Source organism: Aplidium turbinatum, chromosome 1, assembly GCF_918807975.1.
Source record: "Aplidium turbinatum chromosome 1, kaAplTurb1.1, whole genome shotgun sequence".
Lineage (NCBI taxonomy): Eukaryota > Metazoa > Chordata > Ascidiacea > Aplousobranchia > Polyclinidae > Aplidium > Aplidium turbinatum.
Window position 1 is genome coordinate 11,664,376 of NC_137472.1, and position 68,498 is coordinate 11,732,873.

A 68,498-nucleotide genomic window follows, 5' to 3' on the forward strand; every position below is an offset into this window, starting at 1 on the left:
CAAAACTGGCCCTCTACAATTGAATTTCTCGACAGAATCTGCCACAGAACGTCTTCGTCAAGAATCGTCACTTGAAAAACTTCCAAATAGCTACTTGGTTGTCATTGTCAGAAGACGAATTTCGGACAAGTTTCTTTTTCCCTGGAGCAGGTTGCTTTCTTATCCAGTTTGAAACTGAATCAGTTGCATTCCAGGATTCCAATGGGAGGCCATTCAAATTAATTGACATCAAGCTAGCCACATTACTCACGGCTAGATGGCTTTCTTTGTCTAAATAAATGGCATTCATTGTCGACAAGGCTTTTTCTAACGCTTCGGAGTCAATCGAAATAGTATTGATGATGTTTTTAACTTTTTGTATACTTGATGGAATTGGAAATTTCTTTCCCATGTGGACATATTCCACAACATTATCGACATAGTTGCGAAACTCCTCAATGCTAATGTCATGACCAAAGATTTTGTTGAAATCATTTAGTTTTTCTTCAGCAGCTTGGCCAGGGGACACAACATCCTCGACTGTCCAGGAATCAGGTTCAAATAGATTTAGCAATTTATAAATGTATCTGTCATTTTCTTGTTTGTAGTTTGCTTGTGTTTCGTCGTCAGTGTGATGCATCAACTGCTTTTGCATGTTTTCTATTACGGCCTCAAGTAGTTTTTGGCGTGGAATGCAGGAAAATTTAGGATCTTTAGTAAACTTGACTTCGCCAAAGACTGCTGATGCAACCACCTCGTCGACTTTCTTTTCAAACATTCCTTTACTTTGCCAAAGCATTTCAAAAGACTTGATGGAGGCTTTGATCAAGCTTTCAGCTTTGAACATGCTTAAATTGTTTGCTTGCAGAGCGGTAGAAAGTGAATGAATTTCTTGCAATATATCTATCATCAAAGCAAGATCATCCAGAAAGTGTTTATTACAAATAATGCCAGCAATATCGGCATTCTTTTCTACAGTAACGAAGTATTTGTACAATGCAGGATAAGTATTCCATACAGCAAGAGCAATATTTAGACTGCCAGCAGCCCATCTTAATCCTAAAACTCTTCCAATGTTTAAAATTTCCCGTTCAAGCTCATTGGAAATGTTGAAGAGTTGCAATTGTATTTTATTTGATTGCTGCACTATTGTTGTGAGTTTTTCAAGAAATACTTTCAAGTAGTTCACTTGTTGAATATTGTTCATAGAATCATCCAAACTAAGCCGTAAAGCATGACTCAAACAATGCCAAACGAGAACGTTTGGAAAGTGAGTTTTAAGTCTACAAATTAGACTTGAATGGCGACCAACCATTTCGCTTGCCCCATTTGAACACAAAGCAATTAAGTTTTTCTTTAAGAATTCCTCATCAAATCCAGCATCATGTAAACATTTAAGCAAAGCTATGTAAATTGAATCTGGTTCCTGACCCAACAGTTCCACCAAATCAAGAAAAATTGTTGGTGCAAAGTCACAGTCTTCAACTTTTAAGAAAACAGAAAGGACAGGCTTGGTGGATATCGTTAAAATTTCATGAATGATAACACAAATTTTCAGCTTCTGTTCAATAATTTTTGAAATGACTTTTTGTTTTATTTCGTTTGCAATGTGGTCAGCTATTTTCAAAGCTGTTTCTTGAGACGAAAATTCAAGATTCACATCTGCACCGTTTTTTACTTGAAGATCAATTTCCTTTGTAAAATTAGAAAAAGAACCATTTCGTTTTGATAAACTGTACACAGTATTGAAAACTCGGCACGTAGAAGCAATGAGAAGTTTTCGTGAATTAAACCCAGCACCTACTTCTGAAATGTTTCTATTTTGAACCTCAATCCCAGTCCCAAAAGGGCTGATTTCGAAATTTACAAGATTACTTGCAGCGGTAGGGTGGGCTTCGCCTAGGCTATCGCTTCTTGTCACAGAATCTTTTATTCGATCTTGTAGTCTTTTTACACATATTTTATGTGCTTTTGATGTAAAGTGTGCTTTCATTTTCTTTCTCAGAGATGCCTGCTTTACCACTTTGTTTTTCCCGGCGGGCCCAACACTGCAGCTTCCCCACTCTACCGATACGTGCACTCTCTTAATACGTAATGAATCAAATTTTGAACAGAACACACAACCAAGCCTTTTCCGTTTCACAATCAACCCATCATATTTTTTCTTGAAATCTTTGTACTGTTTCATAGTCCAACAGTCCGGCAGAAAATAAGATATATCTTCATTATCTTTACTTTCAACAGTAGTCCCAATGGAATCAGAAATTAAATCAATAGTTGTTAAAAAGTTTAGCTTTGTTTCTTTCTTGTTGGAGTCTTGTTTCGTATTTTCAATTTCTGGATTTTTTTGAAGAGATGCCGGCCTGGACCGCTTGCGTGTTGGCTTCATTCCCAATGCGATATCCTGAAAAAGAGCATTCCTTTACTAAAATACCACTGTACGGAACTAAGGTCTTTCGACAATTGTTTAGCTGCACGTCCGAAGTCGAACTATAAAGGAGTAGAAATTTACAATATGCCAAACTGCCAATTGAGTTTTGTTTTTCAGTTTTGAAAAAATAAAAAGATTTAACCGGTCAGACATACTTTCAGTTTCAGTACAAACAACTATTAAACAAAATTACTTTTTGATTAAATATCTGCGATAGGCTTACAACCCCGATTTACCCCCACTAATGACTGATTGAATCTGTCATTTCTACATTCATTCAACGTTTGCAGACGTTGAATCAATGTAAAAGTGACGGCTTTTGCTATGTAGGAAGGAAGCATTTGGTACCATTGACTAAATCTTTAACACTTTGCTCCTCAAAGGGAGGCCAGATTTGGCCCCCCCCTCATATTTCCGTTGATTACTTGAAGCACAGTAACGCCATGCGCTTGGTTTTTCTTGACTTTTCCTAAAATTGCCAGGCGGATCTGATGATACTAAATTTGATGCTAAAAGTTGTGTAGTTTTCTTGTAAATTCAAGATTTTGGTAAATTTTTGCTATTTCTAGCTAACTTCCAGCAAAGCGTGAAATGGATTACATTGCGATAACAAGCCATAAGCTCATAATTGCTTCGTGAATCCATATGCGCGAGCAGAGAGAAACATCCTCTTGTTTTCCTTTGTGTGGTTTGACCTCAATAACACAAAGCGCGTTATTTCTAACGCTACAAAAAGAAGCCAGTGGTCACAAAGTTGTTAATTAAAAACAATAATAGCAAACGTTTTTTGCGTTATCAGCTTTACGAAGAAAAGCAATCTATGATCAATGTAGGCCACAAACTATTCAAAACAGTTGTTTCAACCAGCAAATATCCATTGACGAATAAAAAGCGTTACAATAAGAAATCTTCCCTTAGGTAGTGTGAGTAGTGACATGAAAAACCTGGTTTCGAAATAAACGTTCTATGGAAATACTCTCATTGACAAAACTTTCCATTGAGGAAATGTATCACTTCAAATGCTTTTGGAAGAAGCTGAAAAAATGGCGTTTTTGCAAACAGTAATTGTGAGATACAGTATGCTCAAAATTATGCGATCACGTAGCAGCTTACTCGATGACTACATGTCCCTTCGCTGCTTTATGTCGCCTACGCTTATTTGTTATGTGTTGCATTTTTGTTCGACGGTGCACTGTGTATTGTTCCAAAGAGCGCAAAATAAAGATGATAATGCCTCGTCTTCACTACAAAATATTTTGTATTGTAGACTAGGCATAATGCTTGGCGTCACATCAGACAAACAACAAATCAGCTTTCTTGATCATTGATTCAACATCTGAATACGTTGTGCCAATGTATAAGAGGCCGGCTATTGTGAAAACCCGCCATTTATAAACGATCTGATTATTCCTAAAGTGGGACAAACTACAGTAATGGATCAAAGAATGAAAAAACAATGCTGAGAAAACTAAATCTAAGTGACGAACAATACCGATGTCTTCATTTATTTTGGAAAAATGCTACCTAAACTTATCAACAAAAAATACCGAAAAAAACGGCAGCGATCCCGAAAGCAGAATTTGCTCGACTTTGGCATGAATTTAGTTAGACAGCTAATAAATCCACACATACAATAACGGCCACTCAACGGCTATAATATTCATAATCAACCTGGTTCTGAGCGGTTTGTGTAACAGTTCAGAGGAAGACACTACTTGAAATGGTGCACCACACAAAAGATTTTCAATGTTGATTGTGGATTTCTAAAAACCGGTGTGGATTGTGCTGCACAGTGATTTCAAGTTTAGGACAGAAAAGGCACAAAAATATCAAGATAAAAACAAAGACCTTGTGGGAAATTTGTGGGAATCATAACACGATGCAAATACCATAAACGCGTAGTTTGCATGCTGCTCTAAGCTGGCCGGTAACCACAAACGTAGACAACAAAGGCAGTTTATAACTAAATAACAGCGTAATAAACATTATAAATACGTAACCCGACAGTTTTCTTTTACAAGCGTTTTACGTCTAACAGTAAAGTCTCCGCAAAATTTTTGTGAAGCGTTTACAAACCATGGTTATGTGAAATTATTCATCATTATTATTTTTATATTTCGGATGTTGTAAAACGTCATCAGAAAAAACCACAAAAAAAACATTTCATTACTTTAATGTAGTAGGCCTAAAATTTTTTTATAGAATCGTAGCCACGTTTTATCAACCAAGAAGCCATTTTTTGGCAATATGAAGTTATACAAAATAATTTGCAATACTGCAAATGTTTGAAAAGAATCTAGGAAGTCTTCTCACAATCTAGCACTAAATGATTGTGTTTATTGTATCTCTGCAATATTTTTTATGACAAATTTTGTAGCTTCGTTATAATCATTTTTATCTTTCAAGTCATAAGTCCATTTTTTTTGGCCAGAAACATAATCGCTGCTTTGTTCTTGTATCGCTTCGTCGCGTTTACGCGTATTTTTTGTGTTCCAAACATTAACGACCAAGTCAGCAATTCAGTCCTTTTACATTGATTCAACATTTGTAAACGTTAAATTAATGTAGATCTGCTGACTGTGGGTTTATTTCAATTTCCTTTGTTTACGCATGTTCCTCACTGCGCTGTTGAATTGTTTCGACGCTGGAGGACTAAAATGCATTTTCAAATTGATTGACACAATCTTCAATAAAAAGTGAACTTCGAACTTAGCTTTGTTGATGTAAATGCTGTATTTTTAGTGGATGTAATTCATGAGTTATGTTTATAAACACCTGTAAGCCAAATGACTTATGATGTAGCCTGCATGATATTTGTGATGCGACTTGACACAAATCCACAATTCCAAAAGCGCCTAATTTGAACTTAGAAATTTCAGATAATTTCAACAGCTTGTTCAATTGTCTTCTCTCTACTAAAATATTCATACTACAAACTCAATTGTAGACCTAAAATACACAAACGAACATGTAAACAGCTATTCAAGTAGGCCAAGGTGTTACTTATGAGAAGTTTATTATTATTGTAACTGTCTCCGCCGCCAGTGTAGCCAAATCGTTTGGCATCCGCTGGCTTCGATCAGTCTTTCAACAAGGTTGATAGGATCTCCATTCTGTTTTGTCCTTTGCGATGTTTTGCAATCGATGGAGATGTGGTGTGCTGAGCAAGGATCCCAGGCCAGCTTTTCTGATGTCAGATCTCAGCAGTTGTAATAAATTGGTACGGTGACGTCCGGTTCGGCCTTGGTACTTTTTGCTGCCAATTATTGCAAATTCAAGGGCTTTCTGAGGAGGTGAGTCCTGGTGAAGTCTCAGAATGTGTCCAAACATGTTCCATCTCATGGTGGAGATCTTGCAAGACAATGGTTCACTGTTGCATATTTTGTAGAGATTTTTGTTCGAGATAAGACTGTTTGGCCAAGTATGACCAGTTATGACACGTAAATGTCTTCGATGACAGGCATCCAATCTTTCAAGACTTGCTTTGGTAACAGACCAGCTATTACAGTTGTAGATCATAATTGGGATGCAGTACGCGTTGTACAATCTTAGTCGCAACTGTAATGGGATTCTCGATCTCTTGCTCCATAGTATCCAGTGTGATATGAGAAGTTTGGTTCCATAAAACAAGAAGCTGGCCATGGGTTTCGCAAAGCATTAGTTCAGGACAAAAATATAAAACAACGCAGTTTTGTTTTTATCAAATTCATGTAACAATGTTACTCTGTGACTATTTTATAATTAATGAGTAGCCTACAATAAGATTTGCTCGCATGTCGTAAATCTTTATCGACGCAATGAGTCGGCACACCGCACACACACTTCGTGCGGTTGATCGAGCTCTTTGTCTTTTAGAGTTTTGCATGAAATCGGATTAACACGGTTAATTAAAGGCGGCAAGTTAAATCAAAATTGTCGTTTTTGGGTACCTTTGCAAAAGTTGAAATATCAAGTTTAACATATAAAATTTTAGAATAATGACTTTTCAAACTTATAGACAAATAATTTTTTTTCACACCAGTGCAACTTCTGTTGAAATAGCACCAGCGGATCACACGTAACAGCTGATTGAATTTGATCCAAAAACGGCCCCCCCTTGAGCAGTTAACTTCCAAAAAAACGTTGAAAAGCAAAGGGTTAAAGAAGTAGATGTAGATCTGGAATTGGATCCTGGACTAACGGAAATGCAGCCAGAATCCTCTTGGTCGCAACGAAGATTGGTGCCTGAAATAAGACTATGAGATGTAAGTATCACGTCCAACAACGTACATAAAGCGTCTTGTCCAAAGCCGTTTTGTAGGCAACCAAAGAAAAACGCTGACGTGAGTCAGCATCATCAGGTGGGCTGGGTGACAGACGGCGTTTATCCCTTCACTGTACTTCCCAACCAGCAGATCAATCATTTTTTTACATTAATTCAACGTCTGCAAATTGATTTGGCGACTGGGTTGGCAGTATGGAAATCTTGTCACCCAGTTTCAGTGATATAACGTATGCAGACGTTAAATCACAAAAGAAAGAACGGTTTTGGCACTTGGGCTTGTGTTGACGTTTGTGGTTACTGGGCAAGCAGTGATGCCTGATGGCAACAACTTGTGCCAATTGCCATCAGTGCTTGCCCAGCGACCGCAAACAAACAAAGCAAACAGCAACTGAAGACAGCTCAAAATAACGAATTACAGGAATGGTGGACTAGCAAGTAGTTTTGCCTCTAGTTTTATAAACCTTGATTCAATTCAAGGCCGGAGTACCTCCTACTTTACACATGCTTGGTCTAGAGCCATAGGCGCCGGGTTTTGAAAATTGCCGGGGGGGCGAAATTTTTAGCCGACCGATTGCTTACATTCAAAATGCTGATGTTTGTCAGCATTGATGTTTGTTTGCGTTTATCTGCCATTGTATATCGCCAAGCTTTATAATGTAGGCTCACGTCTCGAAATTCATGGCGGACATGTTCGCCGTCACAGCATGTGATGTCCGCGGGAAGTACCATCTATTCTAGATCAGTCATATTTGTCCGCCGAGAAATAACAAAGGAACTAGCGATACAAATCGTTATTGCATAGCACGAACAATTGTTGCGATAATATATTTTCCAGCGCATTCTAGCGCGCATCTACAAAATGTGAATACTGTATCCCTTAGCTTCCATTCAAGGAGGAAAACTTTCGATTTCGTCTACGTTGCTTTAACAATTGATGACGTTGAATCAGCGTAACAAAGGTGAATTCTTCGCTAAGAATCGATAGGAGTACAGGTACTTCTACACTAATCACGCACAATTTAGTTCAAGTTTTACCACACAATGTCTGGCTTTGATCTCCCAGTAATATTGATACGGCAAGGTTGGTTACTAAATTAGATTATACGAGTAGGCTATTATTTACAGCAAGATGCAACAAAATTTGTTAAGTTTTGGTATTAAAGTAAGAAAGAAAAGACCCAAGGAAAAATCACTTTCGCTCACATGACACGCAAAAATAAACAAAAAAACCTGTGAAACTTTGCACAGCAGAAAATAGTAGCATTGGTGTAGAAATTTTCCGACTCCTGCCCAGAGCATTGTGACGCAAGAAGCCACACGAGCTCGTTCGGTGGAAGTTAATCAGTTATGTGACGTATTGACCAGCTACACGGCGATTTGACTCTTCAAGCGCAAGTCGTTGGTCTGATAAGAGCCTTTCAGAGTGACTTTACTGATTTTTTAAAAAGCCTTCTAAAACCGTAGTTATAGTTCTGAAATGGCGAAGGATTATTATCAAGATAAAGTGATTAAGCATGACGATCGACGGCTAAAACTGGTGTGTCCGCCGAGATAGCTGCTCAGACCGAACACGTTTGTCCGCCGTCAACAAAAACGAATTTCGAGGCCTGTAGGCTACTTCGAATTATATGCTGGTCACTTTGAACTTTAGCTCTTAATACGGGTAGATACTAAACTGAGCAAACAGCACCTCGTTATTGACACTCCCAAGAAAAAACAAAGCGAAAGAAATTAAGAAAAACGTTTTTCAATCATTGTTACTATGCTTCAACGCGGAATGGCCCGTTTCGGTGGGTAGACTCTTTAACATAGGACAGTTTTCCGTGCGAATCAGCTGATTTCAGTCATGTGACTCAGCACGTGATTTTCCGATCTTCTCCGATCTTCTCGATCCGATCTTCTCCAAACATTTTTGATACAAAGAAAATTAAGTGAATGTATCGCCACAGCAGCGTGGCCTAATGGGTTAGGGTTAGGGCAAGGGAATAGTCATTTCGGTTGCGTGGGTTCGATTCCCACCCTCTGCTAATGTTCTTTTTTCTTTTGCAACTGAACTGAGTGCAAGAAGGATCTTAAAGACTGTAATCAATTGAGTTTATAAGGTTACAATCATAATGGCGTGAGTCACATGACTGCAAACAGCTGATTCACGATGAAACCTGTCCTACGTTAAAGTGCCTACCGTTTCGGTGAGAGCCCTATTCGGTGATTTTTTTTAAATTATCGGGTACCGTAGCCTAATCATCATTGCCGTTTTAGGGTTAGGGGTTGGGGTTAGGGTCTTATTTCAACGTTTAGCGACGTTAAAACGATGTAAAAGCGGCAATCATAATTAGGCTACGGTACCGGATAATTTTCAAAAAAAATTTCAAAAAATTACCGAATAGGGAACTCTCCGAAAAAGGCTATCACCGAATCGGACTCACCGAGTAGTAGCAGACCCGCTTCAACAGCATCATCAGGATTGTCAGACAGCTTTTGAGAAAAAGAGCCAAACAATGTCGAAAAAAGGCCAAACTGGGTAAAAAACAGCCAAATTGTTCAATAACGTTAACAACGTCAATAACGTTACAACTTTACAACAGCACAGTCTACATTCTACAAGAACAATTCCAAATCTTCATCTTCTACAGTGTTTCCACTCGAATCTTTGGCATTGGCATAAACATTGTCAGCTAAACACTGTCTAAAAAATTGTAATAACACTTTTCAGTCTCAATTTCCGAAAGACTTTTATTTAAATAGCTAGTTTGATAGTAGCCTATGTGCCAACTGCTTCTAAAAAGAGCCAAATATTGAAAACAAAAGGCCAATGGGCTAAACAATTTTTTTTGCGCCAACTGCCTCTAAAAAGGGCCAATCTGGCAAGCCTGAGCACCATGCTGGCGTTTATCAGCTACCGTACTTCTGTTTCTTTTGTTATCTTAGGAGCAGCGCTCTTGTTCAGTGCTTCCACTTTGAAGGATTTTATCCCGAAATCGGGATTTTTCAACGCTTCGAAGGATAAAAAAGGGATTTGAAGAAAAAAAGGATTTTTTAGGGATTTTTAACAATTTTACAAGGAATTTTTGTCTTAAAAAGGGAATTGTTGTTTTTAGCAATTTTGAAGAAAATTTTATTTATATTCCCTTTCAAAAGTTCTAAAAACGACTGGAATAACGATGATCAGCTGGTTTCCATCGTCACTCGCCATCCGGAACCCCTCTTACTCCCTGTCCCATCCTCGCCTTTCTATCGCTTGATTTCTTTTATCGCCACTTTGGGAATTAGACGTGATTGCAGACTGTAGTGAGAGAGTTAGTTCTCAATTCTTTGAGTTAAAATTAGGTAATCCGTTGATTTACAGTTGAAGTTGAGTAGCAATACCAAAGTTCACCGAGGTTCGACGTACAGTTAGGTATGATAAGCTTAGGCTAGTGATATCTTTAGTGCTAGTGATATGTTTAGAAAAGTTAGTTTTTGCCTATGCTAATTGATGGTGTCATAATAATAGAGGCTATGTAGCCTATACAACATGTATAGATAGTGTACACAGTCAGACCAACGGGAAAACTAAACTAAACACAAAAATAAATTTGTTAATGGATGGATAATTCGTTAAAACTGGACATTTACCACCTGTACATTTTTGCTGTTAGGGATAGGTTAGGAGTCCGGGTAGGAAAGATGAGAGTGGTAATTGGTAAATGATGTCCAGGACTCCAGGTGGTAAATGTCCCAGAACCGACTAACTGACAAGCAGTTTTTTGGCTGGACAGTGAACAAAGGAAGTAAACCATGTTATTGTAAAATATGGGCTGCTTTTGTGCAGCCTACTGTTCTAATAAAACAACGTTGCTTCGACATACCGGTGCTACTGAATAAAATCGAGATTAAAATAGCTTTAACTGAGATTATATTATAATAACTTTAAAGTTGTATTAGCACCTTTTTTAACCTAAATAACGTTAAAAATAACCTCGTCTATAAAGGAAATTTTGAAAGATTTTCGACTGAGGAAAAAGGGATTTTTCAGGACAAAAAAGGAAATTAAACAGGATTTATCAATTGTCAGAAGTGGAAGCACTGCTCTTGTTGCAACTGATCTTTTAATTGAGATCGATCCGCAATGAAGGTCAAACTAACGCAAATCTGAACTTAGAAACATTTGATTTAGGACTTTTTTAAAATAATTTGCGGGGGGACAGCCACCCCGAGCTAAATTCACGGGGGGGCGCCGCCCCTCCGCCCCCCGGAGTCGGCGCCTATGTCTAGTAGAGATTTTGTCCTGTCTTGCAGAATGCACTAATGTTGAGATGTCGCAATAATGCAGTCACACCTTCGGATATCATGCGAACATAGGAAAATACAGTCGCTATCACTGCAAAACTTACTATTATGTCAAGCTTTCCCAGTTACAGTAGCTTGTGCACTTGTGCAGGCTGTTAGGTATATTTTAATGCAGCATAACGCGGTATGATAGCAACATCTGTTTGTAGGTAACTTAGTCTATAATTAACTAACCTTTATGCTGTGAATTAGATAGACTACTCACTTTTTGGCAGTGCATTCACTTGTTACTTGAAAGCAAGACAAAAAGTCTTGTAACTAAAATGAGGTCAACACACAACAGCAAACCAGTCAACAAAACCTGTAGTTTACTAGAACTGTAAACAAACTACTGCAATGAAGAGCTCTACAAATACAATCACCAACAATATCTTGATGTGTTTACGAACAATGCATCAGTGGACAACTGTTTTCAGTCGCAACAAAGCACGATAAAGTCTGGCTGACTTAACAACTTTTATGACCTTTTGCTAGCCTAGGCAAAATATTGAAACTGCAATCCATAGATGGTTTCTTTTTGCTGCTTTGGTCACAACTTGGCTGCCGTTCGGTACCAATGCAATAACAACACTTGTTGTGTTTTTTCTTGTTACAACTTTAATTTACATGAACACGACATGCTAACAGGCTTGCTAAAGCAGAAGATACAACCCACTTGATTAACCGAACGTGACGGCTGAGTGAGTCTTTTAACAACCGGTTCGCCCAGCTTGTGTTTGTGCAAACCAGCACGAACCAGCTGTGTGACGTCACGGTCTGCAACAGGGCTGGTAATTTTATTTCAATTGAGGGCAGCAGTGTTTTGGTCAACATTACTTGAGGGGCCACACTCTGCATATTGTGTCACTCATAAAGATCGCAGAAAAATTGTTATTCACTATCATTGAAGCATTAAAGTCTCCATTCAACCATCATTAACCCAAATCCCCTTGTAGTTAGTTAATCCAATGACTAAATACGAACACTTGGCTATGCCTGTCACGAACACTGTCCAAGGACATAGCCACGGAAGAGCTTGGGAGAGCAATCGCCCTCAAAAATTGTATCTTAACCTCAAACAAATATTCTTTAATACTTATTACTATATCAACTTTTTAGTTAACAATATATTACATGTGAAGAGAGGGGCGTTCTTCCCGGCTATCAGCACAAGGCTGAGCACTCGCTAGTACAGCGAGCAGCTGCGATTCGCTAACCATAACGGTGTAGCTTCCACGCAAGCCATTCAGACTTTCCAATCACAACGATATGTTTCTCGGCAGCCGATTTGTAGCAAGAATTGACAGCGATAGACACCGTGTTTCGCCCATGAGAGTTAAACTGACTGGTAAAGCGGTGGTCGAATATCATTGTGGCAGAATTAGTGGTGCGATACTGACGAGCCCAGCCTCATGGGCGAAACACGGTGTCTATCGCTGTCAATTCTTGCTACAAATCGGCTGCCGAGAAATATATTACATGTTACATACATACGTTTCGTGAACATTTTCTGTCTTTGGTAGCTGTATTTTTGAACAAAGACGTTGTTTCAAATAATGAAATGTTTGCTCTTCCAACAGTTGTTTTGTCCCTCTGAAATTGTCTTTCTAGCTACGTCACTGACACTATCACAAGAACTGACACTATCACTTATCCTTACCAAAATCTAAAGCAAACCACATTGTATGCATCGGTTGCATGTTCATTATTTGTTCCTGATTTAAAAAGGCAAAATGTGAGTTAAAGTGAAAGAATTTTTTGTTTTTGTCATGTATATTTTTGTCCCAAGCGAACTAACGGCCTGTAATACGGAAATAGTTTTATTTTGTTACTGCAATTGCTAGGATGTGTTACGACTCTCCGTTTAATTTTGCATGTGTTTCAGTCACACCCAGGACGTTTCCTTAGTGAAATCGCGAGCAGGGGCGTAGCCAGCACATAATTTCGGGGAAGAACTTATATTTTGCTCATGCGAGTGAGTCCGGAAAAGAGTCACCGAAGTAAGAGAACCCACAAAGAGGTCTTGGTAATGTCTCCCAGAAAACTTTGAAATAAAAAAACTTATCATAAAACTTTGCAAAACGTTGCTGTAACAGAGAGTGAAATTTTGATTTAAAATATTTCAGGGAGGGTAATTGCAATGGTAGCCAAACAAGCCAGCCGTAAACAAGCTAAAGAAAATTAAAACTGAATATAGTTTGCAGCTTATGCTTCAGCATTTACGAGAAAAAAGAGAAAATTGGCAAATGCTACGCGGTTGAACCATAGATGACTGGTTGAATAATGACCTGTTTTGACGTAACTACAAACAGCCTGTTTCGCTGTTGCTCAAAGCTGGTGACGCGGAAGATGTGACGTCAGAGGACAGCATTCAAACAATCGCATGCCAATGTGTAAAAGATATTTGAAACCTGGAGTGACAGTTATTTGGGATAATTAAACGTTCAAGATGCTTAATGTTTTCAATTGAAAAGTTTTAACGGAACTTATTTCATTTCTTTGAATCTTAGTGTCGGTTGCATAGCCGAGTGATGAGAGCCTTGGTCCGCACTCAAAAGAGCACTAGTTTGACACCACTCAGGAGCATGCAACTGTGTCTGTGGCAGGAGACTTAAAGGCATGCCTGAAGGTGGACAGGAAGATTGGCTTCCTTGCTTTTGCTTTCATGTCCACTTAATCTAAATCTTCAACCACCGGGCGTTAGCCTGTGAATATGACAAATGAACGAACCATTCTTAGTGTAGAAAAACTACACACAGTTCTCAACTATGTTTCAATTTAGTAGCCTACCATTAGGCTATGAGTCCACACACAGACAATTATTGTTCATTTTTTATTTCACTTTTAAATCCTCTTCAGTCCTTGAAATAGTGTATCTGTTAGTGCACACCTGTATTAACTGCGTACTTGAATGTGTATTCAGATTTGTTATTTGACGGTAGCTGACTCCACGACCGCTTATGGCCTTTCACTATCATCCTAATTATGCCGTCCACTACTAACAATTACTAAACGTAGGCTATTGTTTTGTTGGCTTTTTAATATGGCGCTATCGAAACGAAATAAATTGACTTGGTTTGCTTTAACTTGAAAGTGTAATAACTAAAAGAAAAAGTGTTCAGAATTTTCTCATTTTAAAAACTATTGTATTTGCAGTTATAAGCCTATGTCACTCTTATAAAAACCATCAGTTTATCACAAATAGTGAAAGAAGCTGCTAAAGTTAGATTGCTTCCATTACCTTTGAAATTATAGCTAGCTATTTAATGCTTTCGAAGTGACTGCTTTCCTACAAGAATTTATTTCGAACATTTCAATAACCAACATTTTAAATAGCCTATCGTAAATTAGTGTTATATAATAAAATAATAACATAAAATTTATTTTGAAAATTTCAATTCATATCAAAATATAGGCTACTGTAGAATTATTTAAATAAATGAGTAGGCCTAGGCTACGGTAAGTTAGAATAAAAATATAGTCTTGTAGGTTTTTAGGTTTCTTTTTTTGTAAAGGCGATTGTAATTTGATCGCGATCGCGCAAGCACGCGCAACGCTCTGATGACGTCACAGCATGTTATATAATGGCCTCCACGTCATCAGTGACTCGTTGGAACCTGCTTTTCAGGAATTCCCGTGTTCACCCAAGTATATAACAACAAGCACGTATCATTTTGATGTGAACAATATCAACTGGTTGCAGTGTTGCTGTGCAAGGAGGGAAGAATAAAATAATTAAATTTTATTTCAGAAGTGATTGAAAGTTGGTTATAAAAATAGGCTAACCAGATACAGCATAAAACTGTTGAGTGATATGGGTTAATGATAATAAATAATTTCTCACCAGTTGTGTGCAAAATAACAAAATACGTTTGCATAAACCAACCTCAACTCTATGCGGAGCAGACGTGGAAACTCTGGAATAGGCTGTGTTTCCAGTAGGCTGACCAGGCTCTGGTGAAGCTAATAGGGGTAATCACTCGCTAGCGGAAAAAAAAAAGATTATGAAACGTCAAAACATATGATATAAGCTCCCCTAAACGATTTTGTTGTTAGTAATTTGTTTGTACGTCTGCAAACGTTAAATAAACGTAAAAAAAACGGATTTTACTGTCTGGATGTTGCTAGCTGAGTTAGTCCAATGCGAGATTTTTGTGAAACCTAAACTTAACACCACTATTCATGTTTATTATGAATGAAACAAAGCCACACAATAATAAACTTGCAATTTTTTCCCAGGAGGCCAATCGTTGACACTGCGGTGCTTGAGCTGTGAATGTTACGACGTTTGCGTTACAACAAAACAATGTATAGCTTTTGTGTGTTAAATCGTACTAGAGCAAATATTCATTGTACCAAGGCATCCACATCAGTGAGATAAACTAGTGAATAGAACAATTCACAAACAACACTTCAAAAGGAGAAAACTTCACCCTGTCAATCTTGGTAACCGAACCCGCGTCAGTGGTTCAAAGGCTCCACAACTATGCAAAACTGTTAAGAATAAGCTTTCAGAAGCTTTGTCATTCGGAGGAAAAGTATTCAAACAAATCAACCCAACTTGTGGAGAAATTTGAAATATCAAACACACAAGTTTGTTCGTGTGTATATTAGAAAAAAAAAGTCTTTACGAACTGAATCAATCAAGACCCAGCATACAAATATTTGCGTTAACTTATTACGGTGCGTCGTTCAACAACGCTAAACGTTGAAACGTCGCAACCACAAAGCAACTTTTTTGGGTAGGGCAGCAACCTTGTCTTGTGTGCACACGAAATGCTGAGTCACACTGATTGAGTTATCGTTGCTGTATTCCAAGTTCCAACTATTGAGACGGATGGTCTGTTGAATTGACTTATTGAAATACAGTAGATCGGTTTCGTTTTGGGTGTGGCAGCATGATCATTAGTTATTACACAAATGTAGATCAAACGTTCTTTTTCAGCGCAATTCTGCGGGTTCGCTGTGGTGATGCGGTTTTTCACGAGCTTTCGGGGAACAACTCTCTAGGCAAGTGCAAATGATGAGTGAGTTATCATTACTGTTACTGATGAATAAAAAATCCCTGCAGTTTTGCCACTTGCCGCTCGAAGTGAAAAAGTCCGTGAAAAGAAATGCTTGTGAAACTATTGCAAGTTAGTGTCATGTAGGAGAATTTCTTGAAATAAAAGCTTAGAACAAACTTATAATGAAATGTCGAAGTTCATCAAACGGTGCGGTGACTACTGTAAGCCTACTATGTTTGCAGTTACAGTAAGCTACCTACTTTTAATTGCAGACGCGTTTTTTTTAATAACTCATGCAGTTTTGTTATAGTCAGTAGCCTAGGCTAGATACAGCAGTGTAGCGGAGAGTCGTCAAGTTGTATGGGACCTGCACACACAAAACTTGCTAACGTGGGAATCTATATGATTGACTGGTGGTAAAGGTCCCATACTTGATTCAACTGTTTGGTATGAGAAGATAAGGTTCTCATTGTACTAAGTCTTCGGCACTAAGGAGAGTAGGGTGGCCAGTTCCTTTCTCTCGGCGTCTTTCTTGCAGCAATTATGCCCACCCGATTTATTACACCCTAGGTAGAGCCTAGAGGTGAGCGGTGTTTTCAACAACCAGCTTAGCCGGGAGTTGAACCAGGTTTGCATAATTGGAAAGCTAACGCCTTATCCGTTGCGCTATCCCACCACTTATTGATATTATTGACTAGACTAGAGGTTGATATATTTTTGATTTCAAACTCTACGTTAAACGTACTTTTCATCTTTGTATAATGATAGCTAGAAACCAAATTATTATGTTTCAGCCTTGTTTCAAATCATGTTTCAAATGTTCAGTCTGAGTTGACATGGACATGGCGACAAGGTTATGCTTCCTGCTTTGGGTAGACCGAGCTAGTGACTTGCGTGGAAATACTACATTGCTTGCAGAGCAGTGGGTCTCCTAGAAGAGGGTGACAAGAGCACTGTTCTCGCGAGAGAACTGCTCTATCACATAAATTTTTCTGGATGTGATGCTCTCGGCGTTCAAATATTATACCAAATTCAGAACAAACTTTTCATTTCGTCGGCTGCGTTGCCGATTGGTGAGAACGTCTGCGCAGAGTTCGAAGGGACGTGGGTTCGACACAGCTTCACCAAATTCAGAACAAACTTTCTATCCATCGTACACATATTTTAGGCCGTCAGACTACTCGGCATGCGACAACTCGGCAAGTGCTTCAACTCAGCAATTACAGTACATTTCAGCTACTGCCAAGTCAGCAAATGAGATTTACGTGCTCACGTCGGACTTGCTTGGTCATCCCTTGCTAAACTGAATTTACTGATATGTGACATGCCAAGTTATGGCTTGCTCAGTTGTTACTTGCTCAGATTCATCATTTATCAACTTAAACCATTTGCGGAAATATTGCTAACTCAGTTGTCATTTGCTCAGTTGTCGCTTGCTCACTGCTCAGTTCACAACTGCTGGCTTGTAGGAGACTCTAATTTTAGTATTATCAGTTCAGTCAATGTGCAAACAAATTTGACTGATTCAGTTGCCTATTTTGTCTTGCAGAAGTTGTGTAGATGACAATACTTCAAAAAAGGTCATGGAAATGTTCAAACTGTATCAAGGTATATTTTCTGAAAATGACTTTTCTGTCTTAAAAAAGACCGCAGAACTAATGAAAAACTTTTTGCAAAATGAAGTACAAGGTGAAGGCTGGAAAGATTTACAAGGTTATAAATTTATGGCTGGGTTCTCCACTGAAGCTGCGGAATACGCATACAACAATTACCAGCCAAGAAAAGGAGATGTTTATCTTGTGTCGTACCCCAAAACAGGTGAGAATTTGGCCTATGATAAGGACAGCTTACACTCTTTAAGTGTAGGCCTCAAGCGTCAAACTCGGTAACTAAATTTTGTCAATATTTGAAAACATTGCTCAAAGTAGAATAAATACAATTAAAATTCTGAAAAACTTTTTCATTGTTAAAATCCTTATTTAATGATTAGTTTATTCGTTGAATTAACGTTATTTAGTTAGTCGCCCATCAAAATGTAATGCTTTTTTCTGTTGAATGTGTTAACCATAACAATAGTTCAGTGGTTACACCTGGGTTACATGCACGGCTCAAGATCGCGCGGCGCAAGTTCGACTTTCGCAACTGTGTGCGCTTGAGCAACGCATTTTCTTGGCAAGAACACTTCAACAATCGGAAAACTTCACTGCCAATCTCGGTAACTGGCCCTGCGTCAAGAGCCTCTGCAAGTATAGGCTATGCGAAACTACCAGGATTACAAGGCTTTGTCAGTCTGAGGATAAAGATTCAAAACCAAACCAATCATACACATTACACATGTTTTGACAACGTTCGAACTGGAGGCCTGACTGAAGGCCGATGTAGCTTTGATTTTGAACTCTACGCTAAATTTACTTTATTCCCTTTGAAATGATAGTTTTGAGAATCTAAATTGCCAAAGTGTGGTCAATGAATCTCAAATCACTGCAAAACTCCTAAAATTACGATAAAAAATTATAATCTTTTTCCAATTACCAGTATTGCCAGACGCTTTTTGGATTTCCAGTTCAAGTGCCAAAAACTAAGCCGTAATTTGAATGGTAACAATAACACAAAGGTTACTCAAAATTACACAAAATATCAGGGGCTCCATCTACTTTCAGAATTCGGGGGGGGGGGTGATTTTTGGACAGTGGGCTAAAATCGTCATACTCATTTCAACAACAACTTTCAACTCGTCCTAGTTATTCCAACCACCCCAATGAGTGTGGGGGGTGATCACCAGCCTTACCCCTCCCTTGGATGGAGCCCATGCAAAATATAAATAAACACTTAACAGATCGGCCTTCAGTCTAATATTCAGAACGATAAAAACAATCAGATGACATCAGGTTTAATATAAAGCGATTTGAGGAGTGTATGCAACGGTTGATTAACGAAAACATGTTTTTCCCCAATAAAGCATCAAACGTTGTTCTATTATTCATTACTTGATAATCACGGGCACTGATATAACGAGGCAAATTGTGCAATATTCTGAAAGAATCATTGTAAGCAACACGTAATCGTTTTATACTGGAAGATCTAAGCTTGTTCTACAACTGGGATGCGTAAAAAGACATACAATAAGAGCGAAATTACAGACTTTCATCTAAAATAATTTCAAATACAACTGAAACTAGAAAAGAAAAATGGCAAAAACAAATAAAACAAAAAAGGTGTTTAAACGAGAACAAATTACATATGATACATGGCGATCTATACTACTGGCCTTCCCAACGTAGCAACAGCCAAATAATGTGGAGGCCTATTAAGTTTTGGCAACTAACAGGTATTAGGCGTAAAAAAGGCGTCTTTGCATGAATTATTACCAACAAACGAATACTTCTGGATTAGAAAACGAATTTTTTAACATATATAGGCCTACTGAGTGTTTTGAAAGTTGGATCACTCTTGATTTCGTGTACCTTGATTCTGTTGATATTTTGATTCTCATAGTATTCTTAACATGTAGCTATTGTCCTGCTTTCTTGCCACTTATTTAATAATATGACATCTTATAATTACTTTTTAGCATTGTATTTACAATTTTAAGGCTAAAAAACATTACTTGACCGATGAAAATTGCTGATTATTATGTTATAACACTTATCTCAGTTTGTAAATTGAATTTTCGTATAGGCCCCCACATTATTTGGCTGTTGCCAAGTTGGGAAAGCCAGTAGTATAGATCGCCATGATATGATAGGATATCATTGTTAGTGCAAAGAAACAACCAAAGTAACCAACAAGCAGGCTACATTGCAAATTGCGCTATTTGTCATGTAGTTGGTTAAATGTATTCCGGTAGAAAAGAAATACTCGTGTTTGTTAACTGCTATAATATATACAAGCACAAGTTACATTGTGCCATATATAGGTTATATATTATAACATATTTGATAATATTTACAGGGACTAATTGGACAATGGAAGTTATTCAACAAATTTTATTTGAAGATGAACAAGAAAAGAAATTGTACAATGGTTTGCCGTTACCCTTCAAAGTAATAGAAATTGATCCATGTAAGTGTAATGTATTCATGTAAGTGTAATGTATTTATGTAAGTGTAATGTATCAATGTAAGTGTAATGTGTTCATGTAAGTGTAATGTATTCATGTAAGTAAGCCTATAATATATCCACGTACGTATTAGCCTGCAAACTGTCTAGGCGAAAGTGCTTGCTTCTGAAACGGTAGGTGTGAGTTTGCCTCTGTCGATTTAAATCAAAACATTTAAAAAAAATTGTGTTGAATATTATTCTTGCTTGGCAGCCAGCAAATGAATAAATTCGGAATAAAAATCTACTCGGCTGCGCTAATACTGTCTGTTCGCAAAGCGTTGAGAGCAACGTACATTTTTGATGGATACAGCAATGAGCTATATAAAAACACATGGCCTACTAATAAAATCCTCTATAGCCTGTTTCACCCTAAAAGGGGGATCATCAGAAGGTCCTTATTCAAATAGAATCTTAGAATAGAATAAATAATAATAAATAAATAATAACAAATAATAAGAATAAATAAGAATAGAATAAATAGAATTAATATAGATTTTTCCTGCTTGGTTTTTTACTTGGCATTGAGAACTTTTTATAGTATATAGCAGTAGTTCTCAAACTGTGCGTCGCGACGCCCTGGTGCGTCGTTTCACTTTTCCAAGGGCGTCGCAGAATACTTCCGTTTCTTGGCTGAACTCAGTTTAAGATTATAAAAATTAGGTTAAACCTTTGAGGACCGCTGGGACACATGTGTCCCATGCATTTAGCTGATTACACCGCAATCAACTAAATATTTGCCACTGCTGATACCCTAAAGTAGTGTTGGATGTCTATCCTTCAAAAAAAAAAAAAATTAAAAGCTTCGAATCATTTTTCTTGGTGTAATTTCATTTTGAAAACACAGTGAAGAGTTGAGGTTGCAAGTGCGTTTTTTTCCCTTCAAATTTGCGAAGCATAGGCTTATTTATTTACATTTGTCCAGGCTCGAGTCGAAATTTGCAAAATACTTCCCGGAAAAATTTTCAAACTACGAATGGATTCGCAATCCTTTCGTCGTAGGAAATCCGGCAAATTTTTGGATTCAATGAATGACGATTATCCAGGTTTGATGAAAGAAAGCACTGCGAATTATTATCCCATTCGCTACGTTGTATTTATGTGAAGCAAAATTTTCTGCCTTGGTGGTGATAAAACCAAATATCGATCACGAATAAATACTGAAAGAGAAATGCGAGTGGCAATTTCAAAAATTCTCCCAAGATTCAATGAACTAAAAAGCCCACACGTCACATTAAATAATATGCATTTCTTTTTGTTGTTGTATCAATAAACAAAACTTTAATCATAAGTTTTTTCATTTACTTTTATTTGCTGGTGCGTCGCAAGTCCAGAAAACTTTTCCAGAAGCGTCGCAACAAAAAAAAGTTTGAGAACCACTGGTATATAGTAATAGTATTTATTGTTTAGCCTACTAATAATAAATAAATTGAACGTTAATTGAATTGTAATTTATAATTAACAGAACACAATGGATACAACATGTGTTTAATATTTGCATTTCTTAAAGTTTACTGCAATGTGGCTTGTTTTCAATTGTTTATATTTTTACCTCACCATTTTCAGATGAAAAATTTGATATGCTGGATAAACTTCCAATAAAAAGACGGCTGATCGGTTCTCATCTTCCTGCTCCTCTGATCAATCTTGAAAAAATCAAAGAAGTAGACGCAAAGGTAAATAGTTACAGAACTGTAAAATTTATAGCGTAAATATTGAGTAGCCTACTTCTAAGATAATAATAGCTTTTGTAGGCTACGGTAACCTATATTTTTACAGTGCTATTGTGATTGGTCTAGACATGGCCACCTGGAGATGTTGCCTGATTTGTCACATTTTGCAGATTTTGATTATAGCTACTGCTACTGTTTGAGTGACATTTTCTGGAATTATTTTACCTTTAGCTGTCTCCTAATGATGTAAAAGCTTTTTGTTGCCTTGGGGAAGCAGTAGCAAACGAGAAAAAGTTGATAAACGCTGAATCAGACTTTTATTGAAAAATTAACAGTCTGACTACAATCTTGGAAATCAAATTTTCTTTGTCTTTCAACATCTGAGGATCTTAAAACCTATTGTGTCATCTGGGGAAAACAGAAAGCGTAAAAATGTAATTTTTAGAAAAATTTATTTAAACATTCGCCAAAAGTTAGCAAAACCTGGAAATTTCTGCAAAATGTGACAAATCAGGCAGTATCTTTAGGTAGCCATGGTCTAGACTAGACTACTCTAGAGCTTGCTTACCTTATCTCGGCTAACGTCTGTTGGCGAACAACATGGCTATAACCAAAAACGAGCAAAATCATCTTATTTGCATTTGAAGATAGTAAACTTATTACTTAAATGAGCTTCGCCAAAACTCTGCCCATGGTTCTTTATGCTGTATATGTGTCGAATCAAAGTCTTTTCGAGCGCATCTAAATCGCACTTAAAACTCGCTCACCGAGAAACACATCATGAACAATAAATATTGGCCGGGGGCTGCAAACGATTTCGCGGGGGTCTCCCCCTAGAAAATTCTGAAATATTGCATTAAATTTGGTGCGTTCTGAGTATGTTTTTACACCAAATTTTGAAAAAATGCATTCAAACTTTGTTGAAAAGTTGATATTCCTAAGCTGTATTTTATAAAAACTAACAGTATTGCTTTGGAGACAAACTTTACTAGTATTCAGCTTAGCCTTGACTAGCCTAACCGTTGCATACAAGGTTCAAGTGATTATGAGATGCCCTAGCACTTCCTATAACCTGTTGAATACCCTAACTCTACAGCTAACACTTCTACTTTCATGGCTTATTGCTGCAATGCAAAATCAAAACTAACTTTAAAAAGTATGTAAAGTTATTCGGTTAGATAGGGCTGTTTTCCATCCAGCCCCAACAGATTCAAAAATTGCTGTAGAATACCAAAAGAGATGGAAGGATAATTTTTAGCCAATCAGAGCGCTTGAAATCCAGAATCTCGGGCTGCAAAAAAGTTTGCCCAAAATCGGTGTTGCCAAACGAAATTTTTAATATTTTAATTTTCGATCCGCAATTCTTAAGTGAAAAAAGTAACCGGGTCGGAAAAACGCCAGAGGAAAACATGTTTTTCCTCTTCTCTTTCTTTCAGGTAGGGCTGCAGCAACATGGCACCAGCCGCCACTGGTTGGGCGGATAGTCAAATCTATACAACGTCCGCTACAGCCTGTATAATCAAATTGATTTTCCACGTGGCATTTCGATGACCATATACATTATACAGTAGCACACATAGCCTACTGTACGTTAGCATTTAAACTAAAACAATGCAAGACAACATTCACATTCATATAATATTATGAACCGGACTCAGTTTGGCGACACTAGGCGATTTAGCTCAAAGTCACCATCTCTTGGAAGCAAACAACCCATGTTCATGCGCAGTCTGCCACAAGCGGAGATGTCGACTGATGATGATTTTTGAAAATAAAAAAAAAAATTCTTTCATCAGTAGATTTATGTTACCAAATATTTGGATTAACAACCCGCAATCCACACAGCAAGATGCAGAAGACATTTTCCTATTTAAATCAATACAATTTGTAAATGTGGTGCATAGAATACGTTGGATTTGTTTATTAAACGAATATTATCATTTGACAGGTTGTTTACGTACTCCGGAATCCAAAAGACCAAATAGTTTCTTGGTATAAATTTGCGCAGAAAATGCCACAAAGTAACCTTGAGTCAATCAAGTCGATGGTTAATTCTGGTTGGGACACTTTTTTCAACCATGTTATTAACGGTAAGTGAGATTTTATTGTTCAGAATTTTAGCGTATAGAGCTTATTATAGCCTTTAATGACGTTGTTTTTAAGTTTTTTATCACATATTGGTGAAATCAATGGTGTGACGTCATGAATGTCCAGGAAAATCTTCCACTTGGTCAAATTAAGACTTTTCACTTCTAATTTAGTATCTTTCTTTCGTCATCAGGAAAATAACTTAATTCATCTGAAAAAACAAAAAGCGACAACAAAAATGTTGTTGTCTTTTTTGTTTTTTTAGATGAATTAAGTTATTTTCCTGATGAGAGCAGAAAGTTTTGCCGAAAACGTTTGAATTTTGTCTTTCAATGCCTGATACTAGACTGAACGCCTTATTACTATACAACAAACTCATCGTGGTGGTTATTATCTTTTAGTATTTATCTTTTATTTTGTGTATTGTTCATGAATTACGCAATTCAATCCCATCAAGTTACTAGCAATTATTTGTCTATGGTATATCTTTCTGTCTATCAGTCTATATTAGTCAATTCATTTACCAACCAACTAACTGAAAGAAGTTAAATAACATGATGCGTAACATAGCATTTTGTATGCTTAGTTGATTTCAGCAACATGGTCCTGTGTTTTGCCATGCTAGACAGGTAGTCACTATACCTGGTCTAGCTCACTGAAAAAGTCAGTCGTGTCTAATTGACGAAACGTCGGAATAAAGCAGATTGTCACTTTATAGATGTCGTGATAGTTTAACTTAATTTGCACCAGTAAAACGCATCATGCTATTTAACTAAATGCGTGGTGAACAGCCTATAGTTCAATTTTCAGCATGAATGAAGTTTTGTAAAATAATATAATAATTAAAAATTACATCCTCAACCGTAAATAAAGCCATACTAAGTTTTATAACTGGCCTAACTATAAAAAATGACAAAAATGAAAAGGACATGAAAAATTATACAAAACAGCAATAAAGAAAACAATACATAACTTTCAGCGGGTTTAGTTTTAACATTTTGGTGTGCAGGTACCTTTCCAATGATGTCAAAACCAGGTGAATGGTATCCTGAACATATTCTTTCATGGTATCAACATTTGGACAAAAAGAATGTTTCCTTTGTTTTCTTTGAAGATATGAAAAAGGTCTGATTGTGTTTTTTGTCTTATTCTGTGTTGTCAAAATTGCGTTTTTATTTCTATAATCCGCATAACGTTGATTGTAGCCTATTACAAAATCTTATGCACCCAAACAAATTTTGCATTAACGTTAGAATTTTTCTTTTAGCTTTTTGTAACAGTACTTTGTAACAGTTTTAATATATTTATCATTTTCTTAACAGGATCTTGTGGGGCAAGTAAAGGCACTGGCCCAGTTCTTAGAAGTACCATTAACAGATGAGCGAGCTTTGAAAATTGCAGACGCGTGCACGTTTGATCAAATGAAGGAAAGGAGAACACAGAGCGAAGCCCCAGAAGCAGAGGTGCTTGGAATTATTATGCGAAAAGGTAGTTGCATAAGTCAACATACAAGCAGATTTATAGTTAATTTTAACGTATTTTCCGAACAAATTTAAACATTTTTAGCACTATTTCTAAGCTTTAATTTGAAAATGTATATTTGTTTATTGAGTAATAGGCTACTGCTACGGAATGAGAAGATACCAAAACATCTGCTACTGTATTTGTTATATATCTTAAAAACATATCTTTAGGTGGAGTTGGTGGATGGAAAGACTACTTCACTGTGGCCCAATCGGAACGCGTGGATGCGATCTTCAACGAGAAATTTAAAGACACTAAGATTAAATTCACATATCAGTTTTAATAATCTTATTCTTGCCTGATCAAGCCAATAATTTTATTGATGCATACAATTCCTATTTTAGGCTAGTTCAAACTACCTTTTTCGGTCAAAGTTTCTCATATCTCTTTGCATAAAAATCTTTAAATGTTTTGATTTTCGTATTCACGCTACTGTCTCCTCCAGCTAAGTTTAATGACATAACTTACTGTATCATTGTTTGAGCGTTAATTAATGTTGAAAATAAATCTTTTGTAGATCTGTTGTGCCTACCTACCAGTGATGAGTTTGATTTCGTACAAAACTTCACATATTATTTGTTGCAAACCTTTCTTGCTGTATTGTAGTGGTCTAAATTACTTTTTTCATGTCCCACTAGCTTTATAGAGTTGCTTAAACCAGGGCTTCCCAAAGTGGGGGTCGCGACCCCTTGAGGGGTCGCAGAAAGTATACAAATTTTACACAACGCACTGCATATTAACACATGTGCAAGATGCTGTGAAAGTTATTAACTTTATTACAAGTCGTGCACTCATAGGCTACCTGTATTTTGTAAATTTATATAGTGAAATATGGAATAGGAGTTTAAAACCCTCTTTGCTGCATTGTAAATGAGGATTTCAAAACTAAAACCAATGCTTTAAAAAAGTTATTATTGTTAAAAAATTAATTCATGATTTTTCCAACGGAAAAAAGTTTAGACTTTGTCCGCCGTTTTGTAAAGACGTTCTTGGAAAGGCTTTTCAAATTATGCTATTTGTCAGGTTTGCTTGAAAAAGGGGTACGAATTGAAACTGTTCTTCCAAGGAAAAAACATCTATGTTTTTACATTGACATCTAAAGTTGGAGTGTTCATCAAAAAATTAAACATCTAGAAACAAAAGATTGAAAATGATTCATCTGAAATATTCTATATTTCGCATTGTTTATCCTTTTAACCGTAAAGGGTCGCTGAAAATTTTATGAGATTAAAAGGGGTCGCGAGCAAAAAAGTTTTGGAAGCCCTGGCTTAAACCACACCCTTTTTTCTCTTATGACCTTTATTGGACTACTAACATAGCTCAACGTTCAAAAATATTATTCGAATAATCTATGGTTTATAAATTGGCAAGGTGAGTGTAGCATTAGAATGTAGGCGGGAGGGGGCAATAAAAGGAAACTGGTTAACACGGCTCTTTAGAGATAGCCTACTACCTGAATTATTGCATTCTGTAGATTTTCCAGTTTTTCTATTTTCAAGAAAATTTGATTTATAAAATTTTTGTCAGACTGCTAGCTGATGGAACGTCTCTACCTTACTTTTTTCAGTATTTTACTGCTTCTCCAAGGCAAAAAAAGCTTTTATATCATAAGTCAGCAAACAGTAAATCAAACCTCAGAAAATTTCAGTCAGTCACTAGAAACAACGGTAGTCAAAATGTGACAAATTCGGACACTTCTCCAAGGAGCCAATTAAGTATTTAGTAGTAACATTTAGTAGCCACATCTCCAAGTATTTACCAATCATCTTGTATGAGCACGTCGTATTCTCCTACCCCATACTAGAGAACATAATGTAGCATTAGTTTTTCTTAATCATTCTCGCTGTTGAACTCATTCACTAACTCATTTCACTTCGTGCCTCTTGTTCCCTTGCTTGTTGATTCTATCGGATGTCATTCCCCCACGCAGCATGGATCAAACAAATTTCAAAAGGGATGTATTTGCGCTATTTGGCATGATAGCTGTACAAAACATTTGCAATATGTGCATTTTTTGTATACTGCTTGAGTGATAATATTTATGTTAGCCTTATGTAAATAAAACAGCTGAACAAAAATCAGTGGGTTGCAATTCATTGAGGAGCACAAAGTGATGTATTGGTAAGATTTATACTGTTAAAACCCTCATGAAAAATACTTCTTATGTTAATTATAGATCATGTGATATTGCGAGTCATTTGAAGAATACTTTTTAACATGACAACATAGACTATCCAGTTTTAAGACGAGATTTTGACTGATGACAGTGAAAATATAAATGCTTGCAAATTTTCATTTGCGTCACTAGCGACACATCTATGGGTAAATTTGCTACTGACACTTTGTTATTTGCTAGTTTGAACTATCTTCTGTTATTCTTTTACAATTGTTAACTGTTTTGTTGATTAAAATTAACATGCTACCCTATCCGTTCTTAGTTCACATAATATTTTAAGTAGGCTACAACTTTAGTCAAAAACATGCATACGGTCGCTAGCAACCCAGTTAGGTAATAATGATTGGCGAAACACCCAGCTGAAAGGCTGAAGCAAGATATTTGTCGTATGTAGTGTAGGATGGAAGAATGTTCATCAAAAAAATTGCTTAAAGTTGTCAACTGTTTACAATGAGACGTTGGTGCTATTACTGATAGCGTGAGGTCTACCGCCATAGGTCGCCTACGCACAGGGGCGGACCCAGAGGGGGGCGATCGCCCCCCCTAAAACCCAAGAAAGTAGCTTTATTGTTCATTTATATGTATACGATTTGGAAAACAACATGTCGAAAGCAATGCTGAATAAGTCTTTCGCCATCTTCAAAGATTAGGTTAGGCTAGGGTAGGCTATAATAATAACATAGTATAAGGCTATTATTTCATCGCAGAGTCTAATTACCGAACGAAATTACTAAAATTTAAAAAGTTACTAAACTTTTTGCCGGCACTGTAGAGCATAGCCAGAAATCCCTTAGCCTAGATAAGTTGGTTGACGGAGCAGATTTTTGGTTGACGGAGCAGTTGACGAACCAATGGTTTTAGTTCCACGTCTGACCGTCAAAGTTGCAAAACCTGCTCCGTCAACCAACCTAGCCTATCTGGAATTCTACCTTGAAATTGCATCTAGAAACAGCAAAGCTCAATTTTTTTTCAATGAGACTTTAGCATCTTGACAGCTAACATCATTGCTACCACGAAATTGCTCAAGTACCGACCCGATAGCATTGACAAAAGTCATTTGGTGGAATCTGCTCTATGTTCAGAGAACCAACTATGGAAGGAGAAGTGGGAAAATAAAACTGTTCTGGCGACTGCTGCAGTCTTACCGATGACTGCAGAAGAAGCTTTACAACCGTGTGATAAAAATGTGTACACAATCGTACACTCTCTTCTAAAAATACTATTAACCTTGCCAGTCAGCGTAGCATCAGCCGCAAAAAGCTGTTCATTTCTTCGGTCGTTGAAAACCTGGCTGAGGAACAACATCGGCGAGGAAACACTGAATGGATTGGCCTTACGATACCAGCATCGGGACATTTTAATTGACACAGACTCCGTGATAAATCGATTTGCCAACAGTAGAAACCGCAAACTTGACTTTGTGTTGTAGTCAAAGGTACGACACCTGTTAGTGTTACTCGTACCGGCAAAGTAGCTTTTATTTTCATTTTATTTGTGAAGTCCACAGAAATAGTTGTTTCTGTTATTGTTAGTCTCTTTTTTGTCTGGTGCAGCGACCGTGCATGACACGTTTTAAGGAGGACTAGGCCTATATCTTTTGGTCGTCATTAAATTATGTTTAGCTGCCATTCTATTGTACAAATTGTAGTGTTTCGCTGGTCCAAAATAAAAATTTACAATCGATACCTAGCCTATAGTGGCGATTCTACGGGGGGTGGAGCATAACCCAGTGTTTTGACCTGGCCCCCACTTTTGTTGCTCATTATATGTTGAATGTATGCATAACCTTTCCTCATTGCTCTTTGTAACAATTCAAAACTTGTCAGAGGAATAAAACCTCGAAGTTATATAGTAAGTCTATAACCTCAATGTTTGCATCAATATTGGGAAGACAGAATTAGGCTACCTGTTATTATCTTTCCGAGGTCAATTTTTAAATTGCCGTGAAACAATCAAGAGTGAAACCTTCAGTCTCAACTATAAATGCGGCTAGGTTGCTCAGGCTTCAACTTGACGTGGCAAGGGTATATCAGCTCTTCATCCCTCCCTTTGTTAAACAACAGCATTGTTGAAGGTTTTTTAAGTTATAGAATTTCAATTTCTCATAATTTGTGTTCGAAATGCTCTCGGAACTCATCAAATTCAACCTAAATTTTCTAGGGGAGACCCCCGTCGTTGTTTGTGCCGGGCTGATCACTTGCCTAAATAACAATGACATCGCCCCCCCCCCCTAACGTTAATACCTGGATCCGCCCCTGCCTACGCAAGTAGCCTGATGACTGCAGCATGACCATATTCAAACTTATCGAAATGTAAGGATGGTTGGTTTGCTTAGTTTTGAATCTTTATCCTCGGACTGATAAAGCCTTGATAGGTTATTCCTGGTAGTTTCGCATACTTGCAGAGGCTCTTGACGCAGGGCCGATTACCGAGATTGGTAGAGTAAAGTTTTCCGATTGTTGAAGTCTTGTTGCCGAGAAATTATTCCATTTACTGTAGGTGCCGATGAACGGAGAGCAGTCCTTAGAATCCGTTGCTCAAGCGCACACAACGAGAGTCGAACTTGCTCCGCGTGATCTTGAACCGGGCGCCTAACCACTGAGCTAACGGGACGGATATGTAATGTCATGATTTCTTTTGTTTGTTTCGTTGGTAAATGATTAACTAACTAATTATAAATATAATTATTAATTTACGTCATGAGAGATAATGTGTGATATACGTTGTGATATAAAATTACCGCAATAAATTAGTTAAATGTTATGTTAATGTTTATCCACATAAAATGTAGCTACAATGTATCACATAATCACACCAACGATTCATTTCAAAGTTGATTCACAATTCATCAAAAAAAGTTAGGCTACTGAATTAACAGGGATGTTTAATTACACTTCGAAGTGTAAAAATAAATAACAGCATTGTGGCGAATGGTGACCATACTTAGGCTAAATATCTTTCAGCAATAAATCAGAGAATTTCTATTGTCATTCAGGAATGTTAAGAACCAAAGGGTTTAATTCCATTCCTTCTCGCATAAAGCGGCCTGTGCAGAGGCGCAAGAATGATCGTAATTGTACAGGTCGGGTCCCATAAATCCGCAGTCGTGTGGAACTCCACCGTTTGGTTCATTCAATCCCCAATAATTTTCACCAGCAGTCAAAATGTCTCCATTAATCCATTTCCACGTGCCTTCAATCTCTGCATCGGTCATCCCGATAAATACAGTGGATTCGAGGTCTAAAGCATTTTTGATGATTCTAAGAAGACAGTGAACAAAGTGTTTCAACATAAGAAATTAGTAGGACAATACACTGTGGCCTACAGCAAATATGTGTCAGCCACTGCTTTGGTCGCTGCGCTTTGGTGAGATATACATGGTAATTTCTGACGTTTAAGTTATAAAATCATTATATCCTTTTCTACCATAGCAAAAATAATGTAGTAGCCGTATACTTCCAAGAAAAGAAAGAAAATTATCGGTTGCTGTTTCCACGTGGTGAGGACACTAGCACAATGTTTAGAAAGAAAATGGCGGGGCCGTACGTGACTGCGGACACACGGCGGTTTCCTTGCTATTTCCGTCCACTTAATCTAGATCTAGATCAATGCTCTTCAACAGGGCTTCTTCAGAACATTAAAATGGCGGAACATGGTGGGGTTCCGTGACTTTAAATGGTTCTGCGAAGATTCCTCGTTTTTTTAAGGAAATTCATTTCTTACTTCAGTATATTCACACGTCATTCTAAATTTTAGATCACTGTGCCACATTCACACTCTACAGTGAGTAGGCCGGTTAGTTAAAGAAGAAGTTGTGCAGTCAATAGCCGAAAAAGTAAGCTAAGATTGATTGTTGTTGTGCAACTTGTTCATTGTTATGCTATTAACAAAAACGCTATAGCTTTTAATTTTAATTAGTTGGGTGTCTGCGACAAACGCGAAAGCAAATCAAGGCTTCTGCGATAACAAAAGGGTTAAAGAACGCTGATCTCGATCTTTACCAACCGGAAATTAGCCTGGAAGCGACAAAAAAAGATCTTGGTGGTGCTTTGAGAAAAAATTGCATATAATGAAAATGAAAAAAATTGTTAATCAGGGTTTAAAGTGTCGAAATTCTCTTTTTTTCAATGAAAATGAAACTTATAAAAGCAGTCCACACGTTTTTAAATACATCATCTAGCCTACTTGCTCACGCAGTTAGCTATACAAATACGTAGGCAATCTATTTCGAATACGTGCACTGCTGTTGACAATGATAATCTTATAAACGTATAGCCTACACATGCACGCTATATTTTACCTTCTAGTTCCCAAGTCTCTGATACCGTAAACTGCTATCTCAGCTCCATAGCTGCTACAAAGCGCTTTGCTGGCAGTGTAGTCTTGTGTGGTAGCCAACAGTTTGTATTGATATCCATTGAACAACCCAATCCACCCATCATCTAACTTTTGAAATCCATTGCGCATTGCTAAGAAAAGAGTTAGATCATCATTAAATCGTGTATCAACATGTTATATGCCAACATGCTATATATGCCAACATGCTACATATGCCAACATGCTATATGAGACGACCGTACGGTCTACTAGTCAATTGCCACCCGTCAACATGCCATAATCCGTACGAGTCAAGTCACACGTATTTATCTTGAGATTGGCAATCATATTTCATCGAGTCTTTGCTTATGACGTTTAACAGAACGATTCCTGTTAGCTTAAATGTCTGTGTATTTAGCCTACTTGGAGAAAAAACTAGTGCTCAGTTTAAAAAAACGTACCACATTCAAATAGATTGAATATAAGTTATATGAATTGCTTCTAGTTCAAATTTCAGCTTATGCTGTGAACAATGTTCTTCACTGAACATGGTGGAAGAGAGATCAAATACTTGATATCAGGCATTTGTGGATAAAACAACTAATAAGAGCAGTTGGGTCAGTTATGCTGTAATATTAACATTCAGATGTGGTGAATGTTCAAATGTAGATTACCATTTGAATAGCATTATTTTTGCAGCACATGTTGGTTTTGTAAATCACCTGAAAAAGTTGATTGCAATCGTGCCTCGAATGCTGAAATGTTATCTGAAATACGAATACAAATGCTGTGTAAAGAAGCTTAAAACAACGGTCATAAAATCGAGAATTTTATTTTGTATTTGACTTCGAGTACCCAGCTGTTGTTTGCTGATCTAGCCTAACACCTGTTCATCATTGCCTACCATCCTTTATTTCAATCTATATCGCTAAAGTAGCCTATAATACAGTATCATATCAGTTTACCATGTAATCAGATTAGGCAGAAATCATGATTTTGAGTATATCTTACTAACCCAATGTAACCCATTGATTAGACAGTTAGACACAATTACTTGTCCAAAGACAAACTCGAACCTACACATGGATGGAGCTATTTTGATTTAGTTTTGTCTATCAGCATATCGTAGCCTGTCTATAAAAGACAATCAAAAGAAAACATAAAAAGGCAAGTCAACCCTGAAGTTTGAGCTCTTGACTAAGGGTAGTGAACCAATAAGTTGCAGTAGCGTTGACATGGCGATTTAGAGACCAACAATCTTCCCAAAGGGCCTAGAAATTTGAAGAAACCACCGCGTATTCTTTGGATATAGCCTACTTTAGTTTGGTGCCTTTTTATCAGAAGGGCGTTAATTTGAGGGCCGATGATTTCATTGGCATCTGGGTCAAATTATCCCAGACAGCCCTGATAGGCCTACACTGTGTTCATTCATATTATCATACAAGTAGCAATTTCTTTAATTTTTTGGATATTTTTATCTTACATTCCATGTTTTACGTTGTATAGATAGCCAAAGCCAGTAAAACTTATAATAACTATATTAAGATATTATATATTACTATATAGGCTAAAACAATGAAAACTATTAATACTACAAAAAGTGCTCAATGCTAAGCAAAAAAACAAAGCAGAGCGAATTAAATCAAATATAGTTATTACTATCTGAATTCTTAACAGCTTGTTTCACCTAAAAGAGAATCATCAGAAGGTTCATATTCAAATAGAACTATATAGGCTATATTAGGCTATATTATATTACATGATTATTATATCATATGATATATTATAATAACTTATATAATAACATGTTTAACTTATTACCTGATTGAGTTTTCAGTTGTTTTTGCAGTGACAATATTTCATCTGAAACAATAATTTCACAAAATTGATCGAAAACATAATCACTTATTCAGTAATCACATTTAAATTTGCAATAACATAATAGACGTGGATGGAAATCCCATTTATCTACTATTAATCTCCCTTTACATCACTTATATTTTACTTCAATAAATGATAAATAAATATAACATATTATGCTTATGGAGTAAAATATTTCAAAATGAGATCCAAAATATGTTTTCTCATAGAGTCATTACTTAAATAAGTTTTATTTCATTATCCATCACGTAGCCTATAGTGAATAAAGTGCAGAAAATAGCCTAGTTCAGGGGTCACCAAATGGCGGCCCGCGGGCCGCATGCGGCCCGCCACGCTGTATCGCTGCGGCCCGCGGAAGGTATCAGCGTACAAGTATAACAAAAAATACTTTTCTTAAGGAGTTAAAGAGCATGAAGGCAAAAAACACTTTCCGAGAAGCATATTTTCGCTTTGCATACGATTCCACCGACCAACCAATAAGATTATAGTTCTTGGTGGGGGTTGCTTAAAGTTATTCCAATGCGATGTCTAGCCACACTGCCCCAGTGGTTGATTAAAACGTCTGTTTTCGAATTTCGAAATTGTCTGTGAGCATAGGGTTGCTTATTTTAAGTTTGCAAGTGCCACGTAAACACTAGTGTGCGTTTCACCGTTATTGTGTTTCCTGAGCAGTATGACCTTTATGCAAGTTTTTGTTGGCAAAATAGGTCGGTGTGCCAACTCAATTTATAATAAATTGGCAAAATATTATATATAAATTTAAAGACGTTTTCTGATTGTATTATGAAAATATTTAGCTTAGTATCGCAAAACGTTTTTTTTTTAAGAAATATGGAACGCTTCACGATTTTGCGTGTCATCCTTGCGCAGGGCCATGCTAATCTTCTCTGTATCGGTCCAATTTTAGTATATGTTCTGCCGAAGCAAGTATTGCAAAATGTTGTTAATCAACAGTTCTTGCCATGCTGATAAGCACCGTAAGTGAGAGTTGTCAATAATAAAGGAAAGACGGTTTTATAGACTCTCACAAAAAGGATGAAAAACCAAATCATTGCTTTTTTTAGAAAGAAGACTGTTCATGAATTACGATAGAATTACAATTTTTCGGTGATTTCCCCAAGCGTTTGTTTCATGGTACCTGGTTTCTTTTTCCATGTTATTGGAGCCTCTTTTTCGCTGATATGTTTGCAGGTCACTATTGTTGCCTGTATTGCGATGTGTCAAACATTTCCTTGTTTACTGAAACTGTTAATTGCAAGATATCTTTTGCGAAGCGAAGTAACAACACCACTCTTGCTTGGCGATGAATATTCTGATGAAACCGCTCGCCTCGCTATAAGTGCACAAAACAAGTGGCCTCGTTTATTAGGCATTGTTAAAAAAAGTCAAAAGTGTTGTAAAAGGAGCTTGGCCTGGCAGTAGCTTTGTTCGATTAATTTTGTTGCTGCGGTATTCTAACATAAATATGAACAACATGTAACGCTGGATACTGGGTACGAAATGCGTTCTTTTCTAGCATAAGCGTCAACCTACATAAAATTTTATTAGTGCGGCCCGCCACAGCTCTCCTTAGTGCCAAAGTGGCCCGCATGCAAAAAAGGTTGGTGACCCCTGGCCTAGTTGGACATAAAGTTATGTATGAGTTATCGTTAATAACTTCAGACGCTAGTTTCTTATTGCATTAGTACATGTGCCCAGCAATATAGGATTACCTTCATATTGTCTCACAACAACATTTTGTCTCAGGCAAGTTGGATCGTCAGAAGCTGATGTCTTCTTGTAGAAGCGGTATACTCCTGCAATTCTTTCCTCTCTCGCAACGGTTGTCAGACTAAACGGCAGTAGAAGAAAGAGTGTAGCAATGACTTTTATCAACATATTATTAAGACAAAATGCTCAGCAATGTTAAGATAATTGCGAAGTCTTTTAAATATTTCCGTCTAAGATGAGTACAAATATTTTAGTGCCTAAATTTTGTATAATGAGGCTTGGTAATACATGGAAGACATAGATGAGTGAAAGTATATGGAAGATTCCTTTGATGCTCACAAACTTTTATGTTTTTATAATTTTATTTAATCTGTCCCACATACCATCTCCTGATTGTAGGACTGCACCAATGTAAAGACTACGTGACTTAAGCTCAAAAGACTACAAACAGAATTCGGCGTTTCTAATTTAGTATACAAAATATTAGTGGTGTAGCGTGACCCTTTTTTGGGTGTTTACTTTTTTCAGCAATGTCAACCACATCTACTTGTATTTAAATATCTCTGAATCAACCGCATCACCCCCACTGTATTTTTTTCTTCAGTTTTTAAGTAGACTATATGTTTAAAACTTTTCGAAAACGTGTCGAAAACGTTTGAGTTATTACGTTTTGTTTTGTGTGTAATACATTATGTTAAACCCTCGGATACTTTGTTTTGCTTGTCTATGGCTCACAAAAGCAAACTCTCTACCAAGTTTCATATGTTTGAAGTTTGCTAAAAAAAAGTGAACTGCAAAATATAAACTTTTCATCACAATGCGACGCATCATAGATAGATCCAGATAAGGATACATTTTATTTTCATGACAACGCTGACTTCCCCGGCCATATAGACAGTGGCGTAGCTAGGGAATATGCCGGAATGTGCCGCCCGGGGCGGATTCAGATTTTGCCACCCCTTCAAGAAAAAGCATGTGAAAATGAAATGCGTTTTTTTTTATCAGATTATAATCAAAATCAGAAATCGTAGTCTGATAGTGCCGCATATCTTTACGTCATACAAATAGGCCTACCACAATTTCTAAGAAATTATCTTGTGTTTATAACCCTAATCCTGCCATTCTAACTCGTACTGTTTTCGCTAATATTACATTGTTATAAATTTAATTTGCTATAGTTTTTAACGCTTCCATTGCAAAAAATGAAATTAATTTTAAGAATAAAAATCTTTAAAATAGATAAATATAATTAAACAACAAAAATCGTACGAGTTCATAATTTTCGTAAGTTTAATAACCGAACCTCCCATGCAAGAACGCAATAAAGACTCAAATTAATAACAGCTTTATTGTGTTGAAACGTGGCCAAGTGGTTGAGACCGGCATACTAGAAATTGCAGTATAACTGTGGCGGAGCTTGATTCCCACTTGTCAAGGACGTCTACAATTCCAATCAAGTTGGAAGTTTGATTCTTCCTCAAAACTACCAATCTCAAACAAGGGTGAAACTTGAGTACGGCGTCTTCTCTTCTTGATCGAGCCTCAATGAATGAGAAGAGGAAATTGTAGGAAAAAGCTTGTAATGTATAAACTTAAGGTACATTTACTAAATTACGTTAATAATATGTTTTAAACAACATATTGTAATCAAAAACTTACTTTCAATAACTATCTTAGTCATAAAATGTATCTTTGAGGAAAAACGAAGTTGAAGTTTTATAAAATTACAACAAATCACGGTGATAAAATCAAATTTTAAGTAGTGTGCTTCGATTGTTTTGCCTGTTTTATTCCATTATGCAACTTTACCATATTTAGAACAAACCCACAGCATCCTCATTTTGCAGTTTAAAAGCACAAGAAGGCAAGACGGATACAAAAATGTAAACAGACAGATGACAACACTAGATAGCAGCATTTATATATTTTACACACAAATCTAGCAAGGTGTAAAATTTTAAAACTATTCGATTGTTATAATTTATGTGAAATGTAAGTTTTCGCGTTATTCTCTCTTGATCAAGCATCTCGCTGTGATGCAGGCTATCTTCATGCATTGCCATTGTCTTTCTACACCTTTGTTTTTGATCATTTTTTTTTTCTGAAATAGATATCTAGCTACAACATTATTATTAAAACTCATAAAGCTACATATAGTAACTACAAGCGGTTTCATATTGTTTAAAAACTGTTTTACTCAAACTTAGGCTATAACGTATCAACAAGCGAAAAAGAAACTAAAACTAATTTGCACGTAATGCTAAAGCCTCATCATAAGTTATAATTGTTGTTAAAATGAGGAGAAATATCCCGACACTAAAATCAACTTACTCATTTTCTTAGTAATAACTGCACAATTAGTATTCGATCGTCTACTTCAATTCCAGTAACTGTGACGCTGAAGGTACATCTATTATTTTTATCTCCCAGAAATTGTTGTAATGCGAATGTTTCTCGTTAGTTGAGGATAGCAAGAATTGACAGTGATAGACACGTATTTTGCCCATGAGGCTCATCAATATTGTAGGCCTACCTCTAGTTCATGCCACAGACTTTTCTTTGTGCTGATTCCAGGTAGATCATTCCAATCACACACTTGTTGTCTTTCATAACAGCAGTTGCTACATCGCATAAAGATGGAAGCAGTTCGAAAAAGATACTGAGAAAAATTTTGCTCTCTCAGGTGGTTAGTAACATTGACAAGGGCAAGAGGTTAGCCTACTTTTGAACGGGGTTTATTTCAGAGGCTGGGAACTTTTCAAGACAGACCCAGAAACGAAGCAAACATCGTAGGCTATTCTTTGGTGCACGAAACGTCAGTGAAGCAATAAACTATCTTGTTTGTTGTTAATTTTACTTTCAATTTCATCAGATGAACGTAGCAACTAGTGCTAGAAACGATAATTGTCCTGATGAACACCCAAACTTTTCAGTATTCTTTAGAGCAGCCGTCCCCAACCTTTTTACCATCACGGACCGGTTTGGTATGGAATAGCCTCGCGGACCTTCAATCGGAAAAGCAATGTTTGACATCTGCTTATAGACCTCATTTTTATGATAGAGGTTTAAACACACTTTCAGTTATTGGTATCTTAAAATATCTTAAAATCTTTAAAAAAATCAGTTATTGGTAGGCCATCTTTGGTTTTGAGGGACTCTTAAAACTTTACTGGTAGGTTTCTATTCCTTAAATCCATTTCCGAAACCATGCATTCCCAGTGTCACCGGTAGTTAAGTTAAAAACAGAGGGTGAAACAAGCGAGAAAATTTTGCAAAAATGTAGAAAACTTAAGTGTTGTTTTATTTTTTTGGGATCACGTGACCTGGTACTCCCTCTCTGTATCGGTCACTGCTGGATGGATATACAACAGTTGATAGGTAAGATTCATACGTATTAAGCGCATGATTGCAATTTCTTTCACTGTAATGAATCGATTTAGTTTATGGCTATGAGAACATAGCCAACTTCAACCCACTCACATTCTTGACGGCCATTTCGATCGAAAGTTCTTGCGACTCAGTGTTTGGGGACCTCTGCTTTAGAGTTCTATTGTTTTCTTTAGAAACATCTTTTTATGGCCCTTATCTTATTAGCACCGTGGCCCAATTACCTTTACAAAGGCCTTGCAGTTAGGCATATGAAGAAACAAGCCTGGAAATCTCGGTCCTACAGCACAAGATCGCCACTTTACGGATATGAAATGCAAGGCGAGTTACACGTGTTAGGCCACAAGTAGGCCTTATTATAAGACTGAAAAGTTTGTCATCCGATAGGCTATACTCGTGAGGACTTTATGCATATATAAAGCTGCTTATCGATTCGAAAAACTAGTATCTTTCCAAAAATTAATTTATCACTATATACCGTACTTAGGCTACCACTTCTGGCCTACTTTCTAACCGCAAGTATACCATAAGAGACTTTGCTGGACTATAATGATGCATCAAGAACTAAGAAGAGTGATATAAAATGAGATCAGTGAACTTCCCAAAATAATAATATCAGTTAAACCCAGTGGTCGCCACCTGCTTATCATTGCTTTCGGAATGTAGAAAGGAGTTTTTCTTGGCTGTCAGCACAAGGCCGAGTCCGACTCACTAAATCAGCATTGCGATTCGCTACATTCAGTCAGTGTACCGGTAGCAAAACAATTTAATACCTGGGCAACAACTCACATTGAGCCTGTAACCCCATGACTAAACTCAATAAGTAAAACTCCCTTTTTTTACTTATTTTTTTCTTGTTACATCTCTTCCGGACAAGATGAACTGTTGAGTCACTACTTGCGTGCTGTAGGCTACCAGAGAAGAAACTCGAAAAGCAAAACTAATCTGCATTTTTTGACTAAATACTTGTGGCATATAACTCTTTAGAAAGTCATACCGCCTTGCTCATTTAAAGATAGCCCAATAAATCATGATTGTGTGTTTATTACCCAGAAGCAACAGTTGAAAGGGCGCGCGGAGAACAAGAACTGTGAACGAATAGTTTTAATCATTGCTCAATTGGTTGGGAAAAACTTTTGCAGAACCACAATTTTAAAGCATTGCAAGATGTTTTAGTAAGCTAGCTGGAAATAATTTTAATTTAGAAATAGCGTTATTATTGGTCGAAAAGTTTAAGACGTTTTGACTGCTGCTCCTTTTTTGTGTGACCACCTTTTCCAGATCTGGAGGACGAGGAAAGCGTTGTTGACCAGAGCTTGATTGTTGTGGCCATCGTTGAATTTAGAATAGTTGTGCTCTGCAGTGTGCCGCCATTTCGAACTGTTGGCATAACAATTTGAGTCTAAAGGAGTACGTCTAGCGAGTTCGAGGACCACCGCAAAGATCAACAAAGATCCCTCGACGACAACAAAACAATGGTTACACTGACAACCCTGACCGTAGTTATAATATTGCACTTTGTTCTTTTGTCGCTTCTACCTTTTTCTCGACCTTTGCTATGTTGACGTGTATTTGTTTTTGCTGTGATGGTTAAAAATAAAAACAAATGGACTACTATTCTTTTACGTAAACCAATACAAAAATCGGTGTAATAATGTGGTAACATGGTTTTTATGAAGAGTAACATAAATCGGGGTGAGAGTGTTTTAGGCATTACTACTGATCACCTCTGTCTTACAACATTTGTAAAAATTACAACATTTGTTGCTTTAATTTACTGTAAGTTGCTTTTGTCAATTTTGCTTTCAATTCAACAAAAGCAAAGTACAACTCAAGAAACTCTGGATTATGAATTAAAACTTTGATTCTCCAATGAATAATTTCCAACACTCTCTGCATACATGTTACGCTATTTAATTAATCGCAATAGCATTGCAAGGCAGAAATAGTAGGGCAAGGCGAAAAAATTATTGTACTAATAGGCTAGTAGCATAGAAATAGCTTAGATTTAAAAATCGATCTAAAAGTAGTTATGGTAGTGCGATTTTGCATTCATCAAATGCTGGCATTTGCACAACAATTTAACCTCTTGGGTAATTTATTGAGAATAGATTTCGCGAAAGTAGGCTAATAGCATCTTCAGCTAGCACATGTAAAAAGGAAAATTTGAAAAATACGTAAAACGAACAAATAAAGCAAACTCTGATATTATCAACACGTATAAAAATTCTATTTTAACTAGATGGTTACATAATATTAAAATTAAAAGCTGCTAGTCTAAATCTTAAACTGGTGTTCTGCCACGATTTCCAACAACATACTGGTACAAATTTCAAGATATACATGAACAATTGAACATATATCATCCATCAAATAAATTCAAGAAATACATGAACATATATCCATCATAAAACATAGTATCAGGGATATCTTGACACTACGGAATGCGAAACTCGAAATCTGCCCGTCCAACTGAAGGGCTAACTATGTTGTCTACATTGTATTGAACAATGCCGTGTTACTGCATGAGAATGTGTTTTGCACGGACTGTTTTAACTTGATCGTTTTATTAAAGTGGTATTTGCTATGTTTTTTTTTTACAAAAGTATTAATATTTCATAAGTTTATTGCCTATTACACAAAGAATTTACATAAACGGACAAAAAAACAAAACAACGACTATTGCCGTATTGTGCATTACCTTGGCTAGCATGTACACAAAACAAAAATAATGCACATCCATATTATTGGACAATTAAATATTATAACTACAAACTGTAACCACAATCAAATGATGACATAAATTCAAATATTTGCGGTCTTGCGTGAACCACGTGCAATCGTTAATCTTTCTATACAAAGATGGTATCTAATTAAGATTTTGTGTAATGTTGTAGGTTGGCTATCTAAGACTATAACTGATAGGTGAACGTGATGCCAGTGCCTTTCAGTTTCTCTTCCATGATTTTGTCAACTCTTTCAGATTGGCTGACTGTGAAATAATCTTTCCATTCTCCAACATCACCTGAAAGCAAAAATTAGCAATTTTTTTTTTAGCTTCTACAGTATAAGTACGTTTAGAATTTTAGCCAACCACACGCTTCTTCTCATCCTTTCTAGATCGCGGAGGTTTTCCACACCAGCATAAAACCAGCTCAGTGGCCGAGTGGTTGTCGCCTTCGGGCAATAATGTGATGACATCGTAAACCTGGTTTAAAATTAAAAACGAGATCCGTCGTTTAAACAATTAGCTATTGTGGAGCGACAATAAATAAAACTATATCATTATCATTACATCATCATTATCATTACACCAGCATAAACATTTGCAGACTCAAATTAACTTCACTTAAGTTTGCCTAGTTCACTGCCGAAACCAAAAGTGGTTATTTTCTACAAGTGTTGCGAATCTCAACAAGGGCCTTGCTTTTGTCTCACGGGTTCATGTGAATTCAATAATCATGGCTGACAATGTACATGTGATATCCCTCTATGGTTGATGTTGGGTGAATGTGAAAAACAGATTTATTTTCAGGGAAAAAATAAAAATCTCAAAATATAGATACTAAACTCATGTTCAGCAAACGTTTCGAAAACTTCTTCAGTGACCTAAGAAATTTAATTTAAAAGTAAGTGGCACCAGGAATTCCATACATTTATAACACTGAAGAAGAAGACAGTATAGTTTGAAACATTTGCTGAACATGAGTTTGGTATCTACATTTTGGGCTCTTTATTTTTTTATTACATTAACCAGACGTTCCAACATTTTGCTTCTAAGATTTATTTTCTTATACAATTTCCAAATTGACCTTTTCGCATGTTGACTGTAGCAATATAATGTTTGAATTCTTCTCCTGTAACTTTTTTCTTTCTCATGTTGTCAAAACATGTGGCCTCAGCAATGCGTTTTGCTTTTTCGTCAGTCATTGGAGCGTTCAGGAATTCCGCCAGAAGTTTAATTTGGGCTTCAGGGTCCTGGAAAGCAATGGATGATAGTAGTAGCTCATTAGTAGAATACTCAAAAAAGTTTAAGTAATGAAAAATGTATTCTTTCATTTAACGCTGTAAGTGGTATTTCATTTCTTTAACACCGGAGTTGTGTAATGGCTAAGCAGCAGAAATGAACTTTAAATGTTTTGACGGCATCTGCAGTTCACATAAATACAATAATAATAATACTTTTTCCTAGCGTGCACCGGTTCATAACAATGATAGCAACCAATGGCTTTTTGCTATGATTATTACATGTACTTTACATTTTGTTATGATACACAGAGTGTATCATGCACAGTTTTGTACTCAATACGGTACACGACACACACTTTTAGCGGAAATGTATACATAGTTGTCTCGTTCGAGGATATCGATCTTAGCGTAAATGCGAAGGTGACATTACATGATCAATCAATCCAATTCTAGCTCTAAACGTTAGCAGCTAATTTTGCATGCCGTACTATTAATCAGCCAACCCCCTCGTGGTGAGTCCTGGTAATTTAAATTTATGAAGCGAATGGCAAGAATCAGAGGCCACAACTCACAGGGCACCCGCGGTGGTGAAAAGATAAATCCTCGGTCCCGGTGTCCAACGAGAGAAATTTCTTAAACGCAAGAAGAAGCTTAGTAGGCCACGTTATCCCGCTATATGTGGTAAGAAGAAAACCTATAGATGATATAACTATGATAATCATTGCGATTATTTTACGTCAATTATGGGGACAGGTTCGGCTAGTCTACGTCTCCAAAAAGGTTCTCAGACATCCACTTTATCTGGCCGAAATTTGGTACGGATCTGGTCAGATCCGTACCAGATAAAGTGGCTGTCTGGGTTGGCTTTTCGTATTAATTGTATCTACGTACGTTGAACTTTTCCACTCAGTCGGTGAAATTTGATGGTGATAAAAAACATTAACTACTTCCTCTTAACGATATCCATGAAATTGGTTGGTACCAAACATCACTAGATCCCATGTCAAAAATTTGGAAACGGGAAAAGAATTTGGAAAAGATTTTTTTTTGATCATGTTCGTTGCTCTATATTTTTTTGAAGTAGATTTTTTTTACAAAATGATGGTTTCATATTTTTTCATTCAGAATGCGAAAATATAAAGTAGGCTTTAAGCCACTGAAACATGGACCCAAAATTTCGTGATCGCTGCTAATTTAATTAACACAAATATCTGAATGTGTCACGATTCAAGAGCCCAGCAGCCTTGCAGAAGGAGGTCATGCGAAATCCTTTAGATGTGTAGACTTACAGACGTAAATTTTAAAAGCATCTCTAGCCAGAATTTTTACTGCAAAAACTTCTGTAGCTGCGTTTACGAAATAAATAGATTGCAGAGTTTTAGCAAAAACAACATTACCTTTTTCATATCTTCAAAGTGCATAAAATAGATATTTTTGTTAATTTTGTGGTTGTACCATGAGAGTATGTGGTCTGGATACCATTCTCCAGGCTTCATCAACATAGTGAAGTCTCCTGCATGGTATTATACGCATGAGGTCAGCTTTTTCTTCCATCATTTCCGTTTTGCTATTCCTACATTTTATTCAGTTCACAATTGAAGCCTTTGGGGCTTTACTATCTTTTAAGTTAACACATTTCTCAAAAAGACTTTTTAATTTTGGCCTCTTCTGTTGGATCATCGATTTTCAGCTGAAATGTGTAGCCTATTTCAGCTATGACCATACATGGCGTTTATAGCAGATGATGTGTTGGAAAGAATCAACAGTCAACCTTGAATCACATGTTCAACATATTTATCCCATCCGGAATTATGCATAGTCAACAATGGCTCGACTTGACCAGGTGGAACTTTTTTCAAAAATTTGTAGAGAGATACCATTTGATCCTTTGGATTCCGTAGCACGCAAACCACCTAAAAACAAAAATCGTCAAAGTGTATTGATCTTAACTTTTGATTTAATTATTGATATAGAATCAATAAATGTTTTGCTTTGCAATTTCATAGTTGTACATATATTTGTACACTTTTTCCTGCCACTTTTTATGCACGACTACAATATTTTACAAGTGTAGGGATCATGTGGCACTGTAAACCGAACATGCTTGTGCAGTTAGGTATTAGAGTCAATAGAGTGTACAGAAAATGGGAGCCAAGTGAAGGGTACATATGAGCTTCCACCCTCTTTGAAATGAGGGTGGCTTTATGATCCTGCTAACTAAAAGACAAAAATACAAACATTTAGAAAATTAAACCCCTGAGTGCGCATTTTGTTGAACGTTTTTCATGTGTTTGTTTAAGTTATGAGAAGTTGGATGCTGAATCAAACATCTGTAGGCTACATACGATTAGCACATTCAGCGCTTATGCTTTATTGAACACTGAACAGTTTGCTCTAACATTTGATGCAGGAACAAGCATCTGTTTATTGTTTGGGCTATAGCTTAAAGATGTTGAGCAATAAAATAGACATTGACATCAAATCTCACGAAACAATCAAAGGGACAAAATACGGTTTCAAAGCAGCAGATTTTGCCAAAACAATAATGCAATAAACTACAATATAGGCTACTGTAGCCTACAAAGTGTACATACAGTATCATACAGCATACAAGTTTTCAGGTATTACCGATTTACTGCTTTTGCATATTTTTCAGGACCTTCTGATGATCCTCCAAAACAGACCGTCAAGGGTTTAGAAACTAATAACTATATTTGATTAGAATTTGCTCTGCTTGGCTTTTTGCTTGGCATTGAGCACTTTTTTAGTATTAATAGTATTTATTGTTTAAACTATTATATATAATACAACAAAACACATTTCCATCAACTACTTCAGAATAAATTTTACTTTTAACAATGAAAATATATTCCATTCACCTTTTAAATAAAAAGTGGAGTTGACCATCAAAGCATTAGCAATGACCGCTGTAGTAGTCTACCCTTATTTTGAAGGTGAAATCCTTGATACAATTATATACACTAAAATTCAGGCGATTTGAGACATCAGCTTTTTAAGTCACCTTTGCATTAGCTTTCATATACTTTTCCACATTAACAATGTCTGCTTCTGCGTGAGAATACATAAGCCTTCGTTTCAATGGAAGTTTAGACATCACTGGAAATCTTGAACCTGTATAAAGTATTGCCCTATTATTTGTATTGTTATTCCATGCTTATAAACTGGGCCAACTTTACCATTTTGCTCAAATTAAAAATTTGATGCAAAACCATTTTAAAACCATCTTTTAACCTACCATTTAAACCGTTATTGTCTCAATGTAGTCATAAGACAAATGTAAACAAATAGCAGCAATACAATATAAACCCAAGAAACTTCATAAGAAGTTCCAAATAAAGGGATGGAATTCGTAAGCCAGTGGTTTTCAAGATTTTTATCTTAGCGAATCCCTTTTAGTGCTCTTGAAGCGATCGCGGACCCCTAAAAAAATCTTTCTGAAATTTTAGTACATCCTGTCTCCTATAAGTAACAGAAACAAGTAAAATCACAAGTTTCAAAGCAACACACTTAGAAGAATTTACTAAACTTGCAACGCACATATGACGATAAATGACATTGACAAACTTATGTTGTAAGCTATATCATATTATATGTTGGCACACAGAATCAAAAATCAGTAATCTATACTGTATAATATTATAATATGCTGATTTAATGTTTTTCTATAAATTTTATCAAAAATTAAAAGAATTTTTGTGACCTTTACAAAGAATTTCTCCATTTTATCATTTGTAACTCACACTTTGATGTAATCACAGTCACAGCAAAACTGCGAGTGGTAATTAGCTTGCTGGCTAACGTTTGTGTTTCTAAATTTTAAAAGTATATAATAAGCATTGATCAAGAATTTGCTGTCCCAAACGAATTAAGTTGAACGCACATAGTCATAGCCTTATAAAAATATTTATATATATAACTCTTTTATATGAAAATTGTTTAGAACTTAGGAAACCGAACATCTGTGCGACGCCCTTTGAAATTTCAAATTACGAACCAGGACTTTGTGATGCACAGTTTGAGAATCACTGTAATACTAGGGATGGGCAAAATAGAAGAATAAGCTATTCTAGAATTATTCTAGAATAATTTTACGAATTTAGAATTTCGAATACCATGGCCCACTGCAGATAAGGCCAGATTTGTCACATTTTGAAGGATTTTATTAACAGGCTGACTCAAATTGTCTTAAACATTGTAGTTTCTACAACTAAAGTTCTTTCAGAAAATATTGTAAAAGGGTAACAAACATTTCGTTTCTTAGTAATAAGTATTTAAAGCTTTGTACGATATCGTGAGCTTTCTTTGAGTTGATTGATAGTTATTAATCTTCATAAATGTCAACTGTAATACGAAATGAAACCTTTATCAGAAGTAGTTTTCTCCAAACCATCAACATTAACGTAAACGGAGAAAATAAACATTTTCTACAATTCAGTAGATTGTTTCTGATCTTTACTCAATGCACATTATAAAAAAATACGTCTTGGCAGGGCCATTGAGTGCATAATTGGGCCCGGTACCAAGCCAAACTCCGGGTCCCCTCAAAGTTTCAATTGGCAATGCACAAATAAATATACGTACGATCTGAATTTCTCTTTCACAAGTTTACTTTTTCTGCATAATTAGTGCAAACTATTATTTATCACATAGGTCCTCACAACAAGTACGGTGTAGAAAAAATAACATACATAAAATAATAACCGTTTTAAATACGTTTGCCTGCAGAAATGACAAACTTTAGAAAAGATCCTGAATACTTGGTGCAAAATAACATAGGTCTTTCTTTAGCATACACACAACACGACTACAAAAATAATTGCCAATGCAGCAGCCAAAAGAAAGACCATGAAATTGTAATGATAAATGTTTGTCAGGGGTGTAGTCAGGGAGCGAGCAAAGGGAGCAATTGCCTCCATTCGAAATATTTTAAAGTAACATTTCACACTCTATTACAGGATCATTTGACAAAGTTTTACTATCGATTTTGGTTGAAAGAATGGCAATTTTATAATATATTTTAAAAAAATTTCTGGGGGAGGACCCCAGTGAGTGCTCCACCTTCGATAAAACTCGTTGCCACTCCAGGCTCACTCACTTATGAAAAAATACTTATTTTCCACCCCTGAAATTTTGTGCTGGCTGCACCCCTGATATTATATTTCATAGCCTACGTAAAATTTCAAGATTAATACTCGGTCTTGCTTCACACCATCACATACACCAAAGGGATGAGAATTATGGTATCCCTACTTTACAATCATACATTGTTTTGCATAAAAATACAAGAATTGTACAAATATCATCGGATCATTGAACAAGCTTTGAAAACTTTACTTGGTCAAATTTATTTGAACAGTCTGAACATATAGTACAGTAAATAAGTGTAGGCAATGGGTTTAGCAAAATGCAAGATAGTTAACCTATTGATTTTAAAAAATACACTTACAGAAGTTGAAGCCAAACTGATTGTCAGTCATACATAAAAAGACTCTATGAAAAACAAAATCCTTAAAAATTGTTGAATGTCATGTTGGCAAATGTGTTTGGGCTATCACAATAACTACTGTTGTTTGTTGCTTTTCACAGCGCGTACAATTTCAGAATACATGCAATAATTAGGTGCATGTCCATTGTCCAAGATACATTGAAGAAATGACTAGAAAAAGGTAACATACAAAAATCATAAGATGGATTAATACTCTCAGTTGTGGTACCCAGCTGATTAATTAATACCAATTTTTTAACACATTGTTTTGAACATATCTACAACGCAAAGGTACAAAAACCAACAAAGGTATATAATCATCACGTTCCTATCTTGTAGAAGGGTTTGGATACAATGCATCATTGTTCATCACGAAGAGCACTTCTTAGTCTTACAGCATTTTTATAACAAAAGTAGAACACTCCTAATGCAGTAAGCTACATACTCACCATGGCACTGAGGTTTAACACCAAGGTCTACTGAAATCTGTACATGCCAACAATACCAGCTCCACCAGTCACTCTAACTCCATCAACGGATAACGAGAGAGGTGAACAGGTGGTAGACAAAAACTTTCTAATTACTTTTATGTTCATACTTGTCACTTAAATACTTTTGTAGTAATATAAATTCTTTCAACTTTGTCTTGTTTTGAAGTTGTTCTTGAACTCCTTGTGTGTTTGCTTCTTGTTTTTATATGCGGCAAAGCTTCTTTTATTAATGAAGTAAAACCTGGTCAAATGCTGAGTCATTTTCAAACCACTGATATTTTATTAAAAAATTGGAATGCCTTTCTACCACCAGAAAGTGGTCCATCACCAATCACCATGAATATGCTAAAAAGCAACTTCATTCCTTTGTTCAACATCACACAACTGAACTTTCCTTATATTTTTCTGTTCTTTTTTTGATGAATGAACTTTCCACGAAAGGACACAATCATTTAAATACAAAATTATAACTTTCAAAAATGTTTGTAATAGCCCTGATTAACTGTAACAGCAAAAATTCTGCATCTAAACGGTGATCTAAATTGCTATGAACTACGAATAAAACTAGATAAAAGTTTTCGCTAAGCACCTTGTTATAACGAGGATTTTTAAAAGTACCCCACTTTTGAGACGATGTTTCAGCCTAACACTTACCAGCAAAAAATAAACTTGTTGCTTCAGGATGTTCACAAACAAGTTTAATTAAAAAAGTAATGGCATTTCAAAAAGTTTTTTCTAGTAGACTCACTTTTTAACATATCGATCATGTATTTTTGTTTTTAAAAACACAGCTCCTAAATGTCAAAAAGCTGTTTATGGTAAATATAACACAGTAGTACTTTGTTGGCTATTGTTGCAGCAAAAGTGTTTTAACTTGTAAAAACATCAATGATTTTGTTAGATTTGTTTCAATGTTAATATTATGTTAAGATTAACTTGATTGAGTAGTCTTTGACCCATTGTAGATTTAAAAGCATTTCTAACTCCTTCAATCCTATTTATTTCCAGTAGATTTAGTCTAAGTCTAAATTACCATAGTCCAAGTCTAAATTACCATGTTGTACCGGTATATCGCGATTTCGGGTATTGAACCATTTTCACTGTCACACAACTCCATAACCAGCACATTAAAATTTACAGCAGTTCAGTTTACAAAAAGGCTAAATAAAAATGACTGTGGCTATCATTCCCATACAAGGGTTGCCAGACATGGAATTCTGACCAATTTTGAGAAAATACCGTAGCCTACGTTAAATTGCCCACTCCATTTTTTTTTTTATAAAGTGTAGCACACTGCAAAAACTTAATCCAAATACAGTCAAGTTACTACAATTTTTCATGCATATTACAAAGTATTTGACTTGCGATAACTTGAAAAGATCCAGTGTCTAAATATACCGTACTTGGAGCAAAACTAAAGTTCTTGATTTTTTGTTATTACAGTGCAGTGTTAAACACTTGTCATGCAGCCACTTAAAAAATGTGGGCATAAAAAGATCTGGGGGCTTGATTTAATTCTTTCAATTCTGATCACTTTCACAAAAGCATGGCTAATAAAACCTACTGAGAGACTGTCATTTTGAATAAACCATGCCATAATAGCAACCACAAAATGACTGCAATGATGAATGATGAGTTTTTTCATGATGAAATCAGCACTTGTCAGTAAGGCAATTAGGCATACTTTAAAGCTTGGAAAAACTTAAAAGGTATAGTTTTTGCATAGTCAAAAGAAAACATTCATACTTGTTTGACATATCATTGGGCTATGTTAGCTAAAGCAGTAGACACTAGGCAAGGCACTCTAACAGCTGCAAGGTATTATGGTATCTGTTAAACATACCCAAAGATTTTAAATTGGTGAATGCCTAACCTATTCTGGTATACCTATGCCTGTTGAACTGCCCAGGTACTTTTCAGTTTTAACTATCAACTAAGCAGCTTCAAAAAGAAAACAGACCCATCACCAGTGGTTTGAACTGCTGGACTTGGCTGGGTTGCATTGATCAAAAGTCTCACCAAATAGCCAGTTGAGTATGTGGGAGTGGCAAATAAATCATGTTTAGTTAACTCTAGTTAAAATAACAATAACACATAAACTTTTTATCAATCAACTGCTTTTAACTTTTCTTTAGCAATCGCTATCTTTTCGAGTATCCTGCCACATTTTGCCAGCAACTCAGACTGTTAATGTTTCAAAGAAAAATGTGACAAATCAGGCCAGACACTAGAGGGGGCCATGCGAATACCTATTCTAGAATAATTATTTTAATTTCAGAAAATGTCAAAAAGCTTTGTTTTTATTCTGGTTTTATTGAAGACACATAATGGAAAGTGGCAACTAAACGAAAAACAACAGTAACTGTCTAGGAGAGCAAGTCTTTGTGGCAGTGAAGAATGTTTAAAGCTTCTAAATGCTCTCCAGTGAGCCGCAATCGCAGTTTTGATGCTGTTAATCCAGCATTCGAGAAGGATCTTTCTGAGGATGCAGAAGTGGCTAAATACTTCCTCGCAAGATCAAACAACCGCGAGAACTTTTCTTGATTTTTGTTCCACCATTCAATTGCATTGCTGTATGGCACTTTTGCCTTAAGGTAGGATCGGTTTTCTTCGGCAACTCAAAGCTGTTCGTTGTCATCGTTACTTGATGCTGAAGTATTCGTCGCTTCAACACCGGAGCTCAATAGATCACAGATTTCATTGGATTGCTGCATTGTTGCGGAACTTCCGACACTAGGTGTAGCGGTAGCCTCACCCAGAGTTGAATTGTGTTCCATTCGTACGATGAAAATAGATGCAAATCCACAGCACAACGATCTTCCGACGTCTACAAACCGCACTGGCAAAGAAAGCTGGCTAGCCGTTTTCGCTAGAGCGACTAGCTATCGCTGAGCCGAATGTAATGGATCGGCAAAAAATTGATAAAAAAATTTGGTAGTCTTTAAAGTGGATATTTTAATTTCGGTTTGGAAAATTTGATTCGAAATGTCATTTCAATTCGAATAATTAGATATTCGGATTGCAACTATTCGAAATTCTATATTGCCCATCCCTATGTAATACACAAATAAAGTACTAACAATTTTAAATATCGTAATTAATCAATCAAGCTGCAAATTTGAGAACTTTTACAGACCTCCTGAAAATGCTTACAAACCCTTGGTTGAGAGCCGCTGACATAGGCTATATAAACATTATTTATTTATAACACCAACACCGTTCCATGTCAAATAAGCTATGACACCACACGGGTGTGGCAGACTTGATGACCAGTTTGGTCCTTCTGCCACTCCCATCATCATGAGCAAACATTAAAACAACCTAGTTCACATTGTAATCTTGTATTGTTTTTTCCACATGTGCTGTTGATGCAAAGAACTTCTCTCTCTCTCTATAAACAATTAAACATTATATATTTTAGAGGATAATCTTCCCTATAAACCAGCTGACTGCTATCTGTGAATCTTCCACTACTCAGTACTGAGCCAGAAAGTTGATTCTTGCTTTGAACTTTGTTTGGGATTTACAGAAGAAAAAATAGTAATAGCAAGAGTGGAAATCATCAAAATCCCTGTCATCGAAATGACTAGTCACATAAACCTCAAACCGTTAGGCCACACTAGCGACGGCGAAATGTTCTTAGTTACTATAATTTACATACCGGTACCAACAAAAATGTTTCAAAAACGATCACGGTATCACATGCATGAATTACATTCACATATATATTATAATTGCAATCTGCTAATTTAAATCTTGTCTTGTGATTGGTTGTAAATCATCTGCTGTAGCCACATGCAGATTATTACGCTTACTGTAATGATACTAATTTTTAACTTTGTAACACCTAGAACTACTTCGCATATTGTGCATTGAAAATGAATAATATGATTAGGTTAATTGGTTTGAATCTTTATTCTCGAAATGATAAAGTGTTTTGAATGGGAGAAACTTTTAACAGCTCTGAGGCAGGCCCAGTTGCTGGGTTTGATGAGTGAAGTTTCTGTTTGTTGTTGAAATGTTGTTGTCTAGAAGGGTTTCTTGTCTTCTTAGCCCCAAATTATTGAAGTAAATACTTAAGCCATTGACATACTGTAGTTTACGTATAATTTTATAAAAACTTTCCAACTTACTTAGCCCTAATTCAAGATACATGTGATAAAAAGGATAGCTTGTGGCTAATTCATATTCCTGTGTATTTTGGCAAATGATCTGTTGAATTATTTCACCCGTCCAAAAGGTACCTGTAGTATTCAATTAATTAGTAGTTTGTTTGTCAGAAATAGTAGGCCTACATGGTTGAAATATGCAAGTTATATAAGGTATAAATGCAAAAGTTGCACAGGTTCCCATACCAACAGGGAAACCACGAGATGACAATACAGTCTACTAGTCAATTGCCACGCTAGTTAGAAAATGGATTTAAGTAAAAGAGTAAAGTTAAATCACAATACAAATAGCCAAAAAAATTTTGACCTGGATTTTCAAGTATAACAAGACTTACCGGTTTTCGCATAGGTTGCTAAAAGTACATCGCCTTCACCAAGATTTAATGTTTCATAACAGTATTGTGCAGTTTCAGCAGAAAATCCAGCTGGAAAACTATGGTTTTTCCATTTAGTAATTGTCGTAGATGTTTTGTAATACTCTTCGGTTTGTTCTAATATCTTTAAATCATCTTCTGATAAATAATCTTTGTAACAGTTTCCTTTTATTTCTGAAGACATTTTGAAATTTTGCAGTTGCTTGAAATATATTTTCTTTAAATACGCCTTTGGGCATTCGGTACTAGCTGCAAACACAAACAAAGTCACTCACTCTAACTGCTTGTGACAGCTTTTCTCAACCCAATACATGTGAAGATTGTACTGTAAGTCTACCGGTTTTGTCATGTCATTCCAAGTTAGAGCAAAAGCTTGATACCCAACAATAGAAATTTTTAGTTTGATTCTCACAGCGGGTTGTCACTTGTCACAGCTGTTGTGTCGTGCTTCACTGCACACGCACTATTTAATTATATTATTTACGCGCTGGGGCCTGGGCCAGTGGTTCCAAACCGCTGGTCCACGGACTAGTGTCGGTCCGCGTCCATTTTTTGCCAGTCCTCAAAAGATCTTACTTTCTGCCAAACTAATTTCAATACGCAATCATAAGCATTGAAAAGTAAGTATAGCAACCACTAATCCTACTAAAAATCCTTTTACGCTTGTTTTTAACAAGTAGCCTACACTTCAAGCTTAGAAATTGATAAAGATTGTAAAAAGCTTGCATTGAAAACTATTATTAAGGTGCATTTAAGCAAACGTTAAAGTGCTCTGCTCTATCAAGTTTCAACATCACTTCTATCAACCTATCTTCCACTTGGTAAGCCAATTAAAATCAATACTCTTTTGTTGACATATGAAACCTTCCTGATTTTAAACGCATGAGCATAACATGCTCCCTTTAAGGTCTATTCAAACACTGCATTTACTGTAGTCATGGCACTTTTAGATATGCAAATAACCGGTTCACGGTTTTACACAAACAGCAAGAAAAATGGAGTAGACCTTTATCTCAAAGCGCTTGCAAGAATAATGGTGTAGCATGTTGACTTAGCCTATCTGGTAGTGGTGGGCTTGTGGCAAGGCAAGCAAAGTTAATTATTTCCTACAGTCTAGCCTATATGAGCTTATAATTATATTGACAGCAACATTGCACGACATGTGTGGTCACAGCGGTAAACCATAATCTCTTCGTGGGAAAATTGTAACATAAGATTCCCGAATCTGTTCGTCTGTATGTATCGACCGAAAAAGAAACACTCCTTGAAACGTCTATTCAATAAGTGTATTCCTGTAAAATTAGCCCGCGGCTATCGAAATCGAGATGCAACGCCTTACACCTCTAAAAACTGTCACTACGATACAGATTACTTGGATAAAAGACGGAGAATTTGTCCAGCTAGCAAGCACCAAATAAACCAGTTAAATGTGCGACCGACTTCCAACAAACAACTTCGAGAATGAATCAGAAAAATTTGTGATAACTCAAAGGCACGTCAGCAGTAGTGTGACGCAATATTTCATGTTTAAACAGGTTTCAAACTGAAACAGGTTTAAACCGGTTTAAACAGGTTTGACACAAGTCTTACAAACGATGGTGCAATTTTGGCACATGTTTTAGGAATTTCCATGACGTAATATTCAGTAGACTTGAACGGTTTTTATATGAAGTTTGATTAGGTGAACAATTGTCTGGAACAATGTGACAACTGACACTTGAATTAATACAGTTCCAGTAAAGTATCATTTTCGATAAATACCCACAATATCCAAACCCTCACTCAGCATCAAAAAGAATAGCCTACAATTGAGTTCACAGCCAATAGGCCTATTTTGTTTTGACTAATAAGTAGGCTACATTATTATCATCCAAAGAAGACTCTGGGGTCAGCAAAACCTACCCTCTCTCTGGCCGCCCCTCTCTGGCATTTCCGCCAAATGCAAAAAAAAAACAATGTGTATAGCCTACAGATTATAACAAATTGCAGTAGGCTAGGCTATGACTGTGTCATTATGGGATAAAGCGGGGTAAGGCTAGTAGGCTACTGGTCACAGCGGTAAACCATAATCTCTTCGTGGGAAAATTGTAACATAAAGTTCCCGGATCCGTTCGTCTGTATGTAATGACCGAAAAACAAACACTCTTTTGAAACGTCTTTTCAAAAAGTGTATTTCTGTAAAATTAGCCCGCGGCTATCGAAAATGGGACGCAACACCGTACGCCTCTAAAACTGTCACTACAGAACAAACTACTTAGATAAAAGACGGAAAATTTGTCCAGCTAGCAAGCACCAAGCAAACAGTTAAACTTGCAACTGACTTCCAACAAACAATTTTACGAATGACTAGAATAATTTGCGATATCTCAAATGCACGTAGACAGTAACTGTGACGCAATAATGAAAGACAATTATGAAGTCATTCAAACAGGTGTTCAAGCGGCTAATGCAATATTTCATCAGGTCTTACGACCGATGGTGCAATATTTGGACATTTTCTAGCAATTTCCATGACGTAAGATGCCAGCTAGGTTAAGTAGACCATAACGGTTTTATATGACGTTTGATTTTGTGAAAATTGTCGGGAACATAGCGGCCCCTAGTTATGACAGTCTGACATGGCATAACTAAAAAAGAATTGACGACAATTGTGAGCCAATGAATAAAAACACACGATACACAAATTGTTTGAATCACTCACTTTTAGTTAATACGTAAATACAAAGGGCATGCAAAGAATGAACAACAATACGGGATAATACACGACGATACATGAAATTGGTACCATAGGTATTAGGTACATGCTAAAATGACGCTATATACAATGGTTGCGATAATAACCGACTGTTCTGGGCTCAGACAAGTGTCGGCCACCGCAGACAAAACCAGGCTCAAACCGTAACACTTAGGTGTTCTTTACGGGGGCGAGGCATGAAATATCCCTCAACACGTAGTCTACTTTCACTTTCCCCGTACTCTCATCATAGTTGCAAACGGCAACTTTAGCTCTACGAACCACAGGCTTCCCTTTCCTAATTTGTGGAACTACCTCATGCACCCTCCCAAGTTGATACTTCCCACGTTTACCAATGTCTTGGAGAGAACCCACCACTACAAGTTGACCAGGCTCCAAATTCTCGGCCATTTTTAACCATTTTTTCCGGCCCTGAAGCCTTGGCAAGTAAAAATCTATCCTTTTGCTCCAAAACTGCTGAGAAAGTGACAAATTGAACCGATAATCCCTTCTTAGTTGGTCACGATCATGTGGTTGCCCAACAGCACAGTATGGGTCTAAGTATGGGGTCAAAAGTGAGGCAGGGGTGATGACAGTAAAATCCCTAGGGTCGTCACTCAAAGGTACCAAAGGGCGTTCGTTCACGATCTGAACAGCACTGCTGGTGTACGTAAGCAGTTCTATAAAATTGGGCTTACGTATTGAAGAGTCCAAAATGTGAAAAAAGTATTTGGTCATATCGGCCACGAAACCAAATCTACCAAGCCGAAATCTAGCCAAGAGATCTGCCAGAGGGTTTAACAAGTCAGGACCCGAAAACATTACATCATTAACACAAGTTCCTCGAAATTCAGACTTGCCATCGTAAACAATACGCTTTTTTAATTGTGGCGTCACAAAGTATGGTAAATACCACTGAAAGCCTTTTACATTTTCTGCTTCACCAGCACGCTCAATATAGCCATTAGATTTAAGATCTTTCATGGTGTCGGTAAGGAAATCACGAAGTTCAGGTTGTTTTAAGGCCTATCTGACGCCAACACAAAATTGTTAGGTAAATCAATATCTTTCTTCAACGGTACAGGTATCTCAAATCGACCATCTTTCAACTCAATATTCGGTTCGACAAGTTCTCTAGCCAAAATATCATTGCGAGACAATTCACAGGTTTCATTTTGCAAGGTCAAATCCTGAATGACTTTATTCAGGTCTGCTATTTCCATATCACGAGACTCAGTTTTACGCTGAAAGCTAGAGATGACATCCGACTCTGAAGACGTTTGCACTCTGCACACGTAAGCAACGCTTTCACCTAAGGGTGACTTACCACCACAAGCCAACCAACCGAGAGGAGTGAGCAAAGCATGTGGTTCACTACGATTCTCACCAACACGCTCTTCTTTAGCACACATCAAATAAGCGTTGTCGTTTCCAATCAGTACATCTACAGTACTACAATCATTCAAATGAAACATATTCACGTCATGAAAATGACGGAAACCTCTTAAATCCTGCTTATGTGGTAAAGTTTTAACATCGTCAGCCCAAGCTGGGTTAACCACCGAAGTTATATCACAAAACAGTTCATTCGTCTCTAACGACTGGATGTTGAGTTTAACAAGGTTAGCACAAGTAGGTTTCTGACCAGCCAGGGTATCCATTTTAAACGACGCTTTGTCATACGGTTTAAGACCAAGTTCGCACACCAAATCACTCGAAACAAACGTCAACTGCGAACCAGGATCATGCTGACAATACACCAACTTCGATTTGCCAGTCATTGGATTCAAAACACGAGCAGCAGTAACGCGGTTAAAAGCTGCTTTAACATTTCCAATCTTAACATTACGCACTGGAACTCTGGCACCAGCATCATCTTTGCCAACCGAATCCAGAGAATCACGTGACGTCACATAAAAATCATGCAGAAGAAAATAGTGTTTCCTATCGTTGTTAGGGCCACATTGACGACAGTTGTTTGCATGAACGCAATCCCTAACCATATGCTGGCGCAAACAATTCAAGCATTTGCCAGCTTTCACAATGACAACTCTCCGATCTTTAGGTGTCAAGCGCAAAAATTCTTTACAATTAGACAAAAAATGATATTCAACTTGACCACGTGACGAACAACAAAAACATGCCGGTATGTCTCTACGTCTGGCCACACCACCGCGCGGTGAGCCAACTGCAGTCGAGTACTGCGAACTCCCTGAAATCACATTATCATGGGGTTTTACCGACGTCTGCCTAACCGGACATGAAGGCAATTTTCCTTTGCCAGACTTTTTAAAATGCTGCGACTTACCAGAATCGCCCATTAGCATAATGCTAAAATCAGTCGACTTGCGCGTTTCCTCCCGTACTACAAATTCAAACAAACTCTGAAAAGTAGGCTCATCAGTACCACTATACTGATCACCTAAAAAGTCAAGATAACGCTGCTTAGCGTCAAACGGGAGTCGCTTAGCCAAATCCAAAACAAAACGTCCTTCCAAGTTATCACGCTGACCATAAGCTTGCGCGTAAAGAAGACACTGCGACAATTCATCTTTAAACTCTTTCAAATCACTGGAAAAGATCGAAGTCAATTTGCTACCATAGCGATACTTTCTAATTTCCGGTTCGGCGAAAAGACCTCCACGAACTCCAAAACGTTGGGACAAGCGAGCTAACGACATTTCTATCCTGTCTTCTTCTGACAAGCCAGGAGTGTCGGAAACCAAATTAGCAATCGTTTGCGCAGCTGTTCTAACACAAGCTGCTTGTAACAAAGTCAAACGAGTTCCTTTAAAGGGCGAAGCTGCCATTAAGGCCGTAACACGATTTTTAAAGAAGATAAATGGCATATTATTACCATCGTAACAAATCAAGGCCGCCTTATCGAAAAACGTCCTACTATTTTGGTATTCAAAAAAGCAATCCTGTTGTTGAGAACTCGATTTAGCGGGAGAAGACAAGCTATATCCCTTAAGGGGCTGAGGGGGCTCAGTCACGTGCACAGCCCGATCACGATCCTCACACACGTTAAAATCAGGGGACGCGATACGCCTCTCACTACCATGCAAATTACGTGTAGCTGGGCGATCAAAAACTAGCGGCGCAGAAAACTGTGAAGGGGGCAAAGCATTACTGCTAATGGCGGCTCCGTGACCTGCACGCTCTGGGGGAGGAGTTCGGCTATAATTCGCAGGCCTTGGCTATACAGCCTTCGGAAGACCCTTAGCCGCGGCCCCGAGACCTCATGAAACAGCTGGAAACCGTGTGGATTGGACTGGACCACTTACGGATTGAACAGGTGTCTGGAAAAGGTTATCTAAATTTAACCGAGATTGATGTTCACTTCTGGAATGCCTAGAAGATCCCTTCTTAGAGCGACGCCGGGAGCCCAACTCTGAACGATATTCAGCTAAAACTACGTCTTTACGTTGTTCAGCCCTCAACTGAGCGTCTTTGAGTGCGAACTCAGCAGCTCTAGCTTCGGCTCTCGCGGCAGCCTCAGCAGCTCTCGCTTCGGCCTCAGCTCTCGCGGCAGCCTCTGCTCGTGCGGCCTCAACTCTTATGGCCTCAGCTCTCGCGATGGCCTCAGCTGCTCTTGCTTCGGCCTCAGCTTGGATCTGGAGCTCCTCTCTTCTGAGCTGTAGGTTAATTTGTGCAACTATCCGTGACGAGCTCTCAGACATCCTAGTGCTTACATTTGAAGCGCTATCCTCAGGATGTATGTCAGCATCCAACATATCTGAGAACTCTCTTACTTTTTCCTCGAAGTTATTTTTTAACGAGTTAAATTCGGGATCTACCCTATCACGAAGTTCTGCCAAGATTGCAGAGTTAAAAATTTTAGTCAAAAGAGCATGGAAATGCCGTAAATCCTCTTCCAAAGTAGAAAACTTAGATCTAAAAATTAACAGTTCCTGCTTATCACTCAAGAACCTAGGGCTACAGAAAGTTCCCCAATTTGAGTCAAAATATCCCGTCTAAGATGCCGGGCCTCTCGAACTGACTTAGCCTCATCGTTACTGGGTCCCTCCCCAGAATGGCCTGCCCGACCGCAAAGAACACCATCAGGCTTAAACTCAGTCGAGTCGACGGCGGTCGAGTCCCTGTCGCCACCGAGTGTAGACATATTAAATGTTGGGGCTAAATTTAACAATTAAAAAAATTAAGTTACACAAACACACAAAATTAAGTTATAAGAAACTTAACTGCAAAGATCGTAAAAATACAAAAAGAATTTAAATGCACGATACCGTAGCTGTACGGGTATATGAAGTCCTAAAGTCCACAAAACTTGCTTGGATTCGTTCACTTGAATCTTCAAGCACAGATCGATTGTCTTTAATCTTTTTTCTTCAAATGAATGTCAATGTTGTTTTTTTCTTCAGAACCAACAAAGAAACGCCTTTAATTTTTAACTTGAAGTTCTTCAGTACCAATTGATGAGAAGAAATGTCTTTAATTTTCTTTTGCTTCTGTAGACTACCAACCAACAAGATCTTCTTTTATTATTTTGCTTTAACCCGTTAAGTGCGTAATTAAATTTCCGAAACTCTCCTTACTGTGCGTATTTAATTTGATCACTCGCAGTATTTTTCGTCGCAGTATTGCTTGCTAGGATATTGGGGAACCCCCATGATGCAGCACAATGCGCTTTTGTTCGATTTCCTTTTGTGTCTATTGCTTTACTTTTTCATCGACTATTGCAGAGAAGTCTCCGGCTGGACTATTGTTTTCTGGTGTAATCGCATTACTCTCAAGTGATTATACCCTTCACCATTGTGAAATTATTCAACTAGTTGTTTATTATGAAGAAAAAAATACATCAATTTACAGAACAGAATAATTTCTAAGCATTTATAGGACACTAAACAAAGTACACGTAAGTTTAGTTTGGAAATATTCAAACTGTAGCCTACCATTTTCTGACGCTTGTTCTAACATTAGCAGCAACACAAAACCCTAATTGTTTTGTTGACTATATGTTACAATTACAAAATATGTTTTCGAACACAACAAAATATTTCTGAAACTGCTTGCAACAATACATCAAAATGACTTCACACTGACTGAGCGCGCATGATGTGGTTCGAATTTTATACACTGGAAGGAAGCCATTTCAGAAAAAAAAAACATTTAGGACGAAATCGTTTTATTCTTGCAATTGTGGTTATATTGTAGGTGAGTGCAGAAGCTACCGAATATTGTAATAGAGTGATTTAGGGATTAATGGTTTCCGTCAGACTGCAGTCGTTATTGCAGTGTAAACAATGCATCTATGTTTCTTCACACGTCATAATTGCGCCTTCCAGACAAAGCGAATAGAGAAAAGCGAAATTAAAAGTGCCATGAATAGTTGCGATCACGAAAACGACAATTGTCGTCTTACGCACAGCAAGAGCAACTGTCTCGGACGACAATTGTCGTCATACGCACTTAAGAGGTTAATTTCTTCTTGACCTACCAACTGACAAGAACTCGTCTTTTATTTTTTTTTTATGGTCACAGCGGTAAACCATAATCTCTTCGTGGGAAAATTGTAACATAAAGTTCCCGGATCCGTTCGTCTGTATGTAAAGACCGAAAAACAAACACTCTTTTGAAACGTCTTTTCAAAATGTGTATTTCTGTAAAATTAGCCCGCGGCTATCGAAAATGGAACGCAACACCGTACGCCTCTAAAACTGTCACTACAGAACAAACTACTTAGATAAAAGACGGAAAATTTGTCCAGCTAGCAAGCACCAAGCAAACAGTTAAACTTGCGACTGACTTCCAACAAACAATTTTACGAATGACTAGAATAATTTGCGATATCTCAAATGCACGTAGACAGTAACTGTGACGCAATAATGAAAGACAATTATGAAGTCATTCAAACAGGTGTTCAAGCGGCTAATGCAATATTTCATCAGGTCTTACGACCGATGGTGCAATATTTGGACATCTTCTAGCAATTTCCATGACGTAAGATGCCAGCTAGGTTAAGTAGACCATAACGGTTTTATATGACGTTTGATTTTGTGAATAATTGTCGGGAACAGCTACCCCAGCCACGGGGTAACAAACCCTTTTGTATAAATCACAGTTTATAATTTTGTTTCTTTAAATGTAAATGCTCTAGCCATAGGCCTATAACGAAATGTTTTTTATTCGGTAGCATTTTTCACGCAGTTTAAAATTAACATTCTGTATTTTGCAATACAATGCAACGCGTTATTTAGCTTTGTCCTTGAAGGGGGCTTTTTACCCAGGTCTATCCTACGTGTGAAACGCTGGCACTACTTCAAGTTGTATTGGTTTGCAGAATAAGCATTTGTCTAATTATAAAAAGAAAAAAATCAATATTCTAACAATTTGGATGCTTAACTTGAGACAATGATACTTCTATTTTGCAAAGGGAGTCGGATCACTCGGCAAGCGACAACTTATTTATTTTTCTTTGTTCACACAACGCTCAGAGTTCAAGATGGATACCACCACTAGGCTACATCTTGCAGATTTACAGTTTTTCATATAAAATGGATTTGTTACCTGACTCATCATTAATTGATTGATTAATGCGTCCGCTCCGGGAGCCGTCTGCACACCCAAGCACTCAGCAGGCACACCATACTTAGCCTACATGGAAAATACCTACCAGCAGAGATGTACGTATACGCCGCAAATTCTACGCCGTAGACTTGTGGCGTAGATTTTTTGTTTACGCTAACGCTTACGCCACATTTTTTGGATAGTTGTCGCTTGAAGCTACTCCGTAAAATTTTTGCGGTTTTTTAGCGAACGTCAACATATACTTTTTCATGTCTGAGCTGTTGTTTGCTTTTTTTTTTCTATCAAACTGCGAAATGTTGACGTACGTCTTGCACGTGACGAAGATCTAAAGTTTCTAAACAAACAAACACAAGCATTCTCGTCTCGCACGAGACGAAGATCTCTAGTCACTTGCTTGCTGGCATCAGGATTAGTCTAATTAATCTCCAGCTACAGCCATTGCCCATTGTTCTAGTGTTGTGTCACGGTGTCATCTATTGTTCAGTCAGCTGGAGTTCGTTTGTATATCGCACTACTGCCTTTGACGACAGAGTCCCACAGACTGAAGTCTTGCAAAAAAGAAGAAAGAATTAGTTAAAACCACTTAGGCTACTGAGAAATTACGGGTCAGAACAGGAATGCAATGTAAGCAAGCAAATAGGTAGGTTGGTAATGTCGCTCCATGTAGGCTAAAATGTAAATAATGACTTGGCTTCGTAGTGTGAAGTATGTTTAGTTACGCAGTGTTGAAGGCGTTTGTAAGCAATTGTGAGCACTTTAATTTCTATTAGTTAAGTCTTGCATTTTGGGGCAAATCAAAAACTTTTCAGGCAATGAGCAGTGCCGTACAGCACATGTAGCCTATCTAAACAAACTCAATTTTTTTTTTTTTTTATCTTTTTCGCGCAACGCTCAGAGTTCAAGATGGATACCACTACATCTTGCAGGTTTACAAATTGTCCATATGGAATGGATTTGTTTCCTGTCTCATCATTAGTGCGTCCGCTCCGGGAGCCGTCCACACACCCAAACACTCAGCAGGCACACCATACTTACATGGAAGATACCTACCAGGGAGGCGAGGGACTCACTACGACCGAAGGGACCCACCGCGGTAGATGGTAATCTGTGGATGTAAATATTTGGTTAGTGGCTGCCTCAAGCTGATCTGCCTGTCTCGACTTTCCTTTTTCTGATCTTGGAGCAGACTAGGAGATGGCGGGTCAAGCTCAAGAACTAGCGCGTTTTGGTAGATAATTCATTTTTTAATTTTATTTGAGTTTGTTTGTGTGTGTGTATCTTCTTGTTGCCCGCTTCAAGAAGGGCACCTGTTTGAAGAAAACGGGCCACTGCAGTCTGACATCTCATTTGGCGGAGATGCCAGAGAGGAGCGGCCAGAGGGAGGGTAGCTTTCGCTGACCCCAGAGTCATCATGGAATTGGCCGCTGCAATCCTGTCATCCCAGAGCGAGTGGGACGACGGAGAGGGACGGTTGAAGATCCCCCGTTGCAATCACTCTTCCGGCATCAGGCCGTTGCAGATGAGTGAGAGGGACGGGTTAAAGGTGGGTTGTTACGCCCTTGGCTGTCTAATCTTCTTCAAAGATGATCTACGACCGTACTGTGCTAGTGAGACTCACCGCTGCAATCAGTCATCCCTACCACCGAGGACGACTGAGAGGGCGGTTGAAGAGTGGATCTCGACTGGTTCTTCTTTCTTCTGACCGTAGGAGGAGGTTTAGAAGGAGTAGAAATGTCAGATGACAAAGGAATGTTATGTTTTTGTGTTATGTCTTTCGTTTTTGTCATGATCACCAACAGGGCTTGAATGGTGGGCCGTTTTGTGTCCTGTATATATGTGTCGCCTATGTCCAGAGATTTCTTCTTTTGGATGATGGTGTGTTTGGCGACATTCATCATGGTCAAAAGAATCGGGTTGTTCTTCTGTCCGTCAGGGATTTGGTTGTAGAGGATCAAGTCCTTTGTTATTTCCATGTCTTCGTTGGTTAGGCCAAGATATTGTTGTTTCAGGCGCTCCCATATTCCTAGCGCAAAAGAGCATTTGGTGAGGACGTGAGCAACATTGTCTTCTGGTTTTCTGCAGAATTTGCAATTTGTTATTCTGTCGGAATGTATTGATCTATTAAAGTCTCCCCATTTGTATCCTCCATGTGCAATCCGAAAGGACATGGAGGATAGGTAAGGTGGAAGGAGGAGTTTGATTCCCTTGTTTTTCAAGAGGATCTCATTCCAAGGAATCTTCTTTCCGTCTTGATCAATCTTGTCAATTTTCTTTTCATATTGCGTTTTCAGATTGAGATAGATGTTTTCGTAGGAAGTGTTTTCCCAGTCGTGTTTCAAGCCTTTGAGTTTGCAAAAGGACTTGAAGATGTCCGCATACATTTCGTTTGGATTTGGGGCATGCGGAATGCTGTTGGAGAACAGATGAGGATTAATGTGTCTCATTCTGTAGCTCAAATTGAACATGGCCCATTCGTGCCAGATTTCGGTGGCGTCTTCTAGTGAGAAGAGGTGGCGAATTCTGTCGATGCGGCTTGTTTGAAATTTTGATTGGATGTCCACCATGTTGATGCCTCCATCTTTGACAGGAGGAAACGTCTTGCTTCTCTGGAGCTGTTCGAATGGTGAAGGATACCAGAGGAAGTTGAAAAGGATTTTGTTGAGTTCTTTGATGTGTTGTTGTGTTGGCATCAGGACTCTACTCAGATGCAGAGTGACGGGTACCAAGAGAGTGTTGATGATGGAGATCTTTCCATAGAGGGAGAGTCTTCGTGGTTTGTGGATGTTGGCGATCGTTTGTGTTTTCTTGATGGCGGTCTGCCAGTTCATCTTGTCAAGTTGTGTTTTGTTTGTGCCTAGCCAGATGCCCAGGATCTTGACGTTGTTCAAGATCGCAGCTTCTGGAAAGAGTTGCTGAACTCTTTGGGCCAGGTCAGGTTTGGACGCCAGGATCTGGGTCTTTCCCTGGTTCACTTTCTGGCCGGATATCGTCTGGTAGATGGCTAGTTCTTCGTTGATTTCCTTGAGAGATGGAATGTCTCTTGTGATGAATGTGGTGTCGTCCGCATATTGCTGGATTTTGATTGTCAGCTTGGAAAAGCGAAAACCGTTGATCAGATGGTTTTTCTCTATGCGTCGGGTGAGAACGTCAGCACAGATTATGAAATAGAGCATGCTGAGGGGACAACTCTGTCGTATGCCCCTTTTAACGTTTATTCGTTTTGTTAAAGCTCCATTGATTTCTATCTTGCTTTTTGTTTTGTGGTAAACTAATGACAGGTAATTCATCATTATTGGTTTTACTCCGAGTTTCTTCAAGATTCCATAGAGGAAGGAGTGACTAACTCTATCGAAAGCTTTTTCAAAGTCAGTTATCATGACGTACAAGTCCCTGTGTTGTGTTTGAGAAGCTTCCAGGGCAGCTTGTATATTCATTGTAACATGCTCTATTCTGCGGTTTGGCAGTCCACATTTCTGATTCGGACAAATCAGGTTTGTGATCATGGGTATGAGTCTGTTGGAGAGGATTTTGCTCAAGATCTTGTAGTCTGTGTTGAGCAGAGAGATCGGTCTCCAATTTTTGAGCTTTTGTAGATTTGAGATTTGTAGCAAGAATTGACAGCGATAGACACGTGTTTCGCCCATGAGGCTGGGCTGATAGCCGGGAAGAACGCCCCTTTCTTCACAATGTCCTCTGCCTGGCGCCTGCTGGTTTTGTTGGCTCTTTCTTTGTTTCCACAAAGATAAGAGTTAAACTGACTGGTAAAGCGGTGGTCGAATAAATTTGTGGCAGAATACGGTGCGATACTGATGAGCCCAGCCTCATGGGCGAAACACGTGTCTATCGCTGTCAATTCTTGCTACAAATCGGCTGCCGAGAAACATATTGTTGATTGGATGGTCTGAATGGCTAGCGTGGAAGCTACACCGTTATGGTTGGCGAATCGCAGCTGCTCGCTGTACTAGTGAGTGCTCAGCCTTGTGCTGATAGCCTGGAAGAACGCCCCTTTCTTCACAATGTCCTCTGCCCTGGCGCCTGCTGGTTTTGTTGGCTCTTTCTTTGTTTCCACAAAGATAAGAGTTAAACTGACTGGTAAAGCGGTGCAGTGCTTCCACTTTGAAGGATTTTATCCCGAAATCGGGATTTTTCAACGCTTCGAAGGATAAAAAAGGGATTTGAAGAAAAAAAGGATTTTTTAGGGATTTTTAATAATTTTACAAGGAATATTTGTCTTAAAAAGGGAATTGTTGTTTTTAGCAATTTTGAAGAAAATTTTATTAATATTCTCTTTAAAAAGTTCTAAAAACGACTGGAATAACGATGATCAGCTGGTTTCCATCGTCACTCGCCATCCGGAACCCCTCTTACTCCCTGTCCCATCCTCGCCTTTCTATCGCTTGATTTCTTTTATCGCCACTTTGGGAATTGGACGTGATTGTAGACGGTAGTGAGAGAGTTAGTTCTCAATTCTTTGAGTTAAAATTAGGTAATCCGTTGATTTACAGTTGAAGTTGAGCAGCAATAACAAAGTTCACTGAGGTTCGACGTACAGTTAGGTATGATAAGCTTAGGCTAGTGATATCTTTAGTGCTAGTGATATGTTTAGAAAAGTTAGTTTTTGCCTATGCTAACTGATGGTGTCATAATAATAGAGGCTATGTAGTAGCCTATGTAGCCTATACAACATATGTAGGCTATAGATAGTGTACACAGTCAGACTGAGTCAGTATCATGAATAGGCCTAGTATCCTGGAGTTTTTCGTCAGTCTCAAATGATTGTGAAGGCGTTACTGACAAGAAGAAAAAAGAGATAGCCTAGCCAATAGTGTTAAGTTAGCGGATTAGCGCATCAAGGAAACTAAACACAAAAATAAATTTGTTAATGGATGGATAATTCGTTGAAACTGGACATTTACCACCTGTACATTTTCGCTGTTAGGGATAGGTTAGGAGTCCGGGTGGAAAAGATGAGAGTGGTAATTGGTAAAGATGTCCAGGACTCCAGGTGGTAAATGTCCCAGAACCGACTAACTGACAAGCAGTTTTTTGGCTGGACAGTGAACAAAGGAAGTAAACCATGTTATTGTAAAATATGGGCTGCTTTTGTGCAGCCTACTGTTCTAATAAAACAACGTTGCTTCGACATACCGGTGCTACTGAATAAAATCGAGATTAAAATAGCTTTAACTGAGATTATATTATAATAACTTTAAAGTTGTATTAGCACCTTTTTTAACCTAAATAACGTTAAAAATAACCTCGTCTATGAAGGAAATTTTGAAAGATTTCCGACTGAGGAAAAAGGGATTTTTCAGGACAAAAAAGGAAATTGAAAAGGATTTATCAATTGTCAGAAGTGGAAGCACTGAAGCGGTGGTCGAATAAATTTGTGGCAGAATACGGTGCGATACTAATAAGCCCAGCCTCATGGGCGAAACACGTGTCTATCGCTGTCAATTCTTGCTACAAATCGGCTGCCGAGAAACATATTGTTGATTGGATGGTCTGAATGGCTAGCGTGGAAGCTACACCGTTATGGTTGGCGAATCGCAGCTGCTCGCTGTACTAGTAAGTGCTCAGCCTTGTACTGATAGCCTGGAAGAACGCCCCTTTCTTCACAAAATCCAACCTTTGTTGCTTGTTTCCAGAGGTGGGCAGTAACTAGTTACAAAAGTAACTAGTTACTGTAACTAGTTACTTTTTGAGTAACTGTAACGGTAACTTCGTTACTATTTTCCAAAAGTAACGAAACGCGGTAACTAGTTCCTATTTTAGCACTTTTTCAACAGTTACAGTTACAAGTTACTTTTGTATTGAAATTTATGTTTCTAATTGCCGTCCATTATACTCTGCACATGTTT

The 68,498-nt window shown here is 37.5% G+C and overlaps 4 protein-coding genes and 1 non-coding gene across 5 annotated transcripts; 1 reads left to right on the forward strand and 4 right to left on the reverse strand.

Annotated features, from left to right (window-relative positions):
- Nucleotides 1-67: 67 nt before the first annotated feature.
- On the reverse strand, nucleotides 68-2,368 carry LOC145776778 (E3 SUMO-protein ligase KIAA1586-like). The gene has a single exon (XM_082588033.1). It carries the CDS (start codon nucleotides 2,366-2,368, stop codon nucleotides 68-70), a length of 2,301 nt encoding a protein of 766 aa, XP_082444159.1.
- A 15,174-nt stretch (nucleotides 2,369-17,542) lies between these two features.
- On the forward strand, nucleotides 17,543-27,443 carry LOC145774254 (amine sulfotransferase-like). Its single transcript, XM_082585449.1, has 7 exons — nucleotides 17,543-17,806; nucleotides 19,940-20,050; nucleotides 21,653-21,762; nucleotides 23,708-23,849; nucleotides 24,857-24,972; nucleotides 25,170-25,335; nucleotides 25,542-27,443. Exons 1-7 carry the CDS (start codon nucleotides 17,572-17,574, stop codon nucleotides 25,652-25,654), a joined length of 993 nt encoding a protein of 330 aa, XP_082441575.1. The 5' UTR covers nucleotides 17,543-17,571; the 3' UTR covers nucleotides 25,655-27,443.
- A 3,120-nt stretch (nucleotides 27,444-30,563) lies between these two features.
- LOC145776877 (CD209 antigen-like) lies at nucleotides 30,564-35,623 on the reverse strand. Its single transcript, XM_082588123.1, has 3 exons — nucleotides 35,458-35,623; nucleotides 31,848-32,016; nucleotides 30,564-30,807 (listed from the first exon to the last, which is right to left on the reverse strand). Exons 1-3 carry the CDS (start codon nucleotides 35,621-35,623, stop codon nucleotides 30,564-30,566), a joined length of 579 nt encoding a protein of 192 aa, XP_082444249.1.
- Nucleotides 34,571-34,674, reverse strand: LOC145785302 (U6 spliceosomal RNA). Its single transcript, XR_014291155.1, has one exon. It is a non-coding gene; the product is annotated as a U6 spliceosomal RNA (small nuclear RNA).
- Nucleotides 35,624-40,775: 5,152 nt separating the features above from the next.
- Nucleotides 40,776-53,722, reverse strand: LOC145774262 (sulfotransferase 1C1-like). Its single transcript, XM_082585459.1, has 7 exons — nucleotides 53,313-53,722; nucleotides 52,942-53,052; nucleotides 45,834-45,943; nucleotides 44,583-44,724; nucleotides 44,209-44,324; nucleotides 42,655-42,820; nucleotides 40,776-41,867 (listed from the first exon to the last, which is right to left on the reverse strand). Exons 1-7 carry the CDS (start codon nucleotides 53,533-53,535, stop codon nucleotides 41,755-41,757), a joined length of 981 nt encoding a protein of 326 aa, XP_082441585.1. The 5' UTR covers nucleotides 53,536-53,722; the 3' UTR covers nucleotides 40,776-41,754.
- Nucleotides 53,723-68,498: the final 14,776 nt, after the last annotated feature.

Bases quoted from the DNA above. Each gene is read 5' to 3' on its own strand.
- LOC145776778 (XM_082588033.1), bottom strand. From the start codon at position 2,368: ATGAAGCCAACACGCAAGCGGTCCAGGCCGGCATCTCTTCAAAAAAAT.
- LOC145774254 (XM_082585449.1), top strand. From the start codon at position 17,572: ATGGAAATGTTCAAACTGTATCAAGGTATATTTTCTGAAAATGACTTT. The intron at 20,051-21,652 runs GTAAGTGTAATG...CACCATTTTCAG, and splicing joins AGTAATAGAAATTGATCCAT to ATGAAAAATTTGATATGCTG. The intron at 21,763-23,707 runs GTAAATAGTTAC...ATCATTTGACAG, and splicing joins TCAAAGAAGTAGACGCAAAG to GTTGTTTACGTACTCCGGAA.
- LOC145776877 (XM_082588123.1), bottom strand. From the start codon at position 35,623: ATGTTGATAAAAGTCATTGCTACACTCTTTCTTCTACTGCCGTTTAGT. The intron at 32,017-35,457 runs GTAATCCTATAT...CTCTTTTCTTAG, and splicing joins TGTTGTGAGACAATATGAAG to CAATGCGCAATGGATTTCAA. The intron at 30,808-31,847 runs GTAAAATATAGC...CTGTCTTCTTAG, and splicing joins AGAGACTTGGGAACTAGAAG to AATCATCAAAAATGCTTTAG.
- LOC145774262 (XM_082585459.1), bottom strand. From the start codon at position 53,535: ATGTCTTCAGAAATAAAAGGAAACTGTTACAAAGATTATTTATCAGAA. The intron at 44,325-44,582 runs GTTGACTGTTGA...AATACCATGCAG, and splicing joins TGTTGAACATGTGATTCAAG to GAGACTTCACTATGTTGATG. The intron at 42,821-44,208 runs GTAATGTTGTTT...ATTGCTTTCCAG, and splicing joins ACTTTGAAGATATGAAAAAG to GACCCTGAAGCCCAAATTAA.